Source organism: Arachis stenosperma, chromosome 3 (genome assembly GCF_014773155.1).
Source record: "Arachis stenosperma cultivar V10309 chromosome 3, arast.V10309.gnm1.PFL2, whole genome shotgun sequence".
Lineage (NCBI taxonomy): Eukaryota > Viridiplantae > Streptophyta > Magnoliopsida > Fabales > Fabaceae > Arachis > Arachis stenosperma.
In genome coordinates this window covers 96,180,932-96,245,724 of record NC_080379.1, presented here as the reverse complement: position 1 = coordinate 96,245,724, position 64,793 = coordinate 96,180,932, and the positions used below count along the sequence as shown (strand labels likewise).

The 64,793-nt window shown below is 35.8% G+C and overlaps 2 protein-coding genes across 54 annotated transcripts; both read right to left on the bottom strand.

The window, feature by feature from the left end:
- Positions 1–26,459: 26,459 nt before the first annotated feature.
- Positions 26,460–35,068, bottom strand: LOC130968336 (uncharacterized). 49 transcript variants are annotated; one of them, XM_057893543.1, is made up of 9 exons: positions 34,858–35,068; positions 34,681–34,734; positions 33,221–33,629; positions 32,730–32,834; positions 32,028–32,295; positions 31,844–31,931; positions 30,801–30,887; positions 28,405–28,537; positions 26,460–27,026 (listed from the first exon to the last, which is right to left on the bottom strand). In XM_057893543.1, exons 5-9 carry the CDS (start codon positions 32,212–32,214, stop codon positions 26,922–26,924), a joined length of 600 nt encoding a protein of 199 aa, XP_057749526.1. In that variant the 5' UTR covers positions 32,215–32,295; positions 32,730–32,834; positions 33,221–33,629; positions 34,681–34,734; positions 34,858–35,068; the 3' UTR covers positions 26,460–26,921. The 49 variants fall into 49 exon arrangements, 8 of the variants coding, with proteins under 8 accessions (XP_057749526.1, XP_057749525.1, XP_057749531.1 ...); XR_009081614.1 differs by lacking the exon at positions 33,221–33,629 and adding exons at positions 27,877–28,006; positions 31,012–31,120 and having other exon boundaries at positions 31,844–32,834; XR_009081609.1 differs by lacking the exon at positions 33,221–33,629 and adding an exon at positions 27,877–28,006 and having other exon boundaries at positions 30,801–31,120; positions 32,028–32,834.
- A 3,650-nt stretch (positions 35,069–38,718) lies between these two features.
- On the bottom strand, positions 38,719–42,944 carry LOC130968132 (nudix hydrolase 14, chloroplastic-like). 5 transcript variants are annotated; one of them, XM_057893226.1, is made up of 6 exons: positions 42,482–42,944; positions 41,174–41,371; positions 40,650–40,755; positions 39,990–40,082; positions 39,809–39,893; positions 38,719–38,946 (listed from the first exon to the last, which is right to left on the bottom strand). In XM_057893226.1, exons 2-6 carry the CDS (start codon positions 41,368–41,370, stop codon positions 38,942–38,944), a joined length of 486 nt encoding a protein of 161 aa, XP_057749209.1. In that variant the 5' UTR covers position 41,371; positions 42,482–42,944; the 3' UTR covers positions 38,719–38,941. The 5 variants fall into 5 exon arrangements, 2 of the variants coding, with proteins under 2 accessions (XP_057749209.1, XP_057749210.1); XM_057893227.1 differs by having other exon boundaries at positions 38,738–38,946; positions 39,821–39,893; XR_009081520.1 differs by having other exon boundaries at positions 38,744–38,946; positions 39,990–40,096; positions 40,650–41,059.
- Positions 42,945–64,793: the final 21,849 nt, after the last annotated feature.

The window sequence follows — 64,793 nt, the reverse complement described above, 5'->3', positions numbered from 1 at the left end:
GGATTCACCATCTTTTTGTTTGAAGGTTTGAACATCCACTCTCAGCTTGCTCAGCTTTGAGGAGGAAAGAACTTATCTAAGAATGCAGTGACAAGCTTATCCCATGAGTCCAGGCTATCCTTGGGTTGAAAATCCAACCATACTCTAGCTCTGTCTCTTACAGCAAAAGGGAAAAGCAAGAGTCTGTAGACTTCTGGATTAACTCCATTTGTCTTTACAGTGTCACAGATCTGCAAGAACTCGTTAAAAACTGGTAAGGATCTTCAGATGGAAGTCCATAAACTTGCAGTTTTGTTGCATTAATGCAACTAGTTGAGGCTTAAGCTCAAAGTTATTGGCTCCAATGGCAGGAATGGAGATGCTTCTTCCATCAAACTTGATGTTGGCTTTGTGAAGTCACCAAGCATCTCCTTGCATTATCATTATTATTTTCGGCCATCTTTCCTCTTGTTCGAAATTTTCTAAAAGGTTGCTTCTGGATGTTGTAATTTAGCTTCTTTTAATTTTCTCTTCAGAGTCCTTTCAGGTTCTGGATCAACTTCAACAAGAGTGCCTTTGTCCTGTTCCTGCTCATATGAAAGAAAAGGGAACACAAAAAAAGAAAGAAGGAATCCTCTATGTCACAGTATAGAGATTCCTTTATGTTAGTAGAAAAGAAAGGGGTAGAAGAAGAGGAATGGATTCGGATTTTTGATGAAGAGGGTGAAGAGAAGTGTTAGTAATTAATAATTAAATAGAAGAGGAAGAGAAGAGAAATTTCGAAAATAATTTTTTTTTTGAAAAGGAGTTAGTGATTTTCGAGAATTAAAGATAAAATAAAATTAAAATTAAAATTTAAAACAATTAATTAATTAAAAAGAATTTTGAAAAAGGGAAGAAATATTTTCGAAAATAGAGGAGGAAAAAGTAGTTAGGTAGTTTTGAAAAAGATAAGAAACAAACAACAAGTTAGTTAGTTGATTGAAAAAAATTTGAAATCAAAATTGAAAAAGATAAGAAGATAGTAAGTTAGATAAGATATTTTAAAATCAAATTTTGAAAAAGATAAAATTTTAAAAAGAATAAGATAAAGAGATAAGATAAAAGTTTTAAGAAAAAGATATTTGAAAAAGATTTAGTTTTTAAAAAAAACTTAACTAACAAAAAACTACAAGATAAGATTCTAGAACTTAAAGATTGAACCTTTCTTAACAAGAAAGTAACAAACTTCAAATTTTTGAACCAATCACATTAATTGTTAGCTAATTTTCGAAATTACATATAAAGATAGAAAAAGATTTTGAAAATATTTGAAAAATATTTTTGAAATTTTCGAAAAATAGAAAAAAATGAAAAAGATATGATTTTTGAAAAAGATTTTGAAAAGATAAGATTTTTAAAATTGAAATTTTGATTTGACTTGTAAGAAACAACTAATTTTGAAAATTTTTTGACCAAGTCAACCCAAAATTTCGAAATTTTGGAGGGAAATAAGGAAAAGATATTTTTTTGATTTTTAAATTTTTAAAGAAAAACACAAAAATGACCCAAAACATGAAAATTTTGGATCAAGACACAAGATGCATGCAAGAATGCTATGAATGTCAAGATGAACACCAAGAACACTTTGAAGATCATGATGAACATCAAGAACATATTTTTGAAAATTTTGATGCAAAGAAAACATGCAAGACACCAAACTTAGAAATTTTTAATGTATGAAAAATATGAATGCAAAAATGCACATGAAAAACAAGAAAAACACAAAACAAGAAATCATCAAGATCAAACAAGAAGACTTGTCAAGAACAACTTGAAGATCATGAAGAACACTATGAATGCATGGGATTTTCGAAAAATGCAAGAAAAAATTTTTTTAAAAGCATGCAATTGACACCAAACTTAAAATTTAACACAAGACTCAAACAAGAAACACAAAATATTTTTTGATTTTATGATTTTCTAATTTTTTTGGATTTTTATTAATTATTTTCGAAAATAATGTTTAAAAACACGAAAAATTTAAAAGAAAAATTTTGAAAAAGATTTTTGAAAAGAAAATTACCTAATCTGAGCAACAAGATGAACCGTCAGTTGTCCATACTCGAACAATCCCCGGCAACGGCGCCAAAAACTTGGTGGACGAAATTGTGATCAATGTATTCTTTGAGTAGTACTTATATAGAAATTGAAATTGGCACGAGTGAAATCACAACTCCGTTCAACTAACCAGCAAGTGTACTGGGTCGTCCAAGTAATACCTTACGTGAGTAAGGGTCGAATCCACAGAGATTGTTGGTATGAAGCAAGCTATGGTCACTTTGCAAATCTCAGTTAGGGAGATTAAAGAGTAATTGTGATTATCATTAAATAGAAAGGAATAATAAAAGGGATAGAAGTACTTATGTAGATTCATTGGTAGGAATTTCAGATAAGCGGAATGGAGGTGCTGTAGAGCTCTAGGACGCCTGCTCTCCTATTCCTTCTACCCAATCCTTCTTACTCCTCTCCATGGCAAGCTTTGTATAGGGGTTCACTATCAGCTGTGGCTACTTTCATTCCTCTCGGGGAAATAACCTGCACGGCTGTCACTCGCGCAGCTAACCAGTCTGGAGGCATCACCCATGGTTGATAGCTACATCCCATCCTCGCAGTGAAAGCTATGCACGCACTCTGTCACAGTACGGCCAATCACCGGTTGGTTCCCGCTCCTACTGGAATAGAATCCCTCTTTTGCGTTTGTCACTAACGCCCAGCAGGTTAAAGTTTGAAGCACGTCACAGTCATTCATGAACGGAATCCTACTCGGAATACCACAGACAAGGTGAGACTTTCCGGATTCCCAGGATCCTACTCGGAACACCACAGACAAGGTTGGACTTTCCGGATCCAGATAAATGCCGCCATCCATCTAACTTATACCACGAAGATTCTGTTGGAGAATCTAAGAGATATCATTCAAGCCTTGTTACACGCAGAACGGAAGTGGTTGTCAATCACGCGCGTTCATAAGTGAGAATGATGATGAGAGTTATTAGCTCATCACATTCATCATGTTCTTGAGTACGAATGAATATCTTGGAATAAGAATAAGATAGAGAATTGAATAAAAGAAAATAGAACTTCATTAATCTTTGAGTACAGCAGAGCTCCACACCCTTAATCTATGGTGTGCAGAAACTCCACCGTTGAAAATACATAAGTAAAAGAAGGTTCAGGCATGGCCGAATGGCCAGCCCCCTAAACGTGATCAATGATCTCCTAAGATGAAGAATAAAACAAAACTGAGATCAAAGATGATTGATACATTAGTAAATCATCCTATTTATAATAAATTAGCTCCTAGGGTTTACATGAGTAAGTAATTGATGCATAAATCCACTTCCGGGGCCCACTTGGTGTGTGCTTGGGCTGAGCTTGATTTATCCACGAGCAGAGGCTCCTCTTGGAGTTGAATTTCGAGTTATGATGTGCTTTGGGCGTTCAACTCCGGATTATGACGTTTTTCTGGCGTTTAACTCCAGAAAGGAGCGTGTACTTGGCGTTCAACGCCAGTTTGCGTCGTCATTCTTCGAATAAAGTATGGACTATTATATATTGCTGGAAAGCCCTGGATGTCTACTTTCCAACGCCGTTTAGAGCGTGCCAATTGGAGGTCTGTAGCTCCAGAAAATCCATTTCGAGTGCAGGGAGGTCAGATTCCAACAGCATCAGCAGTCCTTTTGTCAGCCTTTTTCAGAGTTTTGCTCAAATCCCTCAATTTCAGTCAGAATTTACCTGAAATCACAGAAAAACACACAAACTCATAGTAAAGTCCAGAAATGTGAATTTAACATAAAAACTAAGGAAAACATCCCTAAAAGTAGCTCAAACTTACTAAAAACTATATAAAAACAATGCCAAAAAGCGTATAAATTATCCGCTCATCAATGACCTTACACTCTCCTTTTGGATTCTCTTCTGTATTGCTTGGGAGAGTACTAGGAGGGAGTTTAGTAACTTTCTTACTCAGCTAACCCACTTGTGCCTCCAAGTTTCTAATGGAGGACCTTGTTTCAATCATGAAACTTTGAGTGGTTTTGATTAGATCAGAGACCATGGTTGCTAAGTCAGAGTGGCTCTGTTTAGAATTCTCTGTCTGTTGCTGAGAAGATGATGGAAAAGGCTTGCCATTGCCAAACCTATTTCTTCCACCATTATTGTTGTTGAAACCTTGTTGAAGTCTCTGTTGATCCTTCCATGAGAGATTTGGATGATTTCTCCATGAAGGGTTATAGGTGTTTCCATAGGGTTCTCCCATGTAATTCACCTCTTCCATTGAAGGGTTCTCAAGATCATAAGCTTCTTCTTCAAATGAAGCATCCTTAGTACTGCCTGGTGCAGCTTGCATTCCAGACAGACTTTGAGAAATCATATTAACTTGCTGAGTCAATATTTTGTTCTGAGCCAATATGGCATTCAGAGTATCAATCTTAAGAACTCCTTTCTTCTGATTCGTCCCATTGTTCACAGGATTCCTTTCAGAAGTGTACATGAATTGGTTATTTGCAACCATTTCAATGAGTTCTTGAGCTTCTGCAGGCATCTTCTTCAGATGAAGAGATCCTCCAGCAGAGCTGTCCAATGACATCTTGGACAGTTCACACAGACCATCATAGAAGACACCTATGATGCTCCATTCAGAAAGTATGTCAGAGGGACACTTTCTGATCAATTGTTTGTATCTTTCCCAAGCTTCATAGAGGGATTCACCTTCCTTCTGTCTGAAGGTTTGGACTTCCACTCTAAGCTTACTCAATTTTTGAGGTGGAAAGAACCTTGCCAAGAAGGCATTGACTAGCTTTTCCCAAGAGTTCAGGCTTTTTTAGGTTGTGAGTCCAACCATATCCTAGCTCTGTCTCTTACAGCAAAAGGGAATAGCATAAGTCTGTAGACCTCAGGGTCAACCCCATTGGTCTTGACAGTGTCACAGATTTGCAAGAATTCAGCTAAAAACTGATGAGGATCTTCCAATGGAAGTCCATGGAACTTGCAATTTTATTGCATTAGAGAAACTAATTGAGGCTTAAGCTCAAAGTTGTTTGCTCCAATGGCAGGGATAGAGATGCTTCTCCCATAGAAGTCGGGAGTAGGTGCAGTAAAGTCACCAAGCACCTTCCTTGCATTGTTGGCATTATTGTTGTGTTTGGCTGCCATGTCTTCTTCTTGTTTGAAGATTTCTGTTAGGTCCTCTATAGAGAGTTGTGCTTTAGCTTCTCTTAGCTTTCGCTTCAAGGTCCTTTCAGGTTTAGGGTCAGCCTCAACAAGAATGCTTTTGTCTTTGCTCCTGCTCATATGAAAGAGAAGAGAACAAGAAAATATGAAATCCTCTATGTCACAGTATAGAGATTCTTTGAAGTGTCAGAGGAAAAGAAGAATAGAAGGAGGAGGTAGAAGAATTCGAACTTATCAAGAGAGATAGGGTTCGAATTGTGCATTGAGGAGGAGTGTTAGTCCATAAATAGAAGGATGTGAGAAGAGGGGAAGAAATTTTCGAAAATTAAAGTGAATTAATTAAAAGAAATTTTGAAAAAAGGTAATTGATTTTCGAAAACTAAGATTGGAAAAAAAAAGTGATTTTTGAAAAAGATTTTGAAATTAGAAATCAAAAAGATATGATTGAAAACTATTTTGAAAAAGATGTGATTAAAAATATATGATTGAAAAGTTATGTTAAAAAGATATGATTGAGAAGATATGATTTGAAAAAGATTTGATTTTGAAAAATTATGAAAACTTGAAAAAAAATTTGAATTAAAAACAAAATCTTCCTTCTTGTGCCATCCTGGCGTTAAACGCCCAGAATGGTATCCATTCTGGCGTTTAACGCCCAAAACTCACCTCCTTTGGGCGTTAAACGCCCCCTGGCTGGCGTTTAAACGCCAGTTTTCTTTCCTCACTGGGCGTTTTGAACGCCCTGCTTTTTCTGTGTAATTCCTTTGCTGTATGTTCTGAATCTTCAATTCTCCGTATTATTGACTTGAAAAGACATAAATTAAAAAATTTTTTTGAATTTTTAATGATGAGGAATAATCAAAATGCAACTAAAATCAAATAAACAATGCATGCAAGACACCAAACTTAGAAGTTTGTATACTACTGACACTAACAAATTGAGAATGCATATGAGAAACAACAAAACACTCAAGACAAGAGAATTTAAAGATCAGATCAAGGAAATCATCAAGAACAACTTGAAGATCAATGAAGAACACCATGCATGTAATTTTCGAAAATTAGAGGAATAAAGACATGCAATTGACACCAAACTTAAAATTAGACACTAGACTCAAACAAGAAACATAAAACATTTTTTTGATTTTAAGATTTTATAATTTTTTTGGATTTTTCGAAAATTATATGGAAAAGAAAATAAAGAGATTCAAAATTTTTAATAAGAATTCCAGGAATTATGCAATGTTAGTCTAAAGCTTTAGTCTAAAGAAATTAGACATGGCTAGCCAAGCTTCAGCAGGACATTGCATTCAAGAGCTAAATTGATGAGAATCAATCAGCTTTGGTGATGATGAAAACATCACCTTGAAACTCTAGAATTCTTTCTTAAAAATTCTGAAGAGAAATACCTAATCTAAGCAACAAGATGAACCGTCAGTTGTCCAAACTCAAACAATCCCCGGCAACGGCGCAAAAAACTTGGTGTTGTTGCCGGATCAAAACTTGGCACTGTTATTGCAGGGAACAAATGCGAAATTGTAGTTAGGACATTTAATTCCCCGGCAACGGCGCCAAAAACTTGGTGCACGAAATTGTGATCATCAATGGCGCCATCAACATGGTACGCTCAATTGCAAGAGATAAACATTCAAGCCTTGTTTGCTTGTAGAACGGAGGTGGTTGTCAGGCACGCGTTCATAAGTGAGAATGATGATGAGCGTCACATAATCATCACATTCATCATGTTCTTGGGTACGAATGAATATCTTAGAACAAGAATAAGCTGAATTGAATAGAAGAACAATAGTAATTGCATTAATACTCGAGGTACAGCAGAGCTCCACACCTTAATCTATGGTGTGTAGAAACTCCACTGTTGAAAATACATAAGTGATAATAGTGATCATTGGCTTCGGCCCCAGAGAGGGAACCAGAAGAACCAAGATGAAAATACAATAGCAAAAGGTCCTATTTGTAGAGAACTAGTAGCTTAGGGTTTACAAAGATGAGTAAATGACATAAAAATCCACTTCCGGGCCCACTTGGTGTGTGCTTGGGCTGAGCATTGAAGCTTTCATGTGTAGAGACTTTTCTTGGAGTTAAACGCCAGCTTTTGTGCCAGTTTGGGCGTTTAACTCCCATTCTTGTGCCAGTTTCAGCGTTAAACGCCAGAATTCTTGAGCTGACTTGGAACGCCTGTTTGGGCCATCAAATCTCGGGCAAAGTATGGACTATTATACATTGCTGGAAAGCCCAGGATGTTGACTTTCCAACGCAATTAAGAGCGCGCCAATTGGGCTTCTGTAGATCCAGAAAATCCACTTCGAGTGCAGGGAGGTCAGAATCCAACAGCATCTGCAGTCCTTTTCAGCCTCTAAATCAAATTTTTGCTCAGGTCCCTCAATTTCAGCTAGAAAATATCTGAAATCACAGAAAAACACACAAACTCATAGAAAAGTCTAGAAAAGTGAATTTTAAATAAAAACTAATAAAAATATAATAAAAACTAACTAAAACATACTAAAAACATACTAAAAACAATGCCAAAAAGCGTATAAATTATCCGCTCATCACAGCTCAGTCTAATTACACTACTACTGAAAAGGAGCTTCTTGCTATTATTTTTGCTCTGGATAAATTTCGAGCCTATTTACTTGGTACTAAGGTAGTAGTATACTCAAACCATGCAGCTCTAAAATATTTATTAGCTAAAAAAGACTCCAAATCAAGGTTGATACGTTGGATACTATTGCTACAAGAATTTGACTTAGAAATTAAGGATAGGAGTGGTAACCAGAATTTAATGGCAGACCACTTGAGTCACCTTGAGCACATTAAGGATGACTCCACTCCTATCAATGATGCTTTCCTATTTGATAACTTGCATGCAGTATCTGAAGTAGCTCCTTGGTATGCACTCGTAGCTAATTATCTAGTTCGCCATACTTTCCCTCCCAATTTTACTAAGCATCAAAGAGACAAGCTAAAAAGCGAGTCCAAATATTATATATGGGATGATCCATATTTATAGAGGTGTGGTGCTGACCAGGTAATTAGAAGGTGTGTACCCCAATCAGAATTCCAGTCCATTATAGAGGCTTGCCACTCTACCGAGAGTGGGGGACATTTTGGCCCTTAAAGAATAGCTAGAAAAATTTTAGACTGTGGATTCTGGTGGCCTACTCTTTTTAAAGATGTTGCTACCTTTTGTAAATCTTGTTCCCCATGTCAAAGGTTTGGTAATATATCCAAGAAGGATGAGATGCCTCAACAGATTATACTTTTCTGTGAAATTTTTTATGTATGGGGCATTGACTTCATGGATCCATTTCCAAACTCTAGTGGTTACCTTTATATACTGTTAGCTGTAGATTATGTTTCTAAATGGGTGGAAGCAATTCCTACCCGTATTGATGATGCTAACACTGTTGTTTCCTTTGTTAGAAACCATATTATCTGTTGCTTTGGATCACCACGAGCAATCGTGAGCAATCAAGGCACTCACTTTTGTAACATGAGACTCACAGGATTACTGAAGAAGCATGGGATTATTTATAAAGTAGCAACAGCTTATCATCCCCAGAGCAATGGGCAAGCAGAGGTATCTAACAGAGAGATTAAACGCATTCTGGAGAAGATAGTAAAGCCTCATAGGAAGGACTGAAGTGCTAGGTTACAAGATGTACTCTGGGCATATCGAACAGCGTACAAGACACCCAATGGGATGAGCTCCTTCCGCTTAGTATACGGTAAGGCTTGCCACCTTCCAGTAGAAGTGGAACACAAGGCCTTTTGGGCTGTAAAGGAATGCAACATGAATTTTAAGGAAGCTGGTGCTGAAAGGAAGCTGCAACTAGCAGAATTAGAGAACCTTCACCTAGAAGCATATGACAACTCCAGGCGATACAAGGAAAAGAAGTAGGCCATCCATGACAAGCACATAAAAAGGAGAGAATTCAAACCAGGGGAGTTAGTTCTTCTTTATAACTCCAGAATGAGGCTTATTCCAGGCAAACTGTGATCAAGATGGGAAGGCCCCTACAGAGTAGAAAAGGCAGAGCCATACGGAGTTTTTCACCTGCATCATCCTTCTAGCTCCAAATTCATTAAGGTCAATGGACACCGCCTAAAGCTTTATCATGGTGAGAAGATGAAGGATCACATAGAGCTAGAGGTCTTCCTCCTGGAAGACCCACCAATAGAAGCTGAATGAGCCTAAAGACCGTCCAACTTAAGGAAATAAAAGCAAAGTGCTAGGTGGGAGACAACCCACCATGGTATGATCGTTCCATTTTAGTCTTAGTTTTACTTTTTAATTTTCTACTTTATTTTTTTTCTTAATGACTCTTCTCAGAACCTCTGCACTTAGTTTGCATCTGCATTCGCATTCTGCATAAAAAAGGGAGGGAGCGGGTTGGGGGGAAGCACGCGACACGCAAGCGTTGCTGACGCGTACGCGTCATATGTGCTTTCATAACTAGAAGAAAAGAAGAAAAAAGCTACACGGGAGCTTGGCTGGAGGTGTGCCATAGGCACAACCATGCCCACGCAAACGCATCCGTGATGCGTCCGCGTCACTTGCAAAATCCGCCTTCCACGCGAGCGCGTCACTTACGCACACGCGTGACCCTGCAATTTCGACATAAATAGGTGTCTGGCAGAATGTTATGATGGAATAGGGATGGAGTTGTGCTGGAAGCACAAGCCCCATCACGCGAACGCGTGCCCCACGCGTCCGCATCATTATTCAAATAGAGCCTATTCATGCGTGCGCCTCACCCACGCGCACGCGTCACCCTAAATTTTGGCAATGTGCGTATGAAACCGAGACTTGTGCGTGAACAATGCAGCTTTCGTGCCAATAGCACAAATTAGGTCACGCGTACGCGTGATCCACGTGTCCGTATCACCTGAAATTATCACAAACCATGTGACCGCATGCTCCACGCGTCCGCGTCACATGCTACGCACAGCTTATCCAGATCAGCGCCAGATATCTTATCTTTTCTTCCCCAATCCTAATTTCTCTTATCCCTTCTTATTTCTTTCTTCTCCCTTCTTCCTTATTTATTCTTTCTTATCATTCACTCTCTCCTCCCTTATTTTTCACATCCATTATCAAGGTTCTTTGCATTTCTATTATTCTTTTTCTCTTTATTTATGTTTTCTTCTTCCTTTTTCCCTTTCTTTTCTTTTTCATTATCTATGTTTTCTTTTTCTTTCTTTTTCTTTTTATATTCTTTTGATTGATGTTAGATATTTAATTGGGTGATTGTTTTTCTTCTATATTTTACTTGTGAGTATATTAAGGAATAACTTGACAATTAATATTACTTCCTAAAAAGGGTTGCTTGCATGTTCACTTTAATGCTTTCAATAACATATTTACCACGCATGCTAAGTGTTTGTGAAAAAGCCCGTATGGCATTGTTTATTATTTTAAATTATTCTATTCTACAACTCTACTGCCTGTTTTTCACAAAACCCCCTTTATATTTTATTGATTAAATAGAATTGTCAAATATAAACAGACTGTTAGTTTGAAAAAGTTGATAATCTAACTTGGACATTAATGCTTGATCTGTGCTACTCATGCCTTTGCCAGCATGCCAATAAACATCTTGCATTTAATTGCCATTACATGCACTTGCTATGTTTTCATTGATGAACTGATCACATGTAGTCATGACCATGTGTTAACGACATCTTTCTTTACCGTGCATTGATTATCATGTATCCTACTCTCTTCCTTCCTCTAACCCTTGAAGTTTTAAAGTACTTACCCTTTCCCTTTCAGGATGGCCACAAGAAGGGTAAAGAGAAAGCTACTCCCAAACCACCAACAAGGAAAGGAACAAAAAGAGCACTAATGGCAGAGCCATCTTCAACAGCTGTAAAGCCCTCAACAAAGCGAATCAAAAAGATCATCAAGGTCGATGAAAAAGAGAAATCCTTTCCAGCAAAGGACATTGCGCGGTTCACTAACTGCTACTGTGAGCAGATGTTCCCCATACTCACTGGGCAGAACTATAGCAATGAATACCTACTCATCCTCCCGAACCATATCGTTGAATTTGTTGAACCCCGCATTGAGCAAAGACAATGGGAATTCTTACGAAGACGGCCACAGCAGGTTAATCTATCATGAGTAGTTGAATTCTACTCCAATTTTCACATGCCGACACTGTAGTCTGTCTATATTCATCAGAAGCAAGTCCCTATAACTGAAGAGGCCATTCAACAAGCTTTAAAACTTCCCCCTGCCCCTGAAGGATTGGACGCATTTCAATAAGCCTCTGTCCAACACCAGACATACAAATTTGACTGGGACGCCGTTCTCAGAGTTATGGCACAACCTGGCAGCAGATGGATCTATGGATACCATCGATCCTGACCTAAGGGAATATTGGCTTCAGCACTGACCTTGGAGGCTCGAGTATGGGCACAGATTATGTCCCACTACATTTTTATGAGTACTCATGAGTCCTCCTTCACTGCAAACATGGTTGTTCTACTACGGTGTATCCTTATAGACCAGCATCTCAATTTACCAAGACACATCCGAAATGCTATGGGATACATACAAATTGCGGGCAACTTACCTTTTCTTACCTTGATTTCAGATCTAGTCTCAGCAGCCGGAGTCTCCTACAGAGTTAGGGATACCAAGACCATACTTCCGCAGAATAATCAGTACGTCCCTAACGGGAAGTACATCAGATCTCCAGTAGCCACGACTAGCCGGCCTACGCCGGCGATATTCCTTCTCCTTCCACATCACAAGCACCTCTAACAAACCAACTGCTCCATCAGATACTTGAGAGATTGGACCGGCTAGACCGGCAAGAAAAGCGAAGAGAGTGTTGTAACAAGCGCCGATTCACATACCTCAAGGAGCTACTTGTTGGCAACCACCCACCCGAGGAGGATCTGGACTCTACTTCTTTTACTAGCACAGGGAGCCATGACGCTCCCGCTTGTGGAGACACTGCTACTAGTCCCCCTTTGTTCTTGACAGATGGCACCGAGGACGGTGCAAAGCTTTAAGTGTGGGGAAGTCGATCAGTACCTGACTTCCGGAGGTAATTTCTCTTCCTTAACACCAATAAAATAGGATATTTATTTATTTTTCTTTTAATTAGGATAAGATAGATTGCATTGTAATAGGTTATTTGTATGCAAGATCTATTTGGTTGAAATATAATAAGTTTCTTTTTAAGACCCTATTTTTGAAAAATTTCACTAATTTAAAAGAAAATTTTTCCATTAAAACTTGTTCGAAGTTGTATTTGGAACATAAAATGGTAGCTAAAGAATACACAACCCGTGAGATTTGAGCTTAGAGGACATGGTTACATTATTTAACCATAAAAATTTATTCTTGTGTGTTTACTTCTCTATGATTGTAATCTTTATTTTGTTCCACCCTATATGTCCAATAGTTAATGTATTTAAATGCATGCATATGATTGAGGCCATTAATTATTTTAGCTCACTTATCCCAAAATAGCCTACCCTTTCAATTACCCTTGTTAGCCACTTTGAGCCTTTTAAATCCTCATTTATTCTATATTTTATCACATTACTAGCCTTAAGCGGAAAAATAATTAAACACTCCAATTGAATCATTGGTTAGCTTAAGTTAGAGATTGTGTATCAATTGAGTATGGGAAGATCGTGGGAACATGGGTTAATAAAGGAACATGTCATGATAAAATAAAGGGAATTTGGGTACCTACTCAGGTAAGACCAGAAAATTAAAAATCCATGTGCATTGATAATGTTATGTTTATTTTTATATTTAAAAAAACATTCAAAGTAATTAAGTAATTAAATAAGGGGGCAAAATTACCCTAATGCTAAGTTAAGTTAAAAAAAAAAGGATCAATGCATATGTGATAAAAATTAAAAGAAATGGTGATGCATGAGTATGTAATACAAAAGTGAGAATTTTGTGTAGCTAGGCATGAATTTAAAAGTTTATAAAGTATGTATAGGTAAGAGCTTAGGCTAATCAAAGGATTCAATTTATAGCTCACTTAACTATATATATATATATATATATATATATATATCCTCACTTTTACCTTGTCCCTATTACAACCTTAAAAAGACCTCATGATGTTTGCATTGGCACATTAATTATTTGTTGACTGGTTAGGTGAAGAACAAAATTTAGAAAGTATGACTAGAGAAAAGTAGAGTGATTACCCTATACACTTGAGTGACTAGAGTGCACATATTCCATTAGTGAGGGTTCAATGCTTAATTCTATGTTCCCTGCTTTCATAAGCTGTCTTATCACACCTGTCTTTACTGTATAATTAGTGGAATTTGATTTATATTTGTCTTGAAGAATTTATTTACTTTTAACCAAGTAGACAAAATCATCTTAGCATATAGTTGCATTCATATACATAGGATGCATTGCATTGCATGAGTCTTACTTTTCCCTACTTGTTTATTTTATCTCCTTGAGCTAAGCATGAGGACATGCTAATGTTTAAGTGTGGGGAGGTTGATAAACCACTATTTTATGGTTTATCTTGGGTTTAATTGAGTGGTTTTATCAAGTCTTTACCCACTTATTCATATGAACTGCATGACATCACAATCCCTTCCTAAGTTTGTTCTATGGTTGAAAACATGCTTCCTAGAGATCTTTAATTTGTGTATTTCAATTCTCCTTTATACCATTCGATGCCATGATCCGTGTGTTAAGTGTTTTAGGCTTTACAGGACAGGAATGGCTTAGAGAATTGATACACAAAATCGTGATACACAACTTCATGCAGCTGACCAGCAAGTGCACTGGGTCATCCAAGTAAAACCTTACGTGAGTAAGGGTCGATCCCACAGAGATTGTCAGCTTGAAGCAAGCTATGGTCATCTTGTAAATCTCAGTCAGGCATATTCAAATGGTTATGGGGTTTTGATAATTAAATGAACGAAATAGAACATAAAATATGATAGAAATACTTATGCAATTCATTGGTGGGAATTTCAGATAAGCGTATGAAGATGCTTTGTTCCCTCTGAGCCTCTGCTTTCCTATTGCCTTCATCCAATCATTCATACTCCTTTCCGTGGTAAGATGTATGTAGGTGGATCACCGTTGTCAATGGCTACCATCCATCCTCTCAGTGAAAATTGTCCTCTACGGTTTCCAGCATGGCTAATCAGTTGTCGATTCTCGATCGTGTCAAAATAAGATCCATTGATCCTTTTGTGCAATGTCACTGCACCCCACAGGCGTGAGTTTGAAGTGCGTCACAGTCATCCCATCCCAGATCCTACTCGGAATACCACAGACAAGGTTTAGACTTTCTGGATCTCAAGAATGCTGCCAATTGGTTCTAGCTTATACCACGAAGACTCTGATAGCACGAAATGGAAGCTCTGTTGTCAGGAGAGACAACCATGCATCGTGAACCAGGAGGCCAAGAGATATGCATTCAAGCTTGTTTTCAAGTAGAATGGAAGTGGTTGTCAGGCACGCGTTCATAAGTGAGAATGGTGATGAGTGTCACTTGATCATCACATTCATCATGTTGAAGTGCGAATGGATATCTTAGAACAAGAATAAGCTTGAATTGAATAGAAAAAAGTAGTAATTGCATTAATTCATGAGGAACAGTAGAGCTCCACACCTTAATCTATGATGTGTAGAAACTCCACCGTTGAAAATACATAAGAACAAGGTCTAGGCATGGCCATCAAATAACATGAAACAATCAAAAAGGGTTCAAAGACCTGATCCCAAGATCAAATATGATCAAAAGATGAAAATACAATAGTAAAAGGTCCTATTTATAGTGAACTAGTAACCTAGGGTTTACAAAAATAAGTAAATGATGCAGAAATCCACTTTTGGGGCCCACTTGGTGTGTGCTTGGGCTGAGCATTGAAGCTTTCACGTGCATAGGCTTTCCTTGGAGTTAAACACCAGCTCTGGTTCCAGTTTGGGCATTTAACTCCAGTTTTTATGCCAGTTCTAGCGTTTAACGCCAGAAAAGGGTCTCTGACCGGCGTTTTGACTCCAATTTGGGTCATCAAATCTCGAGTAAAGTATAAACTATTATACATTGCTGGAAATCCCAAGATGTCTACTTTCCAACGCAATTGAGAGCGCACCAATTGGGCTTCTGTAGCTCTAGAAAATCCATTTCGAGTGCAGAGAGGTCAGAATCCAACAACATCTGCAGTCCTTTTTCAGCCTCTGAATCAGATTTTTGCTCAAGTCCCTCAATTTCAGCCAGAAAATGCCTGAAATCATAGAAAAATACACAAACTCATAGTAAAGTCCAGAAATGTGATTTTTGCATAAAAACTAATAATTATATACTAAAAACTAACTAAATCATACTAAAAACTACCTAAAAATAATGCCAAAAAGCGTTTAAATTATCCGCTCATCACAACACCAAACTTAAATTATTGCTTGTCTCCAAGCAACTGAAAACAAAATAGAATAAAAAGAAGAGAATATACAATGAATCTCACAATATCAATGAAACTTAGTCCTAATTAGATGAGCGGGGCTAATAGCTTTTTGCTTCTGAACAGTTCTGGCATCTCACTTTCCTTTGAAATTCAGAATGATTGGCATATATAGGAACTCAGAATTTTAGATAGTGTTATTGATTCTCCTAGTTCAGTATGTTGATTCTTGAATACATCTACTTTATTAGTCTTGGTAGTGACCCTAAGCATCTTGTTTTCCAGTATTACCACCGGATACATAAATGCCACAGACACATAACTGGGTGAACCTTTTCAGATTGTGACTCAGCTTTGCTAAAGTCCCCAGATAGAGGTGTCCAGAGTTCTTAACCACACTCTTTCTGCTTTGGATCATGACTTTAACCACTCAGTCTCAAGATTTTTAATTGGACCTTCATGACACAAGCACATGGTTAGGGACAGCTTGATTTAGCTGCTTAGGCCAGGATTTTATTCCTTTGGGCCCTCCTATCCATTAATGCTCAAAGCCTTGGATCCCTCTTTACCCTTGCCTTTTGATTTTAAGGGCTATTGGCTTTTCCTGCTTGCTTTTTCTTTTTCGTTCTTTTTTTCGCCACTTTTTTTCACTGCTTTTTCTTGCTTCAAGAATCAATTTCATGATTTTTCAGATTATCACAACATTTCTCTTTGTTCATCATTCTTTCAAGAGCCAACAATTTTAACATTCATAAACTTTACTATAAAAAATATGCACTGTTCAAGCATTCATTCAGAAAAATAAAAAGTATTTCCATCACATCAAAATAATTAAACTAATTTCAAGATAAAATTTGAAATTCATGTACTTCTTGTTCTTTTGTAATTAGGAACATTTTTCATTTAAGAAAGGTGAAGGATTCATGGAATTATTTATAGCTTTAAGACATAGACACTAGACACTAATGATCATGTAATAAAGACACAAACATAGATAACACATAAAGCATAAAAATCGAAAAACAAAAAAATAAGAACAAGGAAATTAAAGAACGGGTCCACCTTAGTGATGGCAGCTAGTTCTTCCTCTTGAAGATCCAATGGAACGCCTGAGCTCCTCTATGTCTCTTCCTTGCCTTTGTTGCTCTTCCCTCATGGCTATTTGATCCTCTCTAATTTCATGGAGAATAATATAGTGCTCTTGATGCTCCATCCTTAGTTGCTCCATATTGGAACTCAAATCTCCCAAAGAGGTGTTGAGTTGCTCCCAATAGTTGTGTGGAGGAAATTGCATCCCTTGAGGCATCTCAGGGATTTCTTGATGAGGGACTTCCTCATGCTCTTTGTTGAGGTCCATGAGTGGGTTCTCTTATTTGCTCCATCCTCTTTTCAGTGATGGGCTTGTCCTCTTCAATGAGGATATCTTCCTCTATGACAATTCTAGCTAAATTACATAGGTGACAGATGAGATGAGGGAAGGCTAGCCTTGCTAAAGTGGAAGGTTTGTCAGCAACCTTGTATAGTTCTAGAGGTATGATCTCATGAACTTCACTTCCTCTCCAATCATGATACTATGGATCATGATAGCCCGATCCACAGTTACTTCAGACCGGTTACTAGTAGGAATGATAGAGCGTTGGATGAACTCCAACCATCCTCTAGCTACGGGTTTAAGATCATGCTTTCTCAATTGAACCGGCTTGCCTTTGGAGTCTCATTTCCACTAAGCTCCTTCCACACATATGTCCATGAAGAGTGGTCCAACCTTTGATCAAAGTTGACCCTTCTAGTATAGGGGTGTGCATCTCCTTGCATCATTGGCAAGTTGAATGCCAACCTTACATTTTCCGGACTGAAATCTAAGTATTTCCCCCGAATCATTGTAAGCCAATTCTTTGGGTTCAGGTTCACACTTTGATCATGGTTCTTGGTGATCCATGCATTAGCATAGAACTCTTGAACCATTAAGATTCTGACTTGTTGAATGGGGTTGGTAAGAACTTCCCAACCTCTTCTTTGAATCTCATGTCGGATCTCCGGATACTCATTCCTTTTGAGCATGAAATAGACCTCAGGGATCACCTTCTTCTTGGCCACAACTTTATAGAAGTGATCTTGATGGGCCTTTGAGATGAATATCTCCATCTCCCATGACTCAGAGGTGGAAGCTTTTGCCTTCCCTTTCCTCTTTCTAGAGGTTTCTATGGCCTTAGGTGCCATAAATGGTTATGGAAAAATAAAAAAGCAATGCTTTTTTCACACCAAACTTAAAAGTTTTGCTCATCCTCGAGAAAAAGAAGATAGAAGGACGGAGAAAAAGAAGAAATGGAGGAGAAGGAGGGTGAAGAAAGGTTTGGCCTTTTAGGGGAAAAGTGGTGTGTATGATGTGTGAAAATGATAGATGGATGAAGGGTTTATATAGGAGTGGAGAGAGGGGTAGATTCGTGTATTAAGGGTGGAGTTTGGGAGGAAAAGTTTTTAAATTTTGAAAGGTGGGGTAGGTGGGGTTTTTTAGGGAAGAGTGGGTGGATGTAAGTGGTGAAGAGGTGATGGGGAAGAAAGATAGAGGTGATTGGTGAGGGGTATGTGGGGAAGGGTATTATAGGAAGGTGTGAAGAAGAGAGAGATTGAGTTGAGGTAGGTAGAGATCCTGTGGGATCCACAGATCCTGAGGTGTCAAGGATTTCTCATCCCTGCACCATTCTGGCGTGTAAACGTCCTCTGAGTGCTAATCCTGGCGTTAAACGCCAGATTGCTGTCCATTTCTGGCGTTTAACACCAGCTTTTCTTCCCTTTCTGGCGTTGAACACCAACTTGGTGCCCTTTTCTGGCGTTAAATGCCAGTCTGGTGCCCTTTTCTGGTGTTAAACGCCCAGAATGGTGCCAGACTAGGCATTTAACACCCATTCTGCTACCCTTACTGGCGTTTAAACGCCATTAAGCTCCTCCTCTAGGGTGTGTTATTTTTAATGCTGTTTTTGAATTTGCTTTAATTTTTGCAGTTGTTTTTGTGACTCCACATGATCATCAACCTAAAGAAAACATAAAATAACAATGGAAAATGGAAATTTAACATAGATAAAAAAATTGGGTTGCCTCCCAATAAGCGCTTCTTTAATGTCAATAGCTTGACAGTAAGCTCTCATGGAGCTTCACAATTATTCAGAGCATCGTTGGGGCCTCCCAACACCAAACTTAGAGTTTGAATGTAGGGGCTTTGATTGACTCTATATTGAGAGAAGTTTTTCATGCTTCTTCTCCATGTGTACATAGGGATATCCGTGACCCTTAAACACAAGGTATTCCTCATTCACTTGAAGGACCAACTCTCCTCTGTCAACATCAATCACAGCTTTTGCCGTGGCTAGGAAGGGTCTGCCAAGGATGATGGATTCATCTTCATCCTTCCCAGTGTCTAGGATTATGAAGTCAGCAGGGATGTAAAGGCCTTCAACCTTTACCAAGACATCTTCTACAAGTCCATAAGCCTATTTCTTTGATTTGTCTGCCATCTCCAGTGAGATTCTTGCAGCTTGTACCTCAAAGATTCCCAGTTTCTCTATTACGGAGAGTGGCATGAGGTTTATGCCTGACCCCAAGTCACACAAAGCCTTCTCAAAGGTCATGGTGCCTATGGTGCAAGGTATTAAGAACCTTCCGGGATCCGATTTCTTTTGAGGTATCTTCAGCTGAGCCAAGGCATTTAATTCATTAATGAGCAATGGAGGTTCATCCTCCCAAGTTTCATTACCAAATAATTTGGCATTTAGCCTCATGATTGCTCCTAGATACTGAGTAATTTGCTCTTCAGTAGTAACTTCATCTTCTTCAGAAGAAGAGTATTCTTCAGAGCTCATGAATGGTAATAGAAAGTTTAGTGAAATCTCTATGGTCTTTAGATGAGCCTCAGAATCCTTTGGTTCCTCAGGAGGGAAGTCCCTAGTGGTCAATGGACGTCCCATGAGGTCTTCCTCACTGGGAATCACTGCCTCCTCACTCTCTCCAGGTTCGGCCATGTTGGTCATGGTTATGGCCTTGCACTCTCTCTTTGGATTCTCTTCTGTATTGCTTGGGAGAGTGCTAGGAGAAGTTTCAGTAACTCTTTTACTCAGCTGACCCACTTGTGCCTCCAAATTTCTAATGGAGGATCTTGTTTCATTCATGAAACTTAGTGTAGTCTTAGATAGATCAGAGACCATGGTTGCTAAGCCATAACGATTCTGCTCAGAGTTCTATATCTGTTGCTGAGAAGATGATGGAAAAGGCTTGTAATTGCCAAACTTGCTTCTCCCACCATTATTGTTATTGAAGCCTTGTTGAGCCTTCTGTTGATCCTTCCATGAGTAGAATCGAAATCAAACATGAGTGCACAAAATAGAAAATCCGTCAGGAAGAGAGTTAAATTGTATCCTAAGAGAAAATCTGGGAAAAGAAATTGGACAGGAACAATAAAAAAAAGGTAACAGAATAAGTTGAAGCCAATTCAAGCTGAAATACCAGGTTCACAAATATAGATAACCAAGATTCATAACAATGTTTTTGAAGAATTAAAGATTGATTATTGCCCCAAATCTAGCTCAAGATCAAAGGGCACAAGATGCTTGAAGAAGAATATAAGCAATGCCAAGGATAAAAGTTCAGAAAGGATCCATCTACAAGCGATTTATCTCCTTTAGGTCATTTCGACGAAGAAAACAGTCTGTTTTTTGTGACAACCGTATCCCACAGAACTATCGTATTTGCTTGTCACATCTAAAAATTGCTCATGGCATAAACAAGCTCATGCTTAATCAAAGGAATACAAAACAAAGGTAGATTTTTATAAAATACTTTTCTTTACCAAACCAAAAGGGAATTAAAGAAACCAAGGGAAGGAAGTGACTGAAAGGAAAAAGAAAGAAAGACCGTGGATGAGGAAGAGAGAAACCGTAAAATCCTCCAAGCCTCCAACTTCAATTTCTTGTGATTCGTAACTCCAATAAAAAATCTAATCTGGTAAAAGTGTTTGTATCTTCCTCCTCTACGTGTTGGCATCACTTTTGTCTGGTAGAAATTGACGGTGACATAGCTCCTCTTTTCTTTGAGTTCGGCCAATTATAGTTCTTGAGGGCACAGACGATTTCTAACGTTTTCTTCTTCAGTAGTTCGGCCAGAAAGCTTCTCTGTAGCTTCGAGTATTTTGATTTCGTACGGCGGTAGAATTTCGGTAAATTCTCACCGATTAAATTTGTGTTAGATAAGTGAATGGTTATTGTAATTGTTGACGTTTTCACCATTATCCTAACTACTAGAGTTGTTGCATGTCGTGATTAAGAGTTGCGATTGTTGTTGCTGATAGTGGATAAAGCTGTGGTTACGGCTGCCACTGCGTGTGAGCCGAGAGAAAATGATTTCTTTGAGGCGTTTAGTTTATAGGTTCGACAATTGAGGTAGGGGATTTTATTTTAAAATTAATCATTTTAATTTATGAATGCCATTGAAGTTTAATGAATAAGTGTAAATAATTTATAAATGTCTCGTGTCATTAGTTTTGTTGTTGTGAGTGGTTAATTGATGAAATTGAATTGCGATGGGTTGAATTAAGGTTGTGACTATTATTTTTCTGATTTTGATAGAATTGTTTAAAACTCTGATTTATGTGTTTATGCTGAACTGTTTGGTTGTGGCTGTATTTTGATTTATTGAGAATAATTGTGTGATGTTGATTTCCGTTATTTGATGTATCGGAGTGACCGCGAAACTGACTTGCGACTGGTTGGTTTGGTTTTAATGGTTGTTGATGTTGATTCATGAATAATTAGGAATAAATCTAAGAACGGTTAAAACATTGAAGTTTAATTATTGAAGCATTTTCTTGAAAATTGACTTATAAAATGAAATAGTAACTTTGCTAAAGATTAAATGATTTTTAAAATAACTAGAATTATGGAAGGTTGATTTCTAGGATTACTAGTTGATTGAGTTGAATTTTGGAAAGGATTATATGATATGCGAAAAGTAATTATGAATTGATGAGATTGGAGTATGATTGATTTGTTAAATTGTGAATGTCGGAGTGATTGAGATTTGTCTTAAGTTCGGAAAAAGAAAGTAATTAATTATCTAAAGTAGAATTAAAAAGTATTTTCAAAAGGTTTGATAAAAATATAGTTTTATTGAGTAAAATTAATTATTTGCATTTTATTTTATTATTCTTACGACATTCCCATTTCTTACTAAGAACGCGTGGTTTGTTCTCACCCCAAAATATTCCACCATTTTAGTGACACAAGATCAAAGACTCAATACGAAAGCTGCAGGCAATCAGTTTAGATTTTATGATTTCTTATTGCTTTTATAGAATTTCCTCGCCCTTGTTTTTTAAGATTTTTATTTTATACAGAGGGATAGGTGTTATATCTGAGTTTTGTTTTGATTTCTTGTGTATAACATCTATTATTATTAATATTTATGTGATTATTATTATTTGGAGATCTTTGATATGTAATTTTAATTAATAAAAACAAAATTTTCAGTTATTTTCTATAAAGTTGAAACACGATATCGAACTAAAGGCTTAATATTAAATATTAAATAAGGAAAATAGGTTAGTAATGCCTTACTTTTGGTACGATCATGACGTACTAAAAGTTAGAGTGTTGCATTATGCTCTCCCGACGTAACTCAGCAACCTTTGTCTGAGTTTGGTTTCCAGTTTCATAACATCTGTAAGCAACCTCTGTCTTACACGTGCGACTCTCTTGAGCCAATGTATGCAAACATAACCTTTGTAAGCAATCTTTGTCTTACAAGTGAGGCTCTCTTTGGCCAATGTATGTATTGATAACCTCTGTAAGCAACCTCTGTCTTACAGTTGCGACCATCTCCTGGATTGGCCGATGTATCTTTGGAAAGCAAACCTCGGTGGACTCACCACCATATCTCTGCTTGTTCCCAGCAGGTAGACAATAATCTCGGGTCATTTTTCCTTTCTTTTCTTTTTTGTTCTCTACTCTCCTATGGCAGAGATCCCTTTAACTAATATATTCTTTTCTTGTCTTTTCTCATCATTCTTTTAATTCCTTACTTTTTGCTTCAAAAACTATCTTCACACTCTTCCCTCATCTTTCCCTAAATATTTTATGAAGATGGGATCATGAGATCCTTATCTTAAATTTGTCTTTCTAAAATTTTTAGAAAAAAACTTGTCTGTTTATGACTCTCTATTTTATTTTTCATAATACATACAATAATATTTTTATAAAATAATACCTTGATAACTAACAATTTGTAATAATAATTTACTCTAATATAAATGAGTAATTTTAAACAAATATTTAAAATAATATTTATGATGCTCTTAAAACTTATTTTATAAAACCTTATTTTCAAACTGTTATTAATTACTTTCTAAACCACGAATTCTTTAATGCTTTATAAAATTATATTTAAATCTTCACTTTGTTTCATATTTATATAAATAACCTTGAGCTTTTATAAAATACTTATTTTATAAAATACTCATTTTTGAGGTTGAGAATCCATAGAGAATCTGTTTAATATGGTATGGTTGGGAATGGTGAAGTTACGTCATGTTGAAGTTTAGGCAACTGAAGCTCTAAATTTTGTATGAGTTCAGTTTGCAAACGATATACCTGTCGTTCTAATACCAGCCTGCCTTGTAACCTTTTTGCATCGAGCCTATCTTGTATCTTTTGCTTTGCACCAGATTTCTTCACTATATTTTTAAGCCATAAGAATATTTTGGATTTGAAAATTGTATAAGTATATATATATATATATGGTAAGACCTTAAAGTTTCTTCCTTATATGTTACGTCTTATATATACCAAAATATTTTACTTTTTTCCTAATGTGTTCAAAAGTAAAGTTAGTTTGAACTTCTTCCATCTTATATCAATTTTCAAAGACGAAAATTTTTATAAGTAGGATAGGATGTAAGACCCAGATTTTTAAAAATTAAATAATTAACTATTTATAAGTTATTATATTATATTAAAATATAATTTTAAAGAAAATTATTTTCGACAAAAATAATTAAATAAAATTTTATAATTATTGAAGTTTAATTTAATTATTTCTTATTTTATTAAATTTAAATTATTTATCAAAAAATATATATTTTGATTAGACAAATATTAAATTATTATTATTATTATTATTATTATTATTATTATTATTATTATTATTATTATTATTATTATTATTATTATTATTATTATTATTATTATTATTATTATTATTATTCATTTAGTTTTGGTAAGAAACAAAGATAGAAAGAAAAGTTTAAAACGTGGCTTTTATGCATAAGTTTATATATAAAACCATGAGACATGCCTTTTCTCATTGAATGACCAATGATCCTTGATCATGCATTAACATTTACCAATTTCATTTTTATCTTCATGCATGACTGAATTACTTTGAGAAAGAAAAATGTGACACATAGCCCTTCATTAATGAACACACACGGCCTTTCTCTAATCACCACTAATTATCAGTTTTACCTTATCTTTTATTTCATTCAATGAGCCTTAAAAAAAGAGAGAGAGACCACAGCTTTTTTTGAGGAAACCGTGACCTTCACCAAGACTTTCGACTTCAATTTTATTGAGATTCATAACTATAATAAAAAATCTAATCCGATAAAAATGTTTGTATCCTTCTTCTCTACACGTTGGTATTACTTTTGATCGGTAGAAATTAACTGTGATATAGTTCCTTTTTCCTTTGAGTTTGGCCAATTAAAATTCTAGAAGACATGGATGATTTTTACCATTTTTTCTTTAGCTGTTTGGTCAAAAAACTTCTTTGCAACTTTCGTTGTTTTGATTTCATATAGAAGTAGGGTTTTAGTAATTTTATAATGATTAAATATAAATTTGATAAGTGAATATTGGTTTGACTAATTATTATTTGAGTTTGATTAATTTTATGTGAATCTTTGTTGAATAATTGTTGTTGCTTGTGATTTGTTAGTTTGACTACGAGGAATAGCTCAATTGTGGTTGTTTTAATGGTTTTAGGACTGTTGAGATATGGTATTTTGAGGAATTAATGACATGATTTGAGATACGAAAATAGTTTTATTATGGAAGCGGTTGAATTTTAAATGGACTGATTTTATAAATATTTTGATACTAGAAATGGCTTTAATTTATTAGAAATGATTTGAAAAGAGTGTAAAAAATGATTTGGATGGAACTCAAGAATGGTGGCTAAGTCCGGGTTTTAGGGAAAATGCTGCCGGAATTTTGTTATAAACCCTAAGAATTTATTTGAAATTTTATTTGGAAGAAAAATAATTGAGTTTGAGAAATTGTATTATTTGATTTCCGATTTATTCAGAAAATAGTTATATGTCGGATTTAATTCATTTAAGAAAAGTAGATATTCTGAGTTCGATTTATTTAGAAAATAATTATTCTACGATTTTAAATTATTTAAGAAAAGTATTATGTTTAAATTTGATTTAAAAATGAAAAGGGTTTATGTTTTGAATTTGACTCAAGGATTTTATTTGGAGGAGTTTTAGTGAACTTTAAAAGTAATTTCATTTTTGTTGAATGATTTCATTTTGTGATATCTTGAAAAAAGTTAAAGAATTAGTTTTAAGGATGAAAGGGGGATTGATTTTGGTTTTGGTTTTAAAAGAAAAAGAAAAGATTAATCGGCACGTATGCTTACGAAATGATTAAAAGGTCACGAGAGGGTGACGGAAAGGAAATAGTTATGGTGTTGATGTGAAAATGTTAAGCCGTGGGCTTATGTATGAGAAATTGTACGGGAACGCCCGTGTATATAGAATGGCTTTCAGGAGAAAGGGGCACATGTTTCAGTTGAAGAATCAGCGCCTGCAAGTACTTGCAGAGGTCATGTTCGGCATACTATGCTTTACTGCATACTCTGTGTGTTTGTCATGCAGTAGGACTTGTCCAAATGACAAGAATTTGAATTTCAAATGCATGATTGTCTATTGATTAATGTTGTTAGTCGACCGTTGTATCTCTCATAGTATTAGGTCTGGCCAATTTAAATCTTAAATTTTAAATGTAAAATATTATAAAATTTAATTTAATTACTTTTAGAAAAATAACTTTCTTTAAATAAAATTATTAAGAAATATGATAAATACTAAATCACTCGTCATTTAATTTTCAAAAATTTAGGGCCTTACAAACTAAATTTTCTAAAACATAAAAATATACAGAAACATTAAAAACATATAAAATAAACACATAAATTATTAGAAACACAAAGATTAATTACAAAAATCTAATTAGAAAAATAAAATTTATCCAAATAGTCATTCAAAGAAAGAGGAGGCATCGAAGAATTGAAGACCTCTAAAATAATACAAAAAAATTACAAACACTCCCAAAAATATAAAATCATTAGAAGTTGGGAAAAAAATTAAAAATATCACCAAGGTCAATTCAGTACTGACTTCTTATGTTTCGATGCTGCTTCTGTGCTCGCTTTCTTTTTAAAGAATTCTTCTTATATTTTCTGGCACCAATAGAATTCTGAGACATCTTTGTTACACGTGCTAAACAAAACAAGAACTTGAAAGATAAACCTCAAGAACTACCACTAATTCATTACTCAAAAGAGATCCACATTCATAAGTTCCTATAAGCAACAAGTAAAAAAAAAAGGGCTGGAAACAAAATTTGTGAACCACAGCAACAAACTATTTATCTAACCATCCACATGTTTGGTAAGGCACAAAATAAAATAGATAAAGTATTTTATTTAACACCTATAACTGATTGACATGAAAGAATAAGGTAGCACAACAATAAACTAATAATAATAATAAGAACTGCTGTATTTCATTAATATATTGATATACACAATTATATATGGCTATCTCTCCTATGATAAGGAGGATTTCAAAACCTGACTACATATCCTAATATGTAATCTATAGGCTACAACATTGAAAATGTGTCTAATCCCTAATAAATTCACTATTACAAAAGAAGGAGTTAATAATAGACCTAGTTGACTCGTGACCTGAGCCAACACACAAGACAAACTTCTATATCTGACAATCCTATTAGTTAGACATAATCCAAAAAAGTCAAATCAAAACAATATCCAGCCAGCATGATTATATTTAGATCCACTTGGAATCATAAGCCTTTCTAAACACTTATAGATATATACTATATAACATATCTACACCTAAACACAGCAACTCAGCTCCACAACTTAAATCAAACTCCATCAACCTTGGTAATCTTGGACCCACGCCCATTTGTATCATTAGCCGCCTCATCAAATTAGAGACTCAAATTCATCTTTTCCTTGAAAGTAACAACATGATCTTTATGAATAACCTTTTCTCTATGGTGGGAAGATGCATCAAGAACTTCGAAGAACACTTCCTATGACACAAAAATTAATAAAGGTATAAAAATCACTCAACTAATGCAAAATTCATTTATAAACAGCATATATAGTAGGATAAAGAAAATATTATATAATAGCACCTGAGTTTCTTTTACTGGTGAGCTAAGTAATATATTCAGTTCAGAAGAACGATCATTACTAACGGTGTCATTATCGGGTGTTTTTTCAGATTTTTCATTTTCATCATTAGTTATGGCAGCAACCTCAGTCCCTCCGAAAATATCAGACTATTTTTCAGCCAAAAAATCTATAAGAACTGGTGATTTAGATAAAATCCCAGAAAACTCAATAGCAACTTTATCACTTTTGATAGAAGTGTTTGATGACTCTTTCTTAATATCGATACCTCTTTTTTCACATAACACAGATTTTTGTAATGCAGGTTCCTATTAACATAGCATCATAGTTAAAAAATAAAAAAAAAAAGAAGATAAGAAGAGGAGACCACAGCACAATACAAAAAAAACATGAATTTACACATTCTAAAAATACTTATATGTATATGTAACCTTTTTTGGAGTAGACTCATCATTAGCATCATAATCAGAAAGTTTAAATATAGTAATAATGGTGCGGTCATCACATACTCTCCTAGCTGTGCCAAAATATTTATCAAATCCAACACCTTTGGTATCAACTTTCAGTAGCAACTTTTTTTCATTGAAAGATGGAAGGATAAATATCCCTACATATAAACTATTTTCAAGGTAAAAAACATAAGAAATACATAGTTTGAACAACAAATATCAACCAAAATAAAGACTATGTCTACAAAAGAATGAACCACATAAACTGAACAGCACAGAAAGAAAACTAAGAACATACACTTGCATCTTTTTGAACCTCAATAAATAAGTCAGCACATGATTTCTTAGATAAATAAGATGCTTCACGATCAAAGAGAACGAAAATACCCTCTCCTCTATGATCTTCAAGTGTTATTTTAATTTTAAATCTGCATAATAGAAAAAAGAAAAAACACAATGATTTGAATTAAATAATAACATGAAATATAATTCTTATAAACAATCCACAACAGAATGAAAAATACAGTTTGAAAAATTTTTTTATCTCGAAGTGATATTAGTTATATGCTTCACACAGAAATCACAGTAGTATAAAACATTTTGAGGATATATATCCTTTCCACACACACAAACAGAATACCACCAACTTCCATCTTCAACAATACTTCTGATTGTACTAAAAATGATAAAAGAACCCTCCTAGGCAACCCATATTTTAAAATTTATTAATAATATGCATAACAAAACAGATCTGACAATTGTTCTTTGTTTTTTTTTCTATTCATTAGTTTATGAAATAAAAATAACTAACTCAATAAATGTTAACCTCATTGTTATCTTGGAGCTCTTCAATAGTGCATCTTCTAGTTAATTTCATGTAATCATCCTCCAAAGATACCACTTTACCCTCATTTGCGATAAATAGTAGTTGGGTACCATTGACATTTTGCTCAATCATACTAACAAAAAAAATGATACAAATACATGTACATATTATTTTAGATTGGTTGTAACTAAAAAATAGAAACAAAAACAACAAAATAAATTATGCTAACATCTGCTTGAATTCAACAATTTCAGAAAGATCAGGATTAAATAACATTTGAGTGACATACATCACATTTTAGAGACCTACTTGACCTATACAGCATTACCAAAAAAGTTTAATAAAACTCATGAAAGGCAACACTTAGAGTAGCAATAAAAAGAGGTATAGAAATTAAACAAAATATCCCTAAAGAACTTGACTTTCGCAAGTTGAATGACAACAATAAACTATTTTACATAGCCAGAGTGTAAGGTTTCAGATTTTTAAAAATTAAATAATTAATTATTTATAAATTATTATGTTTGTTGAGATTTTGTTTTAATAAAATTATTTTATTAAAAATAATTAAATAAAAAATATTAATAGTGAAATTTAATTTAATTATGATTTATTTTATTAGTTTAAATTATTTATTAAAAATTATTTTAATAGATAAAATTTAAATTTTTTATTATTATTATTATTATTATTATTATTATTATTGTTATTATTACTATATTATTATTATTATTATTATTATTATTATATTATTATTATTATTATTATGGAACAAATGAAAACAAAAAGAAAATTGGCCGAAGCCATTGAAGGGGTAAAGAAAGAAACGTGGCATGTATATATATATAACACCATGACACCTTTACATTCCTTATCATTTAATCACCATCATCAGCATCTCATTTCTTGCTTTAACGTTAAGAAAGAAAAAATAAAGGGAGAGAGAGAGAACGTAAGTTCCATGAACCGAGAGTTTCCGGTTTTGATTTTTTGTGATTTGTAATTTTAATAAAAAATTTAATTTCATAAAAATATTTGTATTCTTCTTTTCTGTACGCTAGCATTATATTTATTTGGTAGAAGCTGATGATGATATAGTTTTCCTTTCTTTTGAATTCGGCCAATTAAAATTTTAAAAGACACAGATAATTTTTGACATTTTTTTCTTCAGCAGTTCAGTCAGAAAGCTGCTCCAAAAATTTTGTCGTTGTGATTTATGCACGGAGGTTGGATTTTGGTAATTTATCATCAGTTAAATTGGTGTTGGATAAGTGAATTGATGTTGTGATTAATTGTTGATTGAATTTGACTGAATTTATGTTGAATTTTTGTGATATATTGATATTTGTTATTAGTTTGGGGTTTGATCGGTTTAAATGCAGTCAAAAACTGAATTATTTTAATGAATTTGGGGCTAGAATGTTGTTGGTGATCAAATAGAATTAGTGAAATTTGATGATGGCATTGAGATTTAATAAGAAATAAATTGATGAATTGATAATATGATTTAAGATATGAAAATGATTTGATTTTGGAGGCGGTTTGATTTTTAATTGGTTTGATTTTATAAATGTTTTGAAATTAGAAATGATTTTGATTTATTGGAAATAATTTGAAAGAGTTTGAGAAATAGTTAGGATGGGACCCAAGAAGGGTGACAAAGTTCAAGTTTTAGAAGAGATGCTGCCAAAGTTTTGTTATAAAATTTACGACTTTGTTTAAAATGTTATTTAGAAAAAGATTGGATTTGAGAAGTTATATTGTTTGATTTATTAAGAAAATACTTATGTTTCAAGTTTAATTCATTTAAGAAACGTATGTTTTGAGTTCGATTTATTTTGAAAAGAATTATTTTACGATTTTAAATTATTTAGCAAAAAGAGTATTATGTTTTAAAGTTGATTTAAATATGAAAAGAGCTTATGTTTTGAATTTGATTTAAGAATTTCATTCGAAGGAGTTTTAGTGAACTTTAAAAGTAATTGAATTTTGATTAATTGTTTCATTTTGTGACGTCTTGAAAAAAGTTAAAGAATTAGTTTTAAGGATGAAATTGGAATTAGTTTTGGTTTTGAAATTGGTTCGAAACTTCTAATTTGTATGATTTGATTTTGATTTGATTTAAAAACTTTATTTGATTAAATTCAATTTAAGAAAACAATGATTGTTAAGGATTTATAATGAACTCAGGAAAATGAGATTGGTTGTTACTCCCATAAAGTCTAGAAGTCTTGCTGACGGGATTAACTAATAAATAGTTTCCCTTTGTCTTTTAAAAGAAGAATTGGTTTAAGTAAAATTGTTTTAAAAGGTTTTGGAGAATGTCTCAAAGAGCTGATTTTGGTTTTAAAAAAAGGAACGAAAAGAAAAGGAGAGAAGCAGAGATGATTGTTTACCTGCTGAAAACGAGCAGAGATATGGTGGTGAGTCCACCGAGATTTGTTTTCCAGAGATACATCGGCCAATCCAGGGGATGGTCGCACCTGTAAGACAGAGATTGCTTACAGAGGTTATCGCTACATACATTGGCTAGAGAGAGCCTCACCTGTAAGATAGAGGTTGCTTATAGAGGTTATGTTTGAATACATCGGCTCAAGAGAGTCGCACCTGTAAGACAGAGGTTGCTTACAGAGGTTATGACACTAGAAACCAAACCCAAATAAAGGTTGCTGAGTTATATCGGAAGCGGGTCAAAACCGATAGATGAGCTCATTACCTGCACTAAGGATAGACATGCATCATACTTGTTTGAGCATATTTGTTTGTGAGTGTAATTTTCTATGATTGTGGGTGTGCTAAATGATTATTTTGAATTCAGTGTCCTTTAATTGTTGAATTAGATGGTACCTTATTGACTGTTATTGCTGACCAAGTATATATAGAATGAACTACCCCGACCCTACTAAGAACTCCCAGTTCTTACCCCCTATCTCCACAGCTACAGGTGCAAAGGCTTATTGCGAAGCTGCGAGAGTACAGAGGAATATGTTTACTAGTTAGTTGTTAGAATTTATTTTTCCCTCGCCTTGTTAGTTAGAGTTTTATTTAGAGGGGTAGGTTCTGTAATTGCTTTTGTATACAACACTATAACGTATTATTAATTTTAAGTATGTGAATATGTGTTGTTTGTACTTGTTGAAAAAGTTATAGTTTTAGTAAAACCATCGATAGATTTACGCATAAAGGCTCAATATTAAATAAATAATAAAACGAATTAGGTTAGTAACGTCTTATTTTTTGTACGATCATGAGGTGCTAAAAGTTAGGGTGTTGCACAAAGGCTAGGAAATGATTTAATTGATTAACATAGTCCCCAAACAATGCACAATGCATTGTAAGACTGAAACTGAAAAGATGGAGAAGAATGAAACAGAAAATAACAAAAAAAATATGATTAAAAGATAAAGAGAAACCTCCATAAATGACTAAATCAACATACTTTTTTGAAGTTAATTCTAGCACAATTATTTTTCCAATTTTTTCCTCTTTTGCATATTCTTTCGCTTCTCCTACTGAAGTTAAAAGACCTATGACATTTGTTCCAAATAAACACAACCTATTAAATATTCACACAATTCATTAAAAAAATTTAAATAAAAGAGTAGCACAATGATTATACATACCAACCAAAAAATCATAATCTTGGGTCATGTTCAGCAGCTCAGAAAAAGGAAACATGTTGAAACAAGTCTTCAGGATAACATCTTCACCAACAGGTATAACAGTGGATCGGTGAAGGAAAACCAATTTGAATTCATGAGAAGTTGCTCTATAACTACCATGATTTGACACAACAGTAAAGTTTGTCATTCTATAAACTTGACCTTCAACTATATAATACTTAAACCTATTAAGAAGTTGTTTCTTAATTATAGCTTGAATTTTTTCACACTGGAAATACAACAAAAAAACAAAATCAGATTAGTAAAACACATAATTTTAAGTTGAAAACTTAAAAACAACAACCAACACCATATTTAAAACAGTTGCTAATAGGGGCTAACATGCTCATTAAGAAGAATCATTTTCATTCAATTAGAAACCTCATGATTACCAAAAGAGAGTACAGCCCAAAGCCTTAATATCCTAACTTTCAGCCTCCAAGTCTCTCTAGGAAGATGCATCTTAGAAATCATATCAAATGGAAGAGGCATTACAGAGAAAAAAAAAGAGGAAAATAAACTTGATGAAATAGATTAAGATATAAACAGAGAAAATGCCGAACAAACACAGCTTAGGAGAAAATGGAAGACAGTAGAATGCTTGTATTAAATGTGGTTCACCAACCATCCTTTAATAGAAAAAATTTAGGACACAAGACTCACCTTTTTTAACTCAAATTGAAGATGAAAATGGAGAGAAAAGAAAATCTCAATCCATATGCATCTTCATTCAATGGCATAGGGAGAAGTAATCACACCAGAAAAAAACTGACAAAAAAATGAAAAAAAAAACAATCAATGTCTGAAGAATTTAAGGAATAGGGACCAAAAAGAAGATATCACACAATACTTAATATAGTACACCTACACATCATTAGATCAAAGGGAAGGCAATCATCAACTACCCCAAATACTGATTCTACTCACGGCAATAAGATTTAGTAAATATATTAGGTAAGCATAGGTTTGAAACAGCAAGTGAATGTGAAAAAAATTCTAGGCAGACAGCAATAAAATTCTGTCAATCACATCAACGCTCATGAAATAGATTAGATAGAAACCCCATATCTTGATAATGATTCCCACATTTTCAATGAAAAATATATGGCACAACATGATCATGTGTGCAGAAGATATTTTCACTGGAAGATAACCTGCTGGATAGATTTCTCTTTGGAAGAAGAAATCTGCTAGTTAGACAAACAGTATCGTGATGCCATTTTAGTGGCACAAGCCCAATCCTTTCTCAATGAAGCTCTTGAATTCAAGCCAAACAGCTGTAGGTCTATGCAAGAGGTGAAATATACAACAGTTTTTTACATAACCAATAAAAAAATTAAATGCAATTGAGTTGACTAACCAAAGATTTTATCAAAATGTGAAGAAGTGACCAAGAAGTTATCAATCAATTACTGTCAATCACATCATCACTCATGAAATAGATTACATAGAGATCCCATACTTTGATAAGGATTCCCACATTTTCAGTGAAGAATATATGGGAGAATATGATTATGTGTGCAGAAGACATTTTGAAAGGAAGATAACTTGCTCCATAGATTTCTGTTTGAAAGAGGAAATTTGCTAGTTAGACAAACAGTACCGTGATGCCATCTTAGTGTCACAACGCCCATTCCTTTCTTAATAAAGCTCTTAAATTCAGGCCAAACAACTGTATGTCTATGGAATAGGTGAAACATAAAATAGTTTTTACATAAACAATAAAAAATAAAATACAATTGAGTTGAATAACCAAATATTTTATCAAAATATAAAGAAATAACCAAGAAGCTATCAATCAATTTCTGTCAATCACATCACTACTCATGAAATAGGTTAGGTACAAACTCCATACCTTAATAATGATTCACACAATCCACATGCAACCAGCAATTCAATTTATATAAACTTAAAGGATTTCTTGAATATTACCAAACATCTCTATGGCAATGCAAGAGATGAAATATAAAATAATTTTTATTAAAAAATACAAAAATGAAATTAAACAATACAACAAACAATTCAAAGGGATTATTGAATGAGAATGGAAATGGAAATACAAAACTCGAATAGGAGAGGTTGGGTCTATAAACTCATTTTACTGGAGAAATTATGCCAATCACATCACCACTGAGAAAGTAGATTAGGTATTAATCCCATACCTAGACAATAATTCACAAAAGCAAACCCATGAACTATAAATATAAGAAAACATAAGTAGAAATTCCATCTTTTTAATCATTATAAAATCCAAAATAATTGATAAAATACACAAATCACATGCAACAAATAATTCAATAGATAGTAAAAGGAGAAACCATAATCAAATTAACATCAAATTCCAAAGAATGAAATGAAGAAGATGAACCCGATTTGTAGATCATACTCAAATTAACAGCAACTTCCAAAGAATGCAACCAAGAACATGAACCCAGAAACCCACCAAGCCAGATAGACAATTTACAAATTAGCTGATTCACAAACCCTATACACTAAAATCTGGATTAATCGTGTAAGAGATACCAAATTTGATCACAAGGATATACACAATGAAAGAAAGAAAAACGATGAAGAGAAATACAGGTTTGGAACTAAATGAACCAGAAGAGTGTACCTGATTGATTGATTGGAGATCTTCAATTTGAGACTCTATCAGAAAATTCCTAACCTGCGATGAATGGCGTGGAAGCAAAGTCCCAAGAAACAGAGGCTATAGACAACATTTTGTAGGGCAGAAAAAATGAAATTAGGAGAAAAAGGCACAGGTGCTAGGGTTCGAATTGATGATTACCTAATCAACCAAATCCTTGAAGAAGGGAGTTTGCATCACCGAATCGCAAGAAAAGATAGCTGACGGTGGAATCAGAGTGGAGCACATGCACCCTTGTAGAGGAGAAGCCACGCTAGAGGAGAGCTGCCACCTAGGACGGAAGCCAACCTGAAACGCAGGGAGCTCTCCCCATCAGAGATAAAACCACGCGAATTCTATTGTTAATGATAGGGTACTGAATTGTTTTATTTTTTGTTTAGTCACAATAAAAATAAATAAATAAACAAATAAATAAAATAACAAAGAAAAGAAAAAGAGTACGAATACTCTTGTGTGCTTTCTAAGTGACATCTTAAAATATTATTCTTGTCAATGAGTGTTGTTATTATTTATATATATACATTTTAATAGAAAAAAAAAATATATATATATATATATATATATATATATATAATAAAACAATGTAAAAGTATATATATATAATAAAAATAATAAATAAATATATGTTTGTATATAATCCTTTTATTATTATAAACAACAAAATTTTTTCACTTTCAATCACTGTATAACTTCAAATGAAAAATTTTGGGGGCATTATGTTAGACAAAATATAATTTTTATAAGAAAATTACAAAAAAAAAATAATTAGTTACATGGTGATGTCTCTATATATAATATTTATATTTATTTTAACTAAATTAGGTCATTTGACAATTTGATTATTTATTTGATTTTTGAAATTAACATCAAGTAAGAAGTGTGGAAGGGGTAATTCAAATAATTTTTCGTAAGTGGTGTACAAAGGGTAACTGTCAGCTGACATTAAGTTAATCTATAAATAGAGCTTTAAAAACACATTGTAGGGAGTTCAATTCTTTTCGAAAACACTTAGAAAGCCAAAAGGCTCTCAGTCCCTTGGCATCACAAAGTAAAATTAGGAATCTTAAGTAATTTCTCTGAACTCAAAAACTTGTAATTTGTTTCTTTGTAGTTTTTATTAATAAAATTTTTCTACTTTTATTTGTTCCTCTGCTTTATGTTTAGAGTAAACACCCAACTCGGTCCCTGTCCATATCAAATTAGGACAACGGGATCCCTCACTAAAAAAGTAACCCACGCCGGTCCCTGTCTATGCATAAAATAACTCATCACGCCCCCTCTTATGTATCCCCGTCCATAGACAGGGACTGGCGTGGGTTACTTTTTTTGTGAGGGATCGCGTTGTCCTAATTTAAAATGGACGTGGACTGGGTTGGGTGTTTACTCAAAAAAAAATATTAAAATTAGTAGTGTCAAAAAATATTACAAATTTTTTATTTTTTATTAAGATATAATTAGTTAAAAATATGACACTTCTATATGTTGAATATATTTTAAATATGATACTTCTCGATATTCATCCGATACAGTAAATCAGTAAAAGTGTTCGCACTTCATAATTGATATAACATAGAAAAAATATGTATTAAAATATTGAATCATTTGTTATATTGACACATTGTGTAATAAATACAAATAATGCAACATAAGTGTTAAAGATATAAAAGATAAGAGAAGATTGACGGAAAAGAATGACACAAAAGTAAAAAAATTGATAATACATAATAAAATTAGTGAATATTACCTTGGTCATAAGATGTTTCACGTTGGCTATGTGAAAAGATTTTAATAAAAAGAATTGGTAAAATATCTATTATACCCTTAGTAATGAACTAATTATATTCAAAATTTTCTATTAACTTCTTTTATTTTTTCACCGGCCAGCAACCACGAACCAAAGTTAGGTTCTATACTTTCCAAAAAAAAAAACAAAATCTGATATAAGAGAATAATAAATTTGTCAATAATAAAAAAATTAATTTTTTCATAACAAAAAAAGTATTTTTTTATGAATATTAAACTTATTTTTATACGATGATTAATTTTTTGTGTTAAGGTAATATAATTGTATAAAATAAGTTGTATATCTACATTATTAAAATCTTTTAATGTTTTGAATTTATTGAAAAATTAATATATTTAGGTGATTTTTTTCTAATATATTAATTTTAATAAATTGAATAAGAATTAATTTAAAAATGAAAGAATATCATGGCTTAATTTTTTTCTATAAAAAAAAATTTGGATATTTTTGTTGAAAATTGGCCTTTTATTGAAAAAATTTGGATATTGCTATAGGTGGAACAGATCTAATATATAAAGTGGATCATAAGTCATAACTAAAACACAGAATACGTGTTGAACACTATATGTGTGCCATACTTGAACGAATCTTTGACGCTTTAGTAACATCCATTGCGCATCTCATTGTCAAATAACAATATTAAATAAAACACCACTTTTATTTCTATACTTACTAAAAATAATTTCTAAAATATCAACTGTAGTAAAATTTTAAAAATTAGTCAATTAGTCTTTATATAACTTTTTTATAATATTAAATTTGTAATATTTTTTGACACTACTAATTTTAATATTTTTTTTGAGTAAACACCCAACCCGATTCCTGTCCATTTTAAATTAGGACAACGCGATCTTTCACTAAAAAAGTAACTTACGCCGGTTCCTGTCTATAGACGGGATACATGGGAAAGGGCGCGATGAGTTATTTTATGCATAGATAGGGACCAGTGTGGGTTACTTTTTTGGTGAGATATCACGTTGTCCTAATTTAATATGGACAGGAATCAGGTTGAGTGTTTACTCTTATGTTTATGTTTCGTTTTTCATCTTTTCTTTAATTTCTTATTTGTTTTAATTCCTGCAATTTACTTTGTCTTCGATACCTTACATTTTTTTTGTTTATTTAGTACTTTTAATCCTTCTTAATTTTTATTGATAATACAATTATGACATTAAAATACCCATATTTTTTTAACATTAATAAAATTTGAGTAAAACACTATTTGATCTAATTTTATATTAACGATGTGGTTTAATTTAGTTCGATCGAGACCAATCAAACCAAATTAAACCAATTGAAATTGCGGTTTGGTTTCGTTTAGTTTTTCGGTTTTTGTATTCATTAAAAAAATTACATGTTATAATCATATTTGGAAACTAAAAACCTTCTTGAGCTATTTCTAAATCAGTGATATGGAATATACACGAGGTCCAAGACACTTGTCTAATGAAATGGTGCTCATTTGTAAGATAATTGGCTCTTATTTAATGTTTTATTGTCATGAAAATACAGTGAAGAGAACTTGCATATCTCTATATGCATCTTATACCTGCCATGATATAAAAAAATTCAAGGATTCTTCAGCCTTCGTTCATAAAATAGGAAAATAATGTAAAATTATACCCAACTTTGCCTAACAAAATTAAGCCATAAATTTGAACAATACTAACACTACAAGAAAACACGTCTTTTGCCACGCTTTTAAAGCGTGGCGAAAAGCTGAAAAAGGGTGGCAATAACTTTTTGCTACGCTTTTTGAGTTATCGCCACGCTTTCGAAAAGGTGGCCTATCAAAGGGTGGCGGTTGCTCTATCGCCACGCTTTTTGCAGTCTATTGCCACGCTTTTTGTCAAACTGCCACTTGGAAAAGCGTGACTGTAGGTGGGAAATACAGCCACGCTTTAAAAGCGTGGCGATAGGACAGATCTGGCCACACTGTAAAAGCGTTACGATCGGTGGAGATACAGCCACGTTTTTAAAGCGTGACCATAGCAAAATATACCGCCACGCTTTAAAAGCGTGGCAAAAGCCTTGTTAAATTAAAAAAAAAAATTTCTTTCCCTTACTTGATCTTCATTGCTACATTATAAATTTTCAATCCTTTTTTATTATCAAACCTACAAATATAGTATGCAATTTTTATTACAAGACAAATCAAACAATAATTAGTGAGATATATAATTTACTATAATTGTTTTATACATTAAAAAACTATTACTCAAATACAAAATAAATCTCAGTTCAAATTCCAAAACTAAAAATCGAAGAAAAATACAGAAACAATACAAGTTAGAACTGCTCATAATATATCAAATTACACTAATAGAGATGATCATCAACCTAAATACTTGGTAAAAGATCAAAATCAACCTAAAACTGCTCCACTTTGTGCATTAAGCGTTCAAGTTATCCATTCCAATACTAGCCTGCAGCAAAATATCAAGAACAAATTGAACCAACAAAAACGATATATATAAAAAATATTATAAGAAATAATCTAATTTATGCATGTATTAACAATTCCAAATTAAACCAGGTTCACATTCTACTATAAAAAAAAAAAAACTTGACATGTATATTGAAATATAGAAAGCATTTTTCAATCATTTTCCCTTTCTTAATTATATTTTAGCATTTGATAGTCAAGCTTTATCTAGAGAAAGGAAAAGTCAAAAATCATTCTTTTCAAAATAGTGATTATATCTATCAAGTATTCAAGTTGTTTTTTTCCTTATGCCGCCTTATATGATAAATTAATATTACTAAATAGATAAATATCAAAAGAAAATACCACATAATTTTCATTTGTTCAATATTACTCAATGTTACATTGTTACACTTTCCTCTCTTCCAATTAAATCCATAGGTCTTATCAATATTCTGAAGAGTTTTACTACTTTTTAAAAATCCACAAGTAGAAAAACTTTTAAAGGTTGATAAATTTGATGGACTGCTTAATTTTCTATGCAAAAACATTCTACTCTTAACTACTTAAAAGCCAATCGCTAGCAAAATCTTTAATTTAAATACCAGAATTTATACATGAGATATGGATTTTTCGGTTTCAAAACTAAATTCAACTCCAACGACCTGAACGTCTTGTTATTGTTATTAGGGATACTATACCAAAAATTAATAGGTAATGGCAATGGATAGTGAAACTAGAGAAATTAAAAATAGAAGAAAACTGGAAACACCTTGAGCAGAGTTGATCCCCATGCATGTAAAACTAGTGTTGCTTAAAAAATTGATAGTACCAAACTACCAATACCAATAAAATAAACTTACAATTAGACGGACCTTTTGCTAATTCCTCAGGTGCTGTCATTCCAGCAGGCAATTCCAAAATAATTCTTCCAGTAGGAACCCTTGCCTGATAAATAAAAAATAATAAGCATAATATGGAACTCTAGTTAAAATGTTTGAAAAAAAACATAATTCTCTCTGCAAGGATCCAACATCTAAGAACCTGTTCAGTAAGGACAGCATAAGTTTCACCATCTGATTCCAGAAGTATCAACATAGTCACAGCAGGTCCTCTTGCAAATACAATACCTGGAACCTAATCACGGTTTACTTTATTATATATAAAGAAAGAAATCAGCATCAGGTGCAAGTGCACAGAAATTACAAGCAAAAGAGCAATGATGGATGCCTGAGAACATAAGGTAAGAAGCAAAAGATCCTAATAGTTGTGCATTTTAGATACCACATAGCTCAGAATGTGGTATGCCTATGAATCAAATACTATTAATACATTGCTTGCCATGATGAGGAATCCAATTTTTGGATATTGAAGCACAAGAAGCTATTTTTGAATAATATATATAGAGCATAACAGGTAAAATGTCTATTAGTTCATAGCCCCTTGCTAAAATTAACACAAGAATATGGAAACATAGACTGGCTTATATATGTCAGCTTTAAATTTGAGAAACCCAATGCGCTTTCCAAACATGTCTACACCCTGTTTACACCAAAAAGAGTCCAACTAGTTTCGTTGATTTTGATTTGAGAACGTGAATAAGACTAGAAGACTAACAGGTTAGTCAGTTACTTAAATTACCAATTAACAAGGCCTAATTATCAGAAATCATATCCACTTTTTAAACACTGATGATGCAATTACCTGAATTAGAACTTGTCTCAGAGCCAAGGTGCCATCAGCTAGAATCCCAATCTCACTTTGCAAGTTATGCAACCATTGCTTGAATAAAGAGGAATCAATAGCATTCCTGCAATGGAAAACAACAAAAACCAAACCAAACCACCACAACTGAGACATGTTTTTTATATAGCATGATAACAAGAAGAAATTGTGTGCCTATCAATTCTCTTTTGCCATTACATCTCATGGGGACTTGTCAAAACCTAGCATCTAATTGAACAAAACCTCCAATATCTAATTTTAGTAGCTGTCAAAACCTGCAGGGTGTGAAAGAGGAAGAAAAGAATGCCTAAATCCATCTTTTAATATAATTATTCAGCACATTCCCTTCCTGAACAAACACACTATGAACTTTCAACACATATCTCACCCTGAAATCAAAACAAGAACAAAATGTTAAAGAGTGTCATTATAATGTGTAACCTGAGTTTCTTCATTATTAATTCACTTAAGAGAAATAAAATCAAATGAGATGAAAGGGGAACCTGGGAAGCAGGGAATTGGAACAGGGGAAGGGAAGGGAAAGATTGATGATGATGGGTGAATGGCCGGAGCAACACGGTGGCGGCCTAGTGGTAGCGCTGGGGTAGCGGCAGTGGCGGAGGGCGGGTGCATGCACAGTAAAACAGGGTCTAGTAGTGGCTCTTAACAGAATCTTGGACAAGTGCCCCGAGAGTGCCATGCTGAACAAGAATAAAGGTAATTAATTAGTTCAAATAATCACAGTTGCTAGTCCAAAATTTAGTACAGAAAATAGAAAAATGCTCAAAAATTGACTCACATTCTAGCTTATTAATACATTTTCTGCAAGTTAAACTTACATAGCTATTTAAAGAAACAAGATAAACAACTCTTTGTAAAGAACAACATTCAGAGTTTGAGCATTGATAACAAAAAATTGATTTCTGAAACAAAACAAACACTGCAAAACCAACAGAACAGCATTTAAAGTTTGAGCATTGATCACAAAAAATTAATTTCTGAAACAAAACAAACAATCAACAAAATAATGAAAATAGAATTTTTTTTCCTTCAGAAGAAAACAATGAAAACATGAAACATATAATAAATCAATGATCACCAATATCCAGCAAGAATCTCAAAGACAACAATAAATACACAACAACAATTTAGCAAATAAACAAGAACAAGACCTAAATAGAAAATCCAACAAATTAAATCACACAAACCTAACAATTTAGCAAATTAAAACAACAGCAGCCCAATAATTTAGCAAATTATCAACTTAACAGGTTCAAAAACAGAAAATCACAACAAAAAAAATAAAATAAAAATAACAGAAGAACAACAGAACAACAACACAAGAACAATTAGCAAATTAACAAGTTCACACTAACAGTTAAAATTTACCAGAAGAACACTAATGCAAGTGGAATCATCATGCTAATATGTTTTCTACAAAGATGCTATTTTTGCAGCTAAAATTTCCTAATTACTAAGATCCAATTATTCTAATTTCACATGCAATCAACTTACTAAGTTTCTAAAAGCTAGAAATGATAAAACCAACCCGAAATATGGTTAAAGCATTTCATCAAACATGTTGAGTGCAGAAAACTTGAAACGAAATAAGAGAATTCAAAGCTTAGTATCAATGTGATAGAGAAGAGAACATAACTATTGTATACTTTAATTCAGTCTATGAAAAAAATCCAAACCACTGCCAAATCAAATAGTTACTTATTGTAATAGAAATAAGAAGTTATAGAGTTTCAAGCAGAGTATTGGTGTTGTGTGAGTGTATTGTCTGGTGGTGGGTTTAGGGAACTCACGGCGGCGACAAAAGAGAGCAGTTCGACGGCTAGGTGGAGCGCACGGGTTGGTCGCAGAGTTTGAAGCAGGGCAACGTGGCTTCCAGACGAACGCGAACCCGAACGGTGAACGGCGAGTGAACGCGAACGGTGAACGCCGAGCAAACTTGAACGGCGAAGAACGCGAACGAAGACGACGGCTGAACGAAGACGCGAACGTTAACGGCAACCAACGGCGGCGGAAGCGCGGCTGAGAGGGCTTGGAGGAGAAGAAGAGGGAGGAGCTTGCCGTCGACCATGTTTGCTGGAGCTTGAAGGTGAACAGAGAGATCCACAATGATTCGAAGAAGAACAAGAAAGAGAAGAAGGGTACGAAGATTAACAAGATGAAGAAGAAGTGGTTTCCATCAGTGATGAAGGCGAAGGCGAAGGGCGAAGGGCGAAGGGAGGAGCTCCGATACAGGCGAGTAGTTTCGAAGGTGAAAGAGAGATTAGGGTTAGTGGTTTCGAAGGGAAAAGAGAGATTAGGGTTGGGGACAGGGTTGGGGGCCGGGTTGGGAGCCGGGTTTGGGAGCCGGGCTTGGGTCAATTGGTTGGGGCCCCTCTCGCCACGCTTTAAAACGTTATTGTTGCTCTCTACGGCCACGCTTTTGAAGCGTGGCAGTAAAGAAACCTTTGGCCACGCTTTTAAAGCGTGGCAATGGTGTACCAGCATATAGCCACGCTTTTTAAGCGTGGCCGTAATGAATACAACAATTATGTATTTATTGAATATGTCACATTATATAGATTATTAGATTTTATTAGATAAAAATTAAAGGTTAATATAAAGGGCCCCGCTACACATACAAGCAAATAACGCATACAATCCTTACAAGTTGGCCCAACTCAGGTTTAATCCACGCGCACTCCCTCCCTTTAAATGGAGCGTCAATTTCACGCGCGTCACTCGAACGATTACGTTTCGAAAAAACCGCTCGTTGTGGCTCACTCTTCCTCTTCTCCTTTAAAGATAACACAAATCCTCAAGTTTCGAGCAACATTCCAAACTGAAGAGACATTTGAACTCGTCGCGAATAATAGTAGAAACCATCAACAAAATATTATTCAAGGTACGTTATTGTTTTACTCATCTTGTACATTTTCCACATTTCTGTTTCTGATTTCGAAATCGAAGAACTATGTTTTACTGTTCTTCTATGTTCTTCTAGGTTTTATTGATCTTCTTGTTCTAAGAAATTGAACACATGGTGTAAATATATTTGATCCAATTATAAGTAAATTTTTTTCCATAATTAAACTCTCTCTGGTGTATTCAAAATGTCTTATTTACAGGTACTATAATATGAAGTGGTGATCCAGATAGATTGGAACCCATATATGACGGTCTGCATAATACACCCAAACACAGACTATAAATACACCCGATAAAAAATTAAATTTACACCTCTGGTGCAGATTTTAGCCCAACACTACCTGAAAGCTACTTGTTGTTCACAAGTCCAAAATTAATTAAACTCTCTCTAGTGTATTCAAAATGTCTGATTTACAGGTACTATAATATGAAGTGGTGATCCAGATAGATTGGAACCCATATATGACGGTCTGCATAGAGATCTGCATAATACACCCAAACACAGACTATAAATACACCCGATAAAAAATTAAATTTACACCTCTGCTGCAGATTTTAACCCAACACTACCTGAAAGCCACTTGTTGTCCACAAGATCAAAATTAATTAAACTCTCTCTGGTGTATTCAAAATGTCTGATTTACAGGTACTATAATATGAAGTGGTGATCCAGATAGATTGGAACCCATATATGACGGTCTGCATAGAGATCTGCATAATACACCCAAACACAGACTATAAATACACCCGATAAAAAATTAAATTTACACCTCTGCTGCAGATTTTAACCCAACACTACCTGAAAGCCACTTGTTGTCCACAAGACCAAAATTAATTAAACTCTCTCTAGTGTATTCAAAATTTCTGATTTACAGGTACTATAATATGAAGTGGTGATCCAGATAGATTGGAACCCATATATGACGGTCTGCATAGAGATCTGCATAATACACCCAAACACAGACTATAAATACACCCGATAAAAAATTAAATTTACACCTCTGCTGCAGATTTTAACCCAACACTACCTGAAAGCCACTTGTTGTCCACAAGACCAAAATTAATTAAACTCTCTCTAGTGTATTCAAAATTTCTGATTTACAGGTACTATAATATGAAGTGGTGATCCAGATAGATTGGAACCCATATATGACGGTCTGCATAGAGATCTGCATAATACACCCAAACACAGACTATAAATACACCCGATAAAAAATTAAATTTACACCTCTACTGCAGATTTTAGCCCAACACTACCTGAAAGCCACTTGTTGTCCACAAGTCCAAAATTAATTAAACTCTCTCTAGTGTATTCAAAATTTCTGATTTACAGGTACTATAATATGAAGTGGTGATCCAGATAGATTGGAACCCATATATGACGGTCTGCATAGAGATCTGCATAATACACCCAAACACAGACTATAAATACACCCGATAAAAAATTAAATTTACACCTCTGCTGCAGATTTTAATCCAACACTACTTGAAAGCCACTTGTTGTCCACAAGATCAAAATTAATTAAACTCTCTCTAGTGTATTCAAAATGTCTGATTTACAGGTACTATAATATGAAGTGGTGATCCAGATAGATTGGAACCCATATATGACGGTCTACATAGAGATCTGCATAATACACCCAAACACAGACTATAAATACACCCGATAAAAAATTAAATTTACACCTCTGCTGCAGATTTTAACCCAACACTACCTGAAAGTCACTTGTTGTCCACAAGACCAAAATTAATTAAACTCTCTCTAGTGTATTCAAAATTTCTGATTTACAGGTACTATAATATGAAGTGGTGATCCAGATAGATTGGAACCCATATATGACGGTCTGCATAGAGATCTGCATAATACACCCAAACACAGACTATAAATACACCCGATAAAAAATTAAATTTACACCTCTGCTGCAGATTTTAGCCCAACACTACCTGAAAGCTACTTGTTGTCCACAAGTCCAAAATTAATTAAACTCTCTCTAGTGTATTCAAAATGTTTGATTTACAGGTACTATAATATGAAGTGGTGATCCAGATAGATTGGAACCCATATATGACGGTCTGCATAGAGATCTGCATAATACACCCAAACACAGACTATAAATACACCCGATAAAAAATTAAATTTACACCTCTGCTGCAGATTTTAACCCAACACTACCTGAAAGCCACTTGTTGTCCACAAGACCAAAGTTTAGCAGAAAATCATTCCAATTCCTATCAAATGAGTCTTTGCTATGAGAGTTTCATTTTCCCTCTCTGCTACATGTAATCAATTGATTCTTAATCTCGTTTTCCTTTCTATTTGTGCTCCGAATTCTTGTAGAAAAACCTGCAACCTTGGTATAGTTCCTGTAAAATTTTTCAGCATCTTCAAGGGTGGTAAAGGTCATTCCAACCTTCGGAATAAACTGGTCATCAACAATAGAGAGGTTGCAGAATACACCATGTCAAAAACTATAAATACACCATGTCAAAACGAAGCTGGAGTTACAGAGAGAAAAACTAACGTCAATGACGAAGAACAAACCAATGAGAAAGGAGAGGAAAAGAACGATCGAAAAATCAGGGGAAGACGCGCGAGAAGAAGAACGATGAAATTTGAAAAGAAAGAAAACAAAGAAGAAAACAAATCTTTTAAATTTGGTAGTTATACAAACGCGAGATCTTTGTATAGCGCGTGTAAGTGACGTAGAAGTTGCAGCGCGTTTTAGTGGATTAGGCGTTAATGAACTTGTAATAATTACAAGCCCTAATCGCTTGTATACTAAGCTTTTCTCTAATATAAAAGAAGAGTCTTAATGGACTCTAATAAATACAAAATATCTTAATACATAATAAATGTTTTAAATGATAATACTTTTATACACAATACTTTAAATAGCAACAAAATTTTTTATTTTTAAATAATTAAATATAAAATATATAAATACAAAAAATATGAATATTCTTTATTCATTAAGATTAATTATTATACAAAAATTTTTATAATATTAAAAAATTATATTAAAATAATATTTTAAACTATAAAATAAAAATATAAAATAATTAAAATTTTAATTTATATTACTTGATAAATAATTAAATTATTATATTCAAAATTTATTAACTAATTATTTTTGTTAACCGTATTATTATATAAAATAATTTTTTATCAAAAGATTTTTAAAATATAATTTATTTAAAATATTATATATAATACATAAAAATATTAATTTTTTTATTTCTAAATTATTTTATAAAATTAGAATAAATAACATAATTTTAAATACATACCTTTACATTATATATTTATTTATATTAGTAAGATTTAAACTAATCACACTTATACAATTAAAAATATTTAAAAAAGATAAGCTAGATAAAAGTACGGAAAAAAAATCTATCCAAATGCAACCTAAATCAACATAAAATAAAAAAATAAATGATTTTTTTTTCAAATAAAATAGTTTATCAAATTTAGTTTTTTTTTTTCCTGTTCACCCAATAAAAATAATTTTTTATTGTTTTTTTATTAAAAAAAAAGAGACAATTTGTGTCCAAATCTAAAACCCAAGTTAAAATTGAAGTGTTGAACATATCCAAAGGAGTCTCTAACTTTTAGCATCATTCATTGGTATTCATGGAATCGATCCACATATCCGTGGTATTTATCTAAATCTGATTCAAAAATTACGAATATAGGTCCGATCCACAAGGTTATTGGATCCGATCCGATCCGATTCGCATACTAATAGGATTGGATTGCAGATTTGTGTACGTATTCGCATATCCGATCCGCAAAAATAAAAAAAATATTTTTTTATTTTTTATTTTAACTAATAATTATCATATATGTTGTATTATTTTAATTTATTATTTAAAAAAGATATATCTAATATTATTTTAAGAGTAAAAATATTTAAAAGAATAGAAAAAATAAATTTTATTGATATTTTTTAATAAAAATATGCTTTTAAAAATATTTTTGTATCTCACAGATATATTTGATATCTGATCCAATCTGCAGATCGGATAAGATCAAATTCAAACTTAAAAAATGTGGATATTGAATTTGATCCGATCCGATCTGTGTTCACCGCATCCAAAAAAAGCAAAGAGAGAAGAGGATGAAAGCATGTGTAGTAGCAACTTATGGTGTGGCCTCAACGTGCACCCCAGTTAAGTTCACCTAACTTATTAGTATTTAATTACCTAAGTTTGATTAGTTTAGGTCTTATTAATATAAGAAAATATATAATGTGATACGCATGTATTTAGAATTTTATTTTTTTTAAATTAAAAAAATAAAAAAGTTAATATTTTCATTTATTATATATAATAATTTAAATAAATTATATTTTTAAAATATTTTGATAAAAAATTATGTTATAAAATAATATTTTTAACAAAAGTAGTTAGTTAATAAATTTTGAATATAATAACTTAATTATTTGTCAAGTAATATAAAATAAAATTTTAATTATTTTATATTTTATGTTATGGTTTAAAATATTATTTTAATATAATTTTTTAATATTATAAAAAAATTTTGCATAATAATTTTAATGAATAAAAAATACTCATATTTTTTGTATTTATATGTTTTATATTTAATTATTTAATAATAAAAAAATCTATTACTATTTAAAATATTGTCATTTAAAATATTTATTATGTATTCTATATTTATTAGAGTTTATCAATATTCTTATTTTATATTAGCCTTTGATTTTTATCTAATAAAATTTAATGGTCTATATAATATGGCATATCCAATAAACACATAATTATTGTGCTTATTTTAGACATATCAACATAAATTAGAACACCAAACTACAAATTCAAATTAGCTAATTAAAACAGAGAACACTATAAAATTAAATAATTAAAACAAAAACACAGAATAAATTATGAAACAGAAATTATTAACCGAATCACAAATTTTTAAGGTAGGGAAACACAAATTACCAAAGATGTAAGAACAAACTAAAACCAATAGAATTAAAAATCCAAAACAAAAAATCATATAGCAAAATAAAAATAAAACCAATTATTAGAATAAAACTAAAAACAACTAATCAGAGGAATAAAAAACCAATTATTAGAACAAATAATTTATCTGAGAGGAATCCCGATTCTAGATGTAGAGGAATGTTATTGTGCTGATTGCAGCGCAAATGACAACAGTGGCTGCGAACTCGCGGAGGACGACGAATGACGGCTTTGGTACGTGCTGTTGCTGTGCGGGGAGGACAACAGCGGCTGCTAATAAGTGGAAGAGACTACATGCTGCTGGAAGAGATGGTGTGCGGAGCCGTGGAGGACGACGTGGAGAGAGAAGCGCTATGAGAAATGGGGAGGGAGAGGAAAGGGTCGCGCCGCTGCGCCTTGATGATTCTGTCCAGCAGCATCGATAGCGAAGAAGAGGGAGAAGTTTTGGCACAGTGAGATTTGGCGCTGTGGGAGGAGTTTTTGGCGCTGAAAGGCGGTAAGAGCTTAAAGGATTGGAGATTCGAGAGAGGGCTAGAAGTAGTTAGGATTTCTGGTTGCCATGGGTGGGTTAAGTCATTTGGAGAGGGTCTTTTATATATAGGGTTTTTGTAAAAAATTGGTCCAGTTTGATTCGATTAAGATTTTTAGTATTAGAATAAAAAATCAAATTGAATAAAAAAATTGCAAACTATTTTTTTTCAATTCGATTTTCAATTTATTTGATTATCAATTTTTTTAATTCATGTTCATACCCTGACCCAACACTATGGCCCAAGTCAAAATACACCAAAAAGCTCAATCCAAATATTGGCCTTCGCCGCCCACCGACCTTGTTAGAAGAGGTCGGATTCAACACAAACTCCACCCCAAAGAAGTTGGGCTCGAAGGATAGTTGGCAGATAGCACTTATTCAAATAAGTAACTGCCCCTAAAATCTCTCAACCAACTTCCAGGAGCCATATCACTACTACCCTAAGATAAAGGGACGGTTATCCACCTTGAAAGGTGGAACTACTCCAATGGCGATTATTGGATCTCCACTATAAATACACTGACACCCCCTCAAGTATCTTTAAGTTCCAATACTCTCTAAACCTGCTTAACCCCTTGTTGACTTAGGCATCGGGAGTATCTTTGAAGGTACCACCCCCCATTCTTTCACACATGCATCGGACGACGGCTTCCAGACACATACCAATAGGAGACCACCTCCTTTAGACGCTTGGGCCAATCTTTCAAGCCCAATCCACCTATCTCAGGTTACCTAAGTAACATTGGCACCATTGCTGGGGACCTGGGAAACCAACCCATGATGGCGGATGACTTAAACAAGGATGGAAACACAGCATCCGATTTCGAGCAAGAGAATCAAGATGGTGGTAACAATGACAGGGCCATAGTCACTCACCAAGGGACGACTAATCAGCATAGGGAAGGCCCCCTCAAGGGTAAAGGACCAAAAGGGAATCTCCTCTGAAGTCCACAAACCAAGAAAAGAGGAAAAATCCCATGCAGCTGATCTCATGGAATTGTTCCACCGCCACCAAGGACGGCTGGAACAACTAGATCAAGAACTGAAGCGACAGCGAGAAGTAGAGAGAAACTTGAGGAGAGAGATTGAGCGACGAAAAGAGCTCGAAGAAAAGCTCCTGAGATTAGAATCTAATCTCCGAGGTAGGAGCTCTCGTAGCGACCAAGAAGATTCTCCCTTGGAGGGAAAAGACCTGTTCAGTGAGGACATAATGAGGGCAAAAGTTACAAGGAACTTTAAAAGCCCTGATATGGACCTATATGGACAACCGACCCAAAAGCATCATCTTTTATTCTAATTGGGTATTATTATTCATAAGTCAATGCTAATCTTTTATGATACTTGCATTCCATTTGCATTACTATGCATTTACACTGTCTTTCATTGCCCACACTCTTCCCTCATTGTTGCAAATTTTTGCACTCTTGATTTACCATGTGCTTCTACTATTTTCACACTTGCATGTTGTAGCTACCATGTAATTGAGACCCTTATTATTTGGCATTAACACCCATATTTATTTGTTTTCTATCTTTGTTTCTGGGTTACTTTTCTTCTTTATATCTTCTTTCAGGATGGCCACCGAGGAAGGGAAAGGAGAAGCTTCTATATGGGGTAACAAACAAGTCCATTTGCACAATCTTTAGAGAAAAGCATCAGTTGTAGCAGCTCGTCCACTTGCACATCTCAGCATGCACCGAGGACGGTGCAATCTTTAAGTGTGGGGAGGTTGATATCTACTTCCATTGGTTAGTTACTTCATATTTTAACACCAATTTTAATTTTCTTTGTTAAATTAGTTGTTACATTTGCATGTTTTTTGATTTTGTGCATATTTTACCACTTGGTTGAAGTAATATTTTCTTTTTCAAGAAAATTTTTATAGCATTTCACTAATTTGAATTAAACATTTTGAAAAACTTGTTTGAAGAAATTTTCTTTTGGAACATGGTTTTAGAGCTCGAACACATAAAACCGGTGAGATTTTGAGCCTACTTGATTGGTTGCATTTTACCAACTATTCATACCCTGGGTCGAGCTGTCCGACCCGGGATGTTCGACAGACAAAGCGACCAACCTCTTCAGGTCAGGACAACCCGACCTCTTTCCAAAGAGCTCGGCCAAGTCATCAGAAAAGCCCAAAGAAGGGCCCAAATAGAGGAACACGCCCCAAATCCTAAGGCAGCCCAAGCCTACAGAGGGAAGGGCGGTTCCAATAAAAGATAAGCTGACCTCACCTAGAAGATAAGATAAGATAAGATAACTAACTTATCTTATCTAAAAAGGTCACTCCACACCATTATAAATACACTAGAGCACCCAGGTATAACTCATACTCTGATTCTACTCAATACCTGTTTAATATCTTTGCTAACTTAAGCATCGGAGTCCCTTGCAGGTACCCCCCACCCTTCGGTGACAAGGGATCAGCAGTGCAGCCAGTCCAACAAGTCGGACACGACAGCTCCGGCCGTCTTCCACCAGCCGGACACGTTAGCACCGACCAGTACAGAAGATCTCGTCCGAGATCGACCTCCAATTTCAGGTAACCCTCGAAACATTGGCACCGTTGCCGGGGAGCCTGGAAGTCATCCCATCACCATGGCAGACGACCATGACAATGACCACGATTCAGGTTTGGAAGATAGAACGCCGCACAAGAACGCGGATGTTACACTCAAAGATACTCTGGAGCCCAACGGGGACAAAAATTCATCAAATCTAGGAGTGATAGAGGCGCTTCAAGATCGATTAAAGCAACTTGAGAAAGAAGCCCAACATCAACGCGAAAAAGAAGAAGATCTGCATCGGGAGATAAGGCGACGTCGAGAATTAGAAGATAAACTTCTAAAACTCGAAGCCGATCTCAAAACTAAAGCTACTCAATCCACTCCAGAGGATAGCTCTTGCAAGGATCAAGATCCATTCACCAGGGAAATTATGAAGACCAAAATCCCAAAGGACATCAAACTTCCGAATATGACTCTGTATGACGGCACTTCAGACTCCAACCATCATCTCAGCAATTTCAGAAGTAGAATGTACCTCACTGATGCCTCAGATGCAGTTCGCTGCAAGGCCTTTCCAAAACTCTTACCATGACAGCCATTAGATGGTTCGACAGCCTACCTCCATAGTCCATCTCAAGCTTCGACGACCTGGCCAAAAAGTTCCTGGCCAGATTTTCCATACAAAAAGATAAGGCTAAGCACGCACCCAGCCTACTAGGAATCAAGCAAGGAGATCGGGAGAGTCTTCGTAACTACATGGAAAGATTCAACAAAACATGCATGGACATACAAAGTCTACCAACAGAAGCTGCCATTATGGGCCTCATAAATGGCCTACGAGAAGGACCGTTTAGCCAATCTATATCAAAGAAGTACCCTGCATCCCTGGATGAAGTACAAGAACAGGCGCAGAAATACATCAACATGGAAGAGAATTCTCGACTTGGGGAAGCCTCGAGGTTCGGTTCTGCCTACCGAGATAAAGATAAAGAATCCAAGAAAAAGGAAGATTGCTCCAGGGGGAAAATAAAAAAAATATCATAACTACACCCCTCTCAGGGTATCCTTGGTAGATGTTTACAAAGAAGTCTGTCATATGAAAAAAATACCCCCAGCTCGGCCACTCAAATGCAAAAGAGGATGAGGGAATCGGAACGAATACTGTGAGTATCATCGAGTTCGAGGATATTCCACCAACGAATGCTTCGACTTGAAAAATGTCATAGAAAAATTAGTAAGAGAAGGAAAACTAGATCGGTTTTTGGCCAACCGGGACGAAGAACCAAGAAAAAGAAAAAGGGATGAAGATATCGGACGGTCTGAACGATCACCTCGCACGCCAGAGAGACACGTCCACGTGATACACGGCGGATTTGTGGAAGGATGAATCTCCAAATCATCTCGCAAGTGACACCTCAAAGAAGTATACTAGGTCGAAGGAAAGAAGGAGGCGCCTGACATCCCAGCAATCACATTTACCAAAGAAGACGCATCTGGAATCATCTCGGGACACGACGACCCCATGGTCATCACTATCGTGCTGGCAAACGCCAACCTCCACCATACATTAATTGACCAAGGAAGCTCCGCCGACATCTTATTCAAAACTGCCTTCGACAAGCTCGGCCTAGAAGAAAAAGAGCTAAGAGCATATCCGAACAGCCTGATCGGACTTGGGGATACCCCAGTACAACCACTGGGATACGTATCGCTACATACAACCTTTGGAAAGGGGAACCAGTCCAGAACACTTAAGATAGACTACATCGTGGTTGACGTAAGCTCAGCCTACAACGCCTTAATAGGTCGGACGACGTTAAATCAACTCGGCGCAATATTTTCAACTTCACATCTATGTATGAAATTCCCAACTGCAGAAGGGATAGCTACAATAAAAGCAGATCAAAAGATGGCACGTCGCTGTTATAACGAAAGTCTAAACCTCAGAGGAAAAGGAGGAGAGTTCCACACAATCGAATTTGGCGGAGTTCAGAGACGAGAAGAACTCCGTCCACAGCCCGAAGGTGAAGTAGAGAAAGTTTAGATCAGAGACACCTCGGATAAAACAACTAATATTGGCACGATCCTGAAAGGAGACGCAAAGAAATCACTCATACAGTTCCTACGAGATAATGTTGATCTCTTCACATGGAAATCTACCGACATGCCAAGCATAGATCCCGAACTGATGAGCCACAAGTTGGCAGTCTATCTGGGATCCCGGCTAGTACAACAAAGACGAAGAAAACTTGGGCCAGAACGGTCTCAGGCTGTAGCAGAACAGGTGCAAGCACTACTAGAGGCAGGGTTCATAAGAGAAGTTAGGTTACCACTATGGCTAGCAAACGTCATCTTGGTGAGAAAGTCAAATGGGAAGTGGCGAATGTGCACCGACTACACCGACCTCAACAAAGCCTGCCCAAAAGACCCTTATCCACTACCAAGCATAGACGCTCTAGTTGATGCCTCATCGGGATATAAGTATCTCTTGTTTATGGACACATACTCGCGGTACAACTAGATCCCAATGTATCCACCGGATCAAGAAAAAACCTCGTTTCTAACACCCAAAGCAAATTATTGTTACATCATAATGCCTTTCGGCCTTAAGAATGCGGGAGCTACTTATCAGAGGCTAATGAATAAGGTCTTCTCAGATCACATCGGAAAAATCATGGAGGTCTACGTGGATGACATGTTGATAAAGACACAAAGTGAAGAAATATTACTATCCGACTTGGTTCAAGTATTCGACACCATACGGAAGCATGGCATGGACTTAACCCGGCTAAATGCACCTTCGCAGTGGAAGCCGGTAAGTTCTTGGGCTTTATGCTCACACAAAGAGGAATCGAGGCAAATCCAGATAAATGCCAGGCCATACTCAACATGAAGAGCCCAACCTGCGTCAAAGAGGTACAACAACTCAATGGGAGATTGGCAGCCTTATCCAGATTCCTAGCAGGGTGAGCGATAAGATCCCTCCCTTTCTACGATACTTTAAGGAAGGGAAAGAACTTTGAGTGGACAACGGAATGTGAACAAGCCTTCCAAGACTTCAAAGAATTCTTGGGACGGCCACCTCTCCTATCTCGACCACGAGAAGGGGAACCACTCATATTGTACCTCGCAGTAGGAAGTCGAGCAATAGCCTCAGCACTAATTAAAGAAGACGAGGGTGGGCAACAACCCGTCTACTTCATTAGTAAAGCACTGCAGGGGTCAGAGCTGAACTACCAGAAAATAGAGAAGTTTGCCTAAGCTCTCACACTCACATCCCGACGACTTCGCCCATACTTCCAAGCGCATACCATTAAGGTTCAGACCAACCAGCCCATAAAAGGGATATTACAGAAAACAGATCTAGCAGGAAGAATCCTACAATGGGCAAATGAGTTGTCCGAGTTCGACCTCCAATACGAAGCGCGGACAGCCATCAAATCACAATACCTAGCCGACTTCATTGCAGAATTCACAGACGCCCTAGAGATCCCCATAGAGTGGAATATATATGTGGACGGATCCTCGAATAAAGCCAGAAGTGGTGCAGGTGTGATAATCGAAAGCAACCAAGGAACCCAACTCGAGCTTTTCCTCAAATTTGGATTCCCGGCCTCAAACAACCAGGTGGAATACGAAGCGTTATTAGCTGGCTTGAAGCTGGCTAGAGAAGTTGGAGCTCAGAAACTCAACATCTATAGCGACTCACAAGTCGTTACTTCACAAATAATAGGGAGCTACCAAGCCAAAGATCCTACTATGAAAAAATATTTGGATAAAACCAAAGTACAGCTCGGACAACTCGGGGAATATAGGATCTGCCACATACCCCGCGAGCAAAACGCCCGAGCTGATGCACTCTCAAAACTAGCTAGCACCAAACCAGGGGGCAACAATAGAAGTCTCATCTAGGAAATACTACAGAAGCCATCAATATCGGAAGAAGAAAAAGTCCTAGCCATAACAGGTCGGGATCAAGGATGGATGACCCACGTAATTAACTACTTCAAAACAGAAGCGCTCCCTACAGATGAAAAGGAGGCAAAGAGGTTAAAAAGGGAGGCACAGTACTACAATATCATAAACAACACCCTATACAAAAGAGGGATCTCAGCACCATTGTTAAAATGCGTACCGACCTCCAATACAAAGGAAGTCTTGGAGGAAGTACACAGCGGCATTTGTGGCAATCATCTCGGAGCGCAAGCTCTCACCAAAAAGGTACTCCCAGCGGAATTCTATTGGCCAACTTTACGAAAGGAAGCTACCGAATTTCTAAAGACATGTCCACCATGCCAGAAGCATGCCAACTTTCACATCGCCTCGCCAGAAAAGCTCATCAGCGTAACCTGACCCTGGCCATTTGCGAAGTGGGAACTCGATCTTCTCGGACCCTTTCCCCAAGGATCGGGACAAGTCAAGTTCCTCATAGTGGGGGTAGACTATTTCACAAAATGGATCGAGGCAGAACTCCTAGCCAACGCCACTGCTCAAAGAAGTCAGAAATTCCTATATAGGAACATCATTACAAGGTTTGGGGTCCCATACTCCATCACCACAGATAATGGCACCCAATTCACAGATGCAGGCTTCAGAAAACTAGTGGCCGACTTAAATATAAAACACCAATTCACCTCCGTCGAACATCCCTAAGCCAATGGACAAGCCGAAGCGGCCAACAAAGTCATATTGGCCAGGCTGAAACAGAGACTGCAAGAAGCAAAGGGAGCTTGGGCCGAGGAACTTCCACAAGTTCTATGGGCGTATCGAATAACCCCCTATTCTACTACGAACGAATCACCATTTTGATTAGCATACGGAGTGGAGGCAATGATTCCAATAGAAGTAGAGGAAGGGTCTCCCCGAGTAGTCCACTACAATGAACAAACCAACTCTCAACTTCAAAGAGAAGAGTTCGACCTACTTCTGGAAATCCATGAAAGAGCTCGGATCAGAGAAGAAGCACTAAAGTGGCGAATGGCTTCCAGGTATAATCAAAAGGTAGTGCTAAGAGGTTTTGCTGAGAATGATCTCATCTTAATCCGAAATGATATTAGAACAACTCGACCCGGAGAAGGAAAGATAGCAGCGAACTAGAAAGGACCCTACCGAGTCACAAAAGTACTTGGGAAGGGCTACTACAGACTGTCGGAACTCGAGGGACGAGAAATCCCCAGATCATGGCACGCCTGTAACCTAAGAAGGTATTATAGTTAGGAAAGATAAAAGGTCTCATCACAAGACGCACTCTTTTTCCTGAAAAGGATTTTTAATGAGGCATCAAGATTGAGATTTAATCTGACTTAAGGGTATGAAAAACTCCCGCCTGTATATATTTGCACTTTAAATAAATTTCAGATATTCTACAAATTCCCAAGACGCATTAATGTGAAGCATTCATCGTCCGATTATAAAGCAACGGATCGAACAGAAAGTGAAGAACAGATTCACTATACGATCTCGATAGGAATGATCAACCGACAAAGGTGAAAACGCGATTCACCTAAAGGTCGATTAAACCAGGACAGAAACCACCATCTACAAATCGGCAAAGATGAACACAGAATAATGCAAGAAGTTATCGAAAGTGATCCCAAAAAGAACCTGACGAGGTCTTATGGATTGCTATATAATAACTTAAAAAGACTGGCTGACGCTAAAAAGTCGGACCAAGTCAACCCAAGTTATCAGCAAATCCCTGGAAAGAGGTCTGGCCAACCCTATTAAAGAGGAATTGCTATAACATAGAAGAGATCGACCTAACAAAGTCGGTCTCCTACAAGACAAGTTGTAAAAGTAATCCCTGAAAGAGACCTAACAAAGGTCCAAGAAAGAGGATTACAAAAACAACTTAGAAGAGATCGACCTAACGAAGTCGATCTCCTACAAGACAAGTTGTAAAAGTAATCCCTGAAAGAGACCTAACAAAGGTCCAAGAAAGAGGATTGCAAAAATAACTTAGAAGAGATCGACCTAACGAAGTCGGTCTCCTACAAGACAAGTTGTAAAAGTAATCCCTGAAAGAGACCTAACAAAGGTCCAAGAAAGAGGATTACAAAAGCAACTTAGAAGAGATCGACCTAACGAAGTCGGTCTCCTATAAAACAAGATAATCCCTGAAAGAGACCTGAACAAGGTCCAAAAAAGAGGATTATCAAATAACTCGACAGAGTCCGGCATGACGAAGTCGGCCCGAAAAAGATAAAGTTACAAAAGGTAAAACCTCAAAAGAGATCTGAACAAGATCTAAGAAAAAGGATCACCTAGTAATGAAACGGGGACCAACATGAAGAAGTCGGACTAAAACTACAAAAAGTTATAAAAAGTAATCCCAAGGGGTTGCTCGAAAAGATCAATTGAGAAGATCAACCAACAGAGGGGAGATAACTCGACCCGATAGACCTTGAGCTCGCCACAAAAGCGATCAAAAGAGGATGGATAAAAAACAACTTTAAAAATTCCAGGTAAATGATAAAGAAAGCTGCAAGCAACCATATCGCAGTTACCATAAAATAAAGACTCAACAGGTCGCTTGAAGCCAACCCCAAGAGCCAGAGAAACCATTTTGTTTTTCAAAATAAAGTTGCTAAAAATAGCAACTGGAGTATCAACAGTCAACAAAACATCATTTACAAAAAAGAGTTCAAAGCCCACAAATCGGGCTATTTACACAAATACTTAAAAAAGGAGGTCAACCAAGATCTGGAGCCTTCCCGGCAGTATCAGTACGGGGAGAAGGAGGGCAAGTCTGAATCGGCACAGCATCTACAGTTCCATCATCCTGGTTCAGAATCTGGCAATCCGAATCAGACGTAACGGGAGGAACCGAGGAGGTCGACACTATAAGAGAAGGCACTGGGGAAGAGTCAGCATCATCATCATCCTGGTCATCAGGGACAATCTTACCATCCCTCACAACATTGTCCAGGCTGACGAGAGTCAAGTCGGCATCAGGAGCAACAATCCGGAACTGCTCCATCAGGTTCTCGGAGGTGGCAGTTACGCTGCCCACAAGGTGACCGTGAAGCTCGGCATAATTAACCCGAGCAGTTTCCAAATCATCCCGGAGATGCATTAATTCCCTATAAGCTGAGACATAGCTATCCTTGTGCTTTAGTGCCATGTCCTCAGCCAACTTCAAAGAAGCAGCCAAAGCAATAGAGCTGGCCTTCTCACCCTCCAGTTCCTTCTCTACCTTCGCCAACTTCACCTCCAACTCATCCTTCAGACCCTCGATCCGATCAAATTCTGATTTGGCCTCCTCCATGAAGGATTTTGTGGCATGAATCAGGATCCCCTGAACTGTTCGAAAAATAGCCGCACCCATATGTGCCATTTTTACACTACTTTTGGTGATAAAATCCAGATGCTGAAGAAGAGACATGTCCATAGAGAGCCCACCATAGGGGGCAATTTGCTGGTCAACAAACTCGACAGCATCAAAATTCGGGGCATCCAGGTTAAAGGGCTCGGATGTTTTTTGCTTTTTTAAAGGAGGAGCACCAGAAGCAGCGGCAGAAGTCTGTGGAGGATCGACCCGACGAAACTGAGGAGTAGGAATTGCTTTCCTCAGCCCAGGAGAACTCGGCACAGGAGGCTTCACGGGGACCTGAGAAGATCCCTCTCTGGCCACCTTGGCCGAGATGTTCAGAGCAGCAGTTGCCTTCTTCGCCTTTTTAAAGGCCCTCATAGGGTCATTGTTCTTTGACATCTCTGCAAATATAGAATCAGTCACAACAAAGAGTTACAATCTCAATAAGAGGAAGAAAAAATTAAGAAACAAGTATAAGAGACAAGTCAGACAAGTACCCAAAACAGTCCGAACCAAGGACGGGTCATTCAAAAACCTTTTTGTATCAAGATGGGGTTGTTTCCCCCATAGATCCTCAAGAACAACAACAAAGGCACGCTCAACATCATCAAGCATCTCTCAGGTATAGCGAGACACTCTCACATCCCTCTGCCACTCTAGAGGGAAAGAAGGCTCATCATTTTTATCAAGAAAAAAGGGGCGGGCCCCCTTGACAGCACGAACCTTAAAGAAGTAATTCTTGAAGTCCTTAAAGGACTCATCATACATAGCAAAAACTTTGTGGCCCTGGGCAGACCTGAAGAAAACCCAGGAAGCTTTCTTTTTTGAAGAACCGCCAGGCTTGGCGGAAACAAACAAATAAAGGAAAAGATTCTGGGAGGGTGTTACATGTAATTCTCGGCAGAAAAGTTAAAAAATTTTAATAAAACCCCAGGAATTTGGGTGAAGCTGGGATGGGGCAATATTACACGACCACAACAGGTCGGTCTCGAAAGCAGTAAAAGGAAAAGTAACGTTCAACTGGCTGAAGAAGTATTCATAGGCATAGAAGAAGGGACGTTCCCTCTCAATGGAAGTCGGAAAACAAACTCTCTCATCAGAATCAGGAGCAACAAGCTCGTAATCCTCCTCACGGGCATTGTTACCACAAATCCTATGGCGCTTCCTCAGCTCTGTGCAAAATTCAGCATCCACAACAGAAACACACAACAAAACAAGGGAGTCCAGCCAATCGGACATCCCCTCGGGAACTCTGGAAGACATCTCTACAATGTTATTGCGAGAAGACACGAGGCCAACTAATCCTACAAGTAAAAAAAGAAGATGGGGTTACTAAAAACATCCCGAACAAAGGGAGAAAACAACTCGGTCAATACGATACAGGCGAAGAAACAAGAAAAGGAAAACCCCAAGACTCAAACCAAAAGTCCTGGGGCATCCTTTGGAGGTAGTAACAAAGCAAGGTTTCCAGGCAAGATCTACAGCTCGCACCCCAGCATTTCTCAGAAAGAATTCAAAACAGTAAACCAAGCATCATTACAGTCTACCAAGCAAAAAGCATTCCCAAAAATCAAAGCACGCCAAGTAGAAATCATCAAAGGTGCAAACTTTTTCAGAATCAGACAAAAAGTAATCTCCAAACAAAGCGAAGAACAGATGCAGATTTTCTATCGGTATCAGACAGGAAATAACAAGAAGCAACAATAAAATCCTAGAAAGCCTCGACGAAAATGCCAAGAGAACGCATAAAAGAAAGACAGGAAAAACATGTTATAGTGACAAGCAAATACAAGACCACAAAAAGATTCAAACTTTCAAACATGCAAAATCAAAGCTTCACCTAAAAGCTGAAGACGAAGCTACAAAAGAAGCAAGAAAGCTAGTACCAACCTGAAAGAGTGGCAAGCTTCAAAGAAATTGAAATTGAAAGATGAAATCTGGAAATGCCCTCTCACAAGCAAAAGAAAGAACACGAACAAGAGCAATGTCGCAGGGAGAAACGCGAAACTGTAAAACTCCAGGCGAAAACAGAAGCTCCAGAAAAAACGCCAAGCGACGCCGCAACACGAGAAAGTAAAAGCGCAAACAAAAAACAGAAAGCAAAGGGAGCAGAGAAAAGAAGTTACGAAAAGGGCAAAGGGGAGAAACCGTTTCTGGGTTTTCAAAATCAAAGTAAAGAGCCAAAGGGAAACGGGGCAATTAATGCTAAAATTAATGAAAGCATTAAACCCTCGCACGTTCCCAAAAAGCACCGATATAAAAGCGCGCACTTTTAGAGGAAACGTTCTACATTCAAAAACTACTACAAAGGAATCGACAAGATGCTTGAGTTTGGCATCACCAAAGAAGGACCGAAGTCAAGGACTCGACCTCAAAAAAGAAGACCGAGCTCAAGCAGGGGCACTGTTCATACCCTGGGTCGAGCTGTCCAACCCGGGATGCTCGACAGGCAAAGCGACCAACCTCTTCAGGTCAGGACAATCCGACCTCTTTCCAAAGAGCTCGGCCAAGTCATCAGAAAAGCCCAAAGAAGGGCCCAAATAGAGGAACATGCCCCAAATCCTAAGGCAGCCCAAGCCTACAGAGGGAAGGGCGGTTCCCATAAAAGATAAGCTGACCTCACCTAGAAGATAAGATAAGATAAGATAACTAACTTATCTTATCTAAAAAGGTCACTCCACACCATTATAAATACATTGGAGCACCCAGGTATAACTCATACTCTGATTCTACTCAATACCTGTTTAATACCCTTGCTAACTTAAGCATCGGAGTCCCTTGTAGGTACCCCCCACCCTTCGGTGACAAGGGATCAGCAGTGTAGCCAGTCCAACAAGTCGGACACGACAGCTCCGGCCGTCTTCCACCAGCCGGACACGTTAGCACCGACCAGTACAGAAGATCTCGTCCGAGATCGACCTCCAGTTTTAGGTAACCCTCGGAACACCAACCAATATATTTTTTTTTGGTGTGTGTTGTTCTCTCTAAAATTGTGATCTTTGTCTTGCTTGATTCTATATTTCCATTGTTTAATGTATGCATGCACTTATGTGATTTAGGCCTTGTTTCATTAAGCTTACACACCCATATGGCCTTACCCTTTCATTATCCTTTGCAAACCAATTTGAGCCTATTTTACCCCATTTGTTCTTTATTTTAGCACATCATTAACTCTAAGCAAAAAACAATAATGTCTCTAATTTGAATCCTTGGTTAGCTTAGACTAGTGAGAGTGCTCACGAATTAAGTGTGGGGAAAAGTGGGTTTGGATACGTTTGGTTTAAAAATTGGGTGTTGCATATCTTTATGAGAATGTGAAAGAAATATTTAGGACATGTTCATGCATTCAATAATTTAATCATATGCATTGAGAAAATTAGAAAAAAAATAAAATAAAAAAAGAAGAAAAAGAGAAAAAGAAAAGAAAAAAAGAGCAAATAATAAAAAGGGGATAAAATGTCCCAAAATAAATGGTGAAAGCAATGCATATGAGTTGTACTCAAATTCGGATGCATGAATATATGGAAAACATAGTTAATGGATAGTTAGGTTTTGTATTCTGATTACATGGATTGTCTTAAGTTAGGTGGGAAAAGTTTAGGTTAACTAAGGATTCAGATTTTAGTCCACTTGGCCAAATACAATCCTACCTTGACCTTAACCCCATTACAACCCTTAAAAGACCTATTGATATGTGTATCTGTGCATTAATTCTTTGTTGATTGGTAGAAGAAAAGCAAGCCTTAGAAAGCAAGATTAGTAGAGAATTGAGAGATTGGTGCACGAAATTGTGATTCATTCTTTTCACAACTCAACAGTCCCCGGTAATAGCTCCAAAAACTTGGTGCTCAATACCATGGTCTAAACACAACTTCGCACAACTAACCAACAAGTGCACTGGGTCGTCTAAGTAATAAATCTTACGCGAGTAAGGGTCGATCCCACGGAGATTGTTGGTATGAAGCAAGCTATGGTCACCTTGTAAATCTCAGTCAGGCAGATTCAAATGGTTATAGATGATATATGAATAAAACATAAAGATAAAGATAGGGATACTTATGTAATTCATTGGTGAGAATTTCAGATAAGCGAATGGAGATGTTTTGTCTCTTCCGTCTCTCTGCTTTCCTACTGTCTTCATCCAATCCTTCTTACTCCTTTCCATGGCAAGCTGTATGTTGGGCATCACCGTTGTCAGTGGCTACAGTCCCGTCCTCTCAGTGAAAATGTTCAACGCACCCTGTCACGGCACGGCTAATCATCTGTCGGTTCTCAATCAGGTTGGAATAGAATCCATTGATTCTTTTGTGTCTGTCACTAACGCCCAGCTTTCAGGAGTTTGAACCTCGTCACAGTCATTCAATCATTGAATCCTACTCAGAATACCACAGACAAGGTTTAGACCTTCCGGATTCTCTTGAATGCCGCCATCAATTCTAGCTTATACCACGAAGATTCCGATTAAGGAATCCAAGAGATAAACATTCAAGCCTTGTTTGCTTGTAGAACGGGAGTGGTTGTCAGGCACGCGTTCATAAGTGAGAATGATGATGAGCGTCACATAATCATCACATTCATCAAGTTCTTGAGTGCGGATGAATATCTTGGAATAAGAACAAGCTGAATTGAATAGAAGAACAATAGTAATTGCATTAATACTCGAGGTACAACTGACGAATGGATTTTTGCCGGTATAGAAATTATTAAGTAGTCAATCGTAGTATAGTCTAAACCGACGCAAAATCCATCGTCAAAGTAAATCTACAATCTATAACCGAGAGTATTAGTCCCGAGTCGTTCTTCCCTAGGAATGCTACAAGGATGCACGTTATTGGTTAAGTGGTCTTTTTGTGGCTTGAAGAGTGTGGCATAAAAGTGTGAATAAAAGAAAACAACAATCAATCAATATCAAAAGCCTTGGCCAAGGTTGAACATTGGAAGTTCCATCACTATAGCTTCATTCAATCGTGATAACAAAGGAGTGTTGCTTTACTTAGTTAACCCCTAATTATAGAGGAAAGTCAAGTAAAAGTAATTAACTCAAGTCACAAGTCCTAGTCTTACCCTAGGGAAGTCTAGCTTTAGTGCACTCTAAGTCAATTAGCAATCCTCAATTCTTAATCAACAATTGACATCCATTATTCAAGTGTCTCCAATGACTCAACCACTAGGCCAAGTGAGGGAATACTACTCCATATCTAAAGTTGGCATTTTCTCAAACACTTGGAGAGCAAGAATGAAAGACATAGTAAAATGGAGAGAAAAGAATTAGAATCAAAGCAATTCAACACAAGAGATTAACAACAATCAACAATGAACAACAATAAAAATGAAATCTTCAATGAATCAATAGAATCCAAAACAACAAAGTTAAACCTAAGATCTACAAGAATTGAACAATTACAAAACACTAATGGAGATGAGAGAAGATGATCTACAACATGAACAAAGTAAATTGAGTGTTGTAATAGATCTCACCAAGGAATGGTTGAGAATTGAGAGGATGAAGATGAATCCTAGAGAGAAGTTGGAGTTTCTCTCTCTACAAAATGCAACTAACTACAAAATATCTATCTAATGATCTAGTCTTAGTCTATGGGTGTGAATGTGTCAAGTGAAGTGTTAATCCCCTTCAATCCTTGGCTCTTATATGCATTTTGGCACCAAAGTTGGTTGCTGAAACCTTCCAAAATCGCCAGGCACGTGTTGCAATAAAAGAATCACGTGCGGACTACGACGCGTGCGCGCACGGTACGCGTGCGCGTCCCTGGCCAATTCTGCGATGTGCGCGCGAGCGCCTTGTGCGCGTACGCGTGCTTGGCCGAGATCAACTCTTTGGCTTTTTGTGCTTCTCTCCA

Bases quoted from the DNA above. Each gene is read 5' to 3' on its own strand.
- LOC130968132 (XM_057893226.1), bottom strand. From the start codon at position 41,370: ATGGCACTCTCGGGGCACTTGTCCAAGATTCTGTTAAGAGCCACTACT. The intron at 40,756-41,173 runs GTTCCCCTTTCA...TTTCCATTGCAG, and splicing joins TCCAATTCCCTGCTTCCCAG to GAATGCTATTGATTCCTCTT. The intron at 40,083-40,649 runs GTAATTGCATCA...AACCGTGATTAG, and splicing joins TGAGACAAGTTCTAATTCAG to GTTCCAGGTATTGTATTTGC.
- LOC130968336 (XM_057893543.1), bottom strand. From the start codon at position 32,214: ATGACAAACTTTACTGTTGTGTCAAATCATGGTAGTTATAGAGCAACT. The intron at 30,888-31,843 runs GTATGTTGATTT...TCTGTCTTACAG, and splicing joins CTAGAATTAACTTCAAAAAA to GTGCGACCATCCCCTGGATT. The intron at 28,538-30,800 runs GTAAACAATCAT...TTTTTTTGTTAG, and splicing joins TCTCTGCTCGTTTTCAGCAG to TATGATTGAGCAAAATGTCA.